The 60,948-nt window shown below is 38.2% G+C and overlaps 1 protein-coding gene across 1 annotated transcript; it reads left to right on the top strand.

The window, feature by feature from the left end:
* The first annotated feature begins 1,945 nt into the window (after positions 1-1,945).
* On the top strand, positions 1,946-19,142 carry EFHB (EF-hand domain family member B). Its single transcript, XM_075022501.1, is given in 15 exon segments — positions 1,946-2,011; positions 2,335-2,397; positions 3,312-3,330; positions 3,333-3,454; positions 5,874-6,054; positions 6,671-6,781; positions 8,786-8,915; positions 9,291-9,374; positions 11,162-11,229; positions 12,653-12,804; positions 13,621-13,828; positions 14,210-14,323; positions 14,326-14,412; positions 14,953-15,134; positions 18,153-19,142. Coding segments are annotated over 15 exon segments (1,752 nt in total). The 3' UTR covers positions 18,318-19,142.
* The last annotated feature ends 41,806 nt before the right edge of the window (positions 19,143-60,948 follow it).

Raw genomic sequence — 60,948 nt, 5'->3', positions numbered from 1 at the left:
AGTGTGGCCACCTACTGGGGAAAAAAACAATGTAAAAATAAAAGAAAACAATGTACATAAATGGTAATACCTTGAGCACAGGTAGCCAGCTAGAAATACAACAAACACAAGAACAAAAATTCAAGTCCCAGTTTCCTGTGCCCTACTATTACCATATAATTTTTGCAATACTATACTTTGCTCTTCCTCTGTATAAATAGTTCCTTCTTGTTCCGACAGCTTTATCCTTACCCAGTTACTCCTCTCAATCAGATCAAATTCATCTCTGATTTCTAACACCTGTTGTTTTGTTCAAATCATAGTTTAGCCTTTACTAGGTAGAAATTGCACCTGACAGATGAATGGATCACAAGGCAAGACGTAACCAATCATTTTATTTAATGTATTGAACTACCAACAATTATTGCTTTATTTGGCGGGAGTACTCTAAACTTTCAGTAACAACAAATATGATTGAAATATGAAATGAACTGAACACGTTAAGAATTTACAAGAGCTTCTTTAATTCCCAAGTGGTCGTAGATGTTCTATATTAGCGGTGTGGTACAGCCACGTCTACAGGAGAAAAACACACCTATGTTTGAAAAAGGGCACGAGCACTGCCACAGCTAGATAATAGCTGACGATAATATATGTTACCTGAAGAAGATTAGGCTATTTTCACACGTGCTAGAAGCTAGCTGATCATAGTACTGACATGTACTGTCGATGTGTCGGACAGCTGGAGCAGGTAGTTATGCACCCTTACTGCCTGGTGGCCCGGTCACCAGAGAGCAATCACTGCCTGAGCCTCTCATCTTGCATTTGTGGGAAAGGGTCCTGAGAATTAAATTTTAATTTAGCTTCCTTCATTTCAAATCCTTATCAAGCAAATGTTAGAGCTGAGAATAAAATGGCAACAGCTGGTAATGTTTGTTAATTAATTACAGTTGAGGTCTGTATGTTTATCTAAAATTGTTTTTGCCATCATAGGTCTATAGAGAATGGAGCAGGGTGTGATTAAATCAGGTGTTTTGCTGGGAAGACGGGGAGAGTTTACTAAATGTCACCTGAGAGTAAAAGTCTTTGTAAGAGCTGAGGGGCTTTTAAACAGTGGTGAAACTCGTTCAGTCTTACCCACGCTGCTTTCCTGAAATAATCTGCCTCTGTTTCTAAAAGGCAAATACAGTGGTTTAGATATATGATGTGTTGATTCATTTAAGACAAACAGTAAGAGCGTTCACGTGTCCTGATCTATGGGTAGTGCTGACAGGCTTCTCTCAGCCATCTCTGTGCCGTTTTGTAGATGGGAGTTGCAGTTTTCTCTAGAGGAACAGTCTCAGTACAAAATATTTTAATATGTTTATACATGTACAACAGTTGTGAAAGGGCCTGTATTTTTTATTAGAATAATTAAAGATTTAAAGTTTGATCAGACTTTTGACCATGTAAGACTTTCTTTCAACCCAAAGAAAACTCAACCCACCTGTCTGAAAGCTGGTGGATTTTGAAGAACTTTAGTAATTGTTCTAGGAAACATACGACCTCTGCAGTTGGACCTTAATTATTTTCTCAGATCATGATGGACATGAAATAGCCTGAGCGCATTTTGTTTCCTGGCTTTCTCCGGGGGTGCGAGGGAGATGGCGGGCGCTGGGTGTGAGGGGGGAGGACGGCGGGCTCTGGGTGCGAGGGAGACGGCGGGCTCTGGGTGCGAGGGAGATGGCGGGCGGGGTGTGAGGGGGGAGGACGGCGGGCGCTGGGTGCGAGGGAGACGGCGGGCGGGGTGTGAGGGGGGAGGACGGCGGGCGCTGGGTGCGAGGGAGACGGCGGGCGGGGTGTGAGGGCGGCCGCGCCGCCCGCCCCGCACGAGCGCTCCCGTCGCTGCCTCCAGGGGGCGCGGTGGCGCCGCCCGCCGCCGTTACCAGGCCGGTGGGGTAAACGGCCGCCGCGGCCCCACGCCGCCATGGCGGGGATGCTGCGGCCCGTCTATGAGGGGAGGTTCACTGACAAGTTTCCTGAGCTGTCGGCCGTGAGTGCCTTCCCCGAAGGGGTCCCACCGTGGCCGCGGAGCCGCCCGCCCGCCCGCTTTCTGCGCGTTTCTGGGGCCGGGGTCTGGCCGTGGGCTGGGGGAAGAGGCTGGAGGAGGGGCAACGTGTGGGGCAGGCAGGCGCATTTGGCTTCGGTCCCCCGTCTCTTCCCCCAAAAAGCGTGTGGCTCTTTTTTTTCCCCCTTTTATCAGAACGAGGACAATAAGACAACATCTCGTGCAGGGTGGCAGATCCTAGTTTGGCTTATTGTGCTTATGAGTACAATGGGTTTGGTTACGCCTTACTTTTTGATTGTATTGTGTAGGCTGGAAAGTTGCATCCCACTGGCGATACGGCTGCGAGTTGCCTCACTGAGGTTTTACCCGGGGTGAGTTGGTTTTTCAGATGCTCCTTGTGAAACTTTGTAATGATTTCCCATTAGCGGTTGTGCTTTGAGACAAGCCCTAAAAAAAAAAAAAAAAAGAAAATCAGTGAAATCTTGGTCTCTTATTCTACATCCCTTCTCTTTAGAAACTACTGTTTTTTTTCCGATGTTAGTTTCTGTTACTTGGGATCAGAGAGAATTGCTGGTAGGATTGTAAAACGCTTCTGGCAGTTCTTTTTCACCATGCATGTTTTTCAAAATTCACCATGTTTGCTTAGATAGGACTAAGTAGAATTGTTTTAGACAGTTTTTCTCTGGTAATACAATTTTAGTGATTATTATTAGGAATTACTATTACTTCTGATGGAGATCCTTTTTCTTTATCAAGGATGCCTCTCAGAATTGTGCTTCCCACTGGCCCTTCCCCATGCCCCTGAAGAGTCAGAGGATACTGAGACACAAATGGATCCCTTAAATAGCAACTCTCCCTTTAAATGGGTAATTAAAAATAACCAAAACTGTGGTTAAAATAATTTCTGAAATTGCTTCATTGGTGGTGGAATTGTTGTGAATCAGGTTAAAGGGTTTTGAAGTTGAGAAATGTAACATCTGCGTTTCATGGACTGTATGCGAAGAAGCTGTTATCCATCTTCAGGATGGAACCAGGCAGTTGAAACTCAGCAACTCTCTCGTTACTTCTCCTGCTGGTTTAGCAAAATTAGGCTGGGCTGTGTTGACCTTATGTTCAGAATATCAGCATCTGCAGAAGCATACACATGTGTTATGGACCTAAAACATCCTCATATTTTGTTCTTATCTCTGTGGAATCACACTGAAATGGCTGCAGTACATTTTCTTTCCCTTAATATTTTGCAAATATCTGGTGTAAAATTGTTTTTGCTTTGCTTTATATATAGCCCATTACTCCAACTACTGTGCAAAGTTTCGAAATACAACAAATCCAGCTCCTGGTGTTGAAAGAATGTTCTATGGCAGAGCAGATGATCCTGATATTGCAGCTCACTTGACACATGGCATAGAGTCACGTTCTTCACTCAGTGTAAGAATGTGACTTGTTTACTTTTGTTTAAGAATGGACTGCTTAAGAATGTCCTTAATAAGAGCAACTGATTTCTTCATAGTCAGGGATAAAGGTACATAGCTGGGTTATTTACACTGCAGCATTTCACTGCTGTTGTGGATTATCTGAATTCTGAGGTCAATTCATAGGATTTAATTATCATGGTTGAAATAGGAAAACATTTGAAATTCAGTGACTTTTATCTTATCAGTGACTTAACTTTTGCAATGACTGCTGAATTACTCATTTCATTTCAACATTTAAGTTAATGAACAGTTTCCTACCCACAAATTTTGCTGCTTTCTTTACTGATTACAGAGGTAAAACCTGCTGAGCTCTTAGCAAGAGAACTGCTATCTGAGAATGTGCTTAGTTCAATGTAATTATTATGTATTCTTTCTTATCTCTGGGTTGAAACAGGTTTTGTTAGCTAAAAAGTGATGGTTTGGATATGTCAGACTATTTTGTGTGTATTCTTCAGAAATTATTTTTGTAATCTGTAATCAAACAACTGATCATTGGTGATTTTATCACATAATTATTGTTACATTCTCTAAAAATAACAGTTGTGTTAGTAAAATACGCTTTTATGATGCATTTCATCAGCTGGGCTTGTAAATGAATCGTTTTCAGTTTTACAAATTAAGAAGTTGAGGCAAAGAGGAGTTCAGGTCTCAAAAATAAGTCTTCAGGTTGGAACATATAAGTCCTGATATTAGAGGATGTTGAGTAGGACATCTGTTAGGCTGTCGTGGTTTAACCCCAGCCAGCAACTAAGCACCACGCAGCTGCTCACTCACTCCCCCGCCCCCAGTGGGATGGGGGAGAAAATCGGGAAAAGAAGTAAAACTCATGGGTTGAGATAAGAACGGTTTAATAGAACAGAAAAGAAGAAACTAATAATGATAATGACAACACTAATAAAATGACAACAGCAATAATAAAAGGATTGGAATGTACAAATGATGCACAGTGCAGTTGCTCACCACCTGCTGATCGACACCTAGCTAGTCCTTGAGCAGTGATCACCCCCCCCCCCTTTCCCCCCAGTTTATACACTAGATCTGATGTCCCATGGTATGGAATACCCCTTTGGCCAGTTTGGGTCAGCTGCCCTGGCTGTGTCGCCTCCCAACTTCTTGTGCCCCTCCAGCTTTCTTGCTGGCTGGGCATGAAAAGCTGAAAAAATCCTTGACTTTAGTCTAAACACTACTTAGCACCAACTGAAAACATCAGTGTTATCAACATTCTTCTGTACTGAACCCAAAACATAGCACCATACCACCTACTAGGAAGACAGTTAACTCTATCCCAGCTGAAACCAGGGCATAGGCTTATCCAACATGAAAAAGAAATCAGGTTTTTGGTGTCCCTCCTACAAAGTTTTACATTGAACGGATTGAGTTGTTTAGCCTGTACTGTCTGATGAAGACTGTTTCACTTTGCGTTATTAATTAAATATTAACTTGAGGAAGAGTTGGAATCTTAGGGAGTTTGCTAAGCACGGGTTTGGATCAATTGTATTTGCTACTGCTTTTTTCAGTATTTTTTTATATAACATTTCACAAGAGTCTAATAATAAACCCTCTCTAGAGTCCCCGTTACTTTGATGGGTAGCCTGAAAAATCAAATTATTTGTGAATATCAAAATACCCTGTTTTGATATTTTTGAAACTTTCTTTTTGAGATTTTTTTTTTCCCTTGAAGTTGACCTAATTTTACAAGTAACTTCTATTGACCCAAGCACAGTGTGTACACTGAGAAAAAAATTTTGTCCAACCTAGTGCTAAGCTTTGAAAACCCTGCTGAAGTAATTTCTGTTGGTATGTCGGTTTAGGGTGCAATATTAGTGTATATCTTGAAACATTATCTTTGAATTCTGCATCAGCAGAATTGGGAGTAGCTGTTTAGAGAACAGATAGTCTTAACTGCTAGTCAGTAGATGTTTTTAATCATAAGCACCAGGAGACTTCGTTCCAAAGATGGTATAATAATTTTCACACTTAAGTTTTTTGGTCATATTATAATTTGACTACAGTTTCTAATATACAGTAAGAACAGAAAGGCTACAGTCTGAAATTTTGTAAATTAATGAGTGGAAAAACTCACATAAAAATACGAAGTTCTGTCTCACAGTATGTATTTTATTTCACAATATGTATTTTATTTAGCTGGAGGTTTAGCATAGCATTGATTATTAGTGGTCTTTCAAAATACAGTTTTGTTTTGCAACTTTGTAGCTAAAATTATGTCAGTGTAATCATATAAGATCTCATTAGAACACTTATGATCAAACTTTTGTTTGTGCGTGTGCGCTTGAGGGGGTAGCCATAGTGATGTGTGAATTAATAAATTTTGGTGGTTTTCCTGTCTCTTGTGTTGTTTGTGATGTCTTTAGGCAGCTTCATTGATAAATCCACTTCCTAAAACTAGTTTTCAACAAAAAATACAAGACAAAAAAGAAGCAATCTACTTTAGTAATCGTCAAGCATCCTTGGGCAGATCACATGATCAGTCTTCTATGTTACCTAAGGGCTTGGATATAATTAATACTACATTTGGAACAAAAGTCATCCAAGGTAGGAAAATTTAGCATTAAATCATATTTCTTCTAAATACAAGGTAATCTGCAATTTAGTGTCTAGCACATACTCTATGCTTTCAACAATTCCAGCTTAATAGAAAAGTTGTTATTATAGCAGTTATTGAAAGGCATAAAAATGTACTAGTATTTTTCAGTTATGATGAAGAAACAAGCAACTGAGTACATTTGGTAACTAGTAGGGCTTTTGGCTCTGTTCCAGATCTGTCTTTGCAGATTTCCCCAGAGAACTGTTTAGGTAGCTGACAACTTACCTTCTTTTTCCCAACTATTCTAATAGGTCTAATAAAAGATACTACCTTGACCTGTGAATCTTTCCTCCATAGATTGGAGCAAATCATGCATGTGTTGACCATATAACTCTTTTGCAACAGTTATGTTCATCTCAGTTTCTGTGAATTTTTTTTTCCCTAGTCCTGTGTCATTTTGCCGTAAGATTCCTATAGATTGACTAGAAATGTGGTAAGAAGTATCATTTTTCCACAGTATTAGCATCTTTTCTAAGAAGATATTGTTTAAAATTAAGAACCAACGAAACAAAACACCCGTTGCCACTACCTCCCCCAACCATATATTTATTCCTTACTTTCTAGATATATCAGCTGGAGAGCTTATAAATCCACCAAAAACTTTTGAGGAAGTGGATAAAGAAGCCAGAGAAGGACATGATCTGTACATTGTGTCACACAGTGATTATTATGTGGGTAAGTTCAAAGACTGATACTAATCTGCATAAAAAGTTCTAATATAAATAAAGGTAATTGTTCCCCTTTGTGTCTTCAACACATATTGTATACTATTTTTTGAGATATAAACTATTACTTTTTAATACTATATTAATATAATACATATTCTTTTTAAAAGTAATGATGTGAAAAAAAAACTTATATGCAACTGAGAGGCCATGACCTGTTTCTAGAACGGTAGATCATTTCATGGTGCGTGTATTAGACAGTGTAAGAACTTAATGAAGGAGTTGGAAGCCTGATTTCTTTTGGGTGCTATTTGAAAAGCAAAGTATTTCCAGGAAACTAGAAACTCATAGATGCCCTGGTTGCTTATTGAGTTTGACATTGTCTGTGCTACTGAGAATGATCTCAGGCTTAAAGCCACAGACTGTGAACCCAGCCCATTCCAGTAGTTTCACCTCTGGTTCCTCTTTTTTATCAGAATCCAAACAGAATTTCAGGGCAGCTAGACTTTCTGATGGGGGAGCTCAGCATCAAGCTCTGGTTGTAAGGAATTTCAGGCTGCTGAGTGGCTCTCTGGAATGCAGGTTACTCAGCCTACAGCATCCTGCCTGTGAGTCTGTCCCGCAGCCTCTGTCTCTGCCCTTCCATTGGGCTGTGACTCCACTCCTTTAGCCTCTGGGGGCTTTACTTGTGTGAAGTGGTCTGCTTGGGGATGGTTACCCTTTATCTCATAGGTCTGCACAGGAACAGAGTGACTGATATGCAAATAGCACTCTGAAATGCAATACATGTATTACTTTTGCAGCCACTTATATTTTTCCCAGTTCCATCATTTTGACTTAGGCTGAGAGACTTATATTGCTGCTTTATAAGATTAGTATTATAATAAAATTGCCTATTGCGCTAGAACTGACAGTTTTGTAGGTGCAGGCCAAACATATAAGAAACTGCAATACAGATATTTCAGTTGTAATAATGTAAATTTTATATGGCGATAGTTACATAGAAGTGAAATTACAGCACTGTGTTCTCTCACTGAGAAATTCTATTATGAGTACTACTAGTACAAATTGGCGAAACTTGTAATTTTATTTCGTCACCTTTCTTAGGTGTTTTAATGGAATTATTCATTATCTGTCTCCTTTGTAACTCCTGTCCACAGATTCAAGGAAAGGCCAAGCCAAAAACAGACAGATAGCAAAAAAAAAAAAAAAGTCAACTATGTGCCCCAGTGTTGAACAATAACATAAAAATTCCATGCTGCCATACAGCCAGAGGAAGCCCTTATTGGAAAGCATGCAGTGAATAATATTTTTTGAAAGTTCTAATTGCCATCATTTTCAAAAGATGATTGAAAAGAGCTTGAAGAAAAGGAATGACTTTTTTTTCTGTGACAAGAAACATGCTTGCAGCTCACTTACATAGAGTACTTATGAGATATTCTTGTATGTGAAACCTCATTTTATAGGCAAGACTGGATTAATAGATTCTTGAAAAAGTAGGGTAATATCTTGTTTACAGTGAAGTCAGTGGCAAAATTTCCACTGAAGTCAACATAGCAAGAATATATCTGAAAGTACAGCACCTCAAAAACATTTTTTTCCGTTTAGCATTTTTTTTTAACAAATAGTAAATTAAATGGTACAAAACTCTGCTCAGGTACAGACATTATAAAGTGATTTGTTTGAATGACCCTCACTACTTAGGTGATCTGGTATTTTTTCATTAATTCTGTTGGACTAGTCTTTAGTCAGACATAAAAGGACATCCAACTATTTTACTACTGAAGCAGTTTTTGTTTTTCATTTTGCCTTTTGTCTTCACTTTTGACAATGAGGTTATTCCTAACTACTTAATAAACATGGGGAATGCAAATCAGTTATCTTTAATTGAACAGAATTGTTAATAAGTTATTTGCTTTTGTTTCTTCATTGTTTTGTCTTAAGAATGAAGATACTGAGTACATTTTCCTTCCTGAGCTGTTTTATACAGGTTGAATCCTTACTTTTTCCACAGGGGAAGCAATAAATAGGAAGTATGACTCGCCAAACTTCAGCAAGTCTTTTGTTTATGGAATAGAAACCCCTCACTTTAAAGATGGGCGAAGTGTATCCAAATCCTTAAATTGGCTCTGTGATCTGCAATTGTAAGTTGCAGTGAGTTAACTAGTTAATTAGTGGTGTGAGCTCTCAAGAAAAGTAAGTCTTCATATTTGAAGACAATTTTACATCTTGCAATCCCATCCTTAGCTATATTGAAGTGAATAGAAAATGCAGGGAGTAATTTTCAGAATAGTTTACCCAAAACAGTTCTACCGTAGGATAACAGCACTTGGCATGTCTTTAAGCATTACGTAAAGACACCTTTGATTTTAAATAGCAAGATTTTTCAATTACTAAATTTGTGTTTGTCTTGCAGAGGAGTTGCTCTTTCCTTCTAATGTATAATATTTTTTAATAATATTGAAAAATTGTTGAATATTGTTAAACAAATATGTGTGAATTATTTTCATAATTTGTAGGAAGAGAGCAGCAAAAGTTGTATCAAAACGAAGTGAGGATTTCAAGGAAAAATTTCAACCTCAGCTTGGAAAAGTTCTTGATCCGTAAGTAAGCAAAGATACCTTCCAAGAACAAGATGCACTCACATTTACCAAGTCTCCAATATCTTTTCTGTCTTAGGTAAATATTATAACTGTGCACTCAATGCTTCCACTACAGCACTCGGTTACAGAAAGGGACTTTCTACTTGCCCTAATTAGGCTGATAAGTACACAAGTTACTAATGAGGCCTGTATTGTGTCTATGTGGTAAAGTTAAGTCTTACTCTTTAAATGATCTATATCTGAATTGATCAATTTGCATCAAGGAAATTACAAGCACACTGTAACATTCTGCCCCCCCACCCCGTCTTTTGTGGTTAGGAAGGTTTGAAAGAACTGAAATGTCTCACCTATTATTTGGGGGTGTGACCATTTTTCTTACTCTGACACTATTTTTGGTCATCTTTGTTTCATCACTTGTATTCTCACTTTATTACTTCTTTGGAAAAGGACATGGAACTAAATTGTGTTATTGTCTAGCAGCATGTATCAATCTCAGTCAAATAATTTCATTGCTTCATAAATCTCAGGTGATCTGGAACAACTTTTTAATTTTACAAAACAGTGCTTATGAAGGGCTACAGTAGCCCTAAGGTACAGTGTTGTCAGGATACAGCTGTGCTAAAATCTAGGGTTCCTGAATGTATACAAAGACTGTCTTTGCAGATGCTCTAGATTTCTTCAAAATTGTGTCTGAAGACTCACAAACATTACTGACTTTGGTAGCAAAATTTAATTTTAAGTTCAGGATCACAGGCTTAAGTGACTATGGAAAATTATGCCCATGGTACCTGTAAGGAGTGAACACAAATGTAAGCCAGTTTCTCCTCTACCCTTCACTGTGCCCTAGCTTACTGTGAAGTAGACCTGGAGTGTAAGCAACATGAGGCAGTATGGTCAGGGAATATGGGTTCCAGTGCAAGCTCAAACCCAGCACTAATATTACAGGACAGGTGCAAACTAACCTAATTTTATTTAGTGAATTTTACACCATCCACATCCTATGTGTAATATGAAAGTAATAAAAGAAAAATACTCATAGTAATTTTTAGATTATAGTGCTTCCATCTCTGTGTGGGTTTTTTTTGTTTGTTTGCTTTGTATTTTAGAACAAAGCACTCATTCTGTTTTCAATTTTGATGGAGATTTCTGATTCATGTAACAGTTTAATAATGTAACATAGGGATAAAATGAACATTACATCTTTTTCAAATTAAGAAGTAAAAAGCCAGTTCTTTAATGTTACCAACAGCATCTTAATTTTCTGGGAAATAAAACTGGGCCCAGTTTTCCAGATTGGTTGCTGGTTTTGGTAGACACAAAATTGCATGTGAAAGAGCAGAGGTGTGATTCAATTTTTCCACTTTAGCCAAAAGTAGTTTATTTGGAGACGTCATTTCAGTTGGAGATCTGGTTTGTCCTAAACATTCCTATTATTTGACTAGTATTTTATAAGGGCTTTTCTCACTCATTTCTGTCATTATCTTAGAAAAAAAATTTACTTTAGCATAGAATGTTTTTCCTTTTAATGAGCATAAATGTTCAAAAAGTTTATGTTTACATTTGGTTGTGTTATATTACAAACAGCAAATGTTCTAAACACGTATATAAAGGGATGCTTTTCTGGAATGGCAACTTGAAGCAAAGTACTGATAAACAAATTTCAGGTGAACTATGTGTATCATCCCTCATTATATAACAGATGAACACTTTTTTAATAATAGCATGGGGTTTATTTTGGGTATTAATAAACTATTTGACAATTAACAAAGAAATATGCTTATTGACAGTATAGCAGAAACAATGAATGTTCCCCCAGGCCATACATTTGGAATGTTATTCTGTCCAGATGAATATGGTAAGTTCAGGGGCAGAATAAAATCTTACCTTGTTGATAAAACTATGCTGAAGTAGTTACTGTTGGTTGTATAGCATATAATTCTCCTAAAATCTTAGAGGCAGGGTACAAAAATTTAATGGTGACAGTAAATTTTTGGAGGGGATATTTGAGAAGAATTGAAGTTGCTAGTGGGAAAAAAATGAATGCCAGAAATAAAGAAACTTTAGGTTTTTTGTTGATCATATTGTTTTGGTTTTTGTTGATTTTTAAAGCCTCTGTATCTAAATGTAAACAAGATGGGAAATGGCAGAAAACTCATATTGACATCTAAGTGACAAAGTTAAAATGGCTATTTAAATCAATTATGTGTTTTTCCTCTCAATGATTTTTCCAGCACTTCTACAAAAAAGAGTAAAAATAACAAGCAATAAATAAGAATGATAAGTTTTTGAAGGTAGCAGGAAGACAGAAAACAATGACAATAAAAAATTATTAATTTTCTTTATGACAAAATTTTGAAAGCTAATCAACTCAAACAGTCAATGTTGGGATTGATGGTGTTTTAACATTATGTTTAATAACTAGGGAATACAGTGAACAGTTAGGCAGCAAAAAAATGTAAGTGGCTCAAAGTTATTTAATTAGTCAAGACCAGAGAAGGCTTGTTCAAATTCTGCATAAGCTTTTATACATGCTTTACTATGTAAGGTAATGAAGTTAAATATTTCAAATGTGGAGGTATGCTTGTCCTATAAGGAACAGCAGAAGGAATTGAACAAAAAAATTCATTATTAATAAGTAGAAAGTAATGCATGTACATTGCTGTTAGAAGGGGATTAGGTGAGCTACTTCTATTTGTTATTGGAGTCTGAATGAACTTATTGCACTGTAGAAGTAGTGACCTTGGAGTCTTGGGGACTTGGAAGACTGTAGCTCAGTGTGCCAAACTGTTCAAAAATATTAATAAAGTTAGGATACCTAGAAAATGGGAAGAGTAACACAAAAATAGTACATTGTCATCCTAGAAATCAATGGTATATAAATATCTGAAATATTACATTGACTTTCTCATTGGGTCTTGTAAGTATCCTGAAATATGACAGACTGGAAGTGATAGATTAATAATATATGTTCTTTTGTTCTCAACTATCTGGACATCGAGTAACTCTTACTGCTGTCAGAAGCTTTTGGAAGCAGTGGGTGGATTTGTGAAGCCATATTAAGATGTTTCAAAATTATTAACTGCATGTGAGTAGAGAAATCATCATAGGGACCATTTGATCTTTTAATGCATTGGCTGTATCAGATGTTCAGCAGTGCTGAAAATCAGCATCTTGAAACTGAAATTGTCCTTTTCCTTAAGACTGTAAGCCATTTTAAAAAAAAAGTCTGTTTTCTGTATATGTGCAACTAATTGAGGAAGTGTTTATTTTTATATGAGTTGGTGATCTTCTTCACTATCGGGTTCCATGTGAATTCCTCCGTGGCAAAGACAGAGAGAGAGCTGTCTTGACTGCAGTTCGGCAAAGTTTGAAGAAAGCTAACTATGAGAATTTTGACGTGTTAGTAGAAGCGTTCAGGCATTATGATAAGGTTAGTACTTTGAAAAAGTATAAATGTAAAGGAATGTGTCACATTAGCACTCCGGTGCTATGGAGACACAGACATGAAGAAACATAAGCATAGCAAAGCAAATATAGATGAAGATTGTAAAGAGAAGGTAACTTCATAGTTATTGGATGTTTGATCTACTGTGATATGCTATGGCATTAAACACAACACTATTTGGAGCCTTTCACAACAGTGTTTGCAATATCCAAGTTAACAGCGAGCAAGGGTTATGTGAGCAGGAATAATCTTACCATTTTTTGCTCTGCAAAATTTGGTATTTCTTCTTAAAAGAAAAATGATTGAAGGGATTATGTTCATATTTTCTTCCAAGCTGTACTTTTTGACTGAGTCACCAAGCATCAGAATTTCAGATCTTTCCTTTTTTTCTTTCTGGAAAAAAAATAATTATAATTGATATTTCATATATAACATTAATTGTAATGTGTACAGAATGATTGATGCCTGACTTTCAAAAGAAGTCTTGGCTTTGCCTCAACATTTATGATTAGATTGTTATCTTGTCACAATAACCTGTCGCACTCTTTCACTCTCAAATCACTGTATTATTTAAGTTGAAAATTATTTATTGACACTTTAATATGCAGATTTTTAATTTTTAAATTACTCGGGGTTTCTTTTTATACTCAGCAATGTTACTCTTCTGAAATGGTGTGCCTGGTGAGGTATAGAGAGATACATATATATATATGTATATAACCATGTATGTGTATGTGTTCCTTTTGGTGGAGCCTTTTTATAATGGCTGTTATAACAACTGTTTTATTTTATTTATAATAGAATGGTGATGGAATGATAGACAAGGATGACCTACGAAAGTCCTGTTTTCAGCTTAATGTGAATCTAGATGATGAACTCCTGGATTCCTTATTTGACTATTGTGATTTGGATAAAGATGGTCTGATTAATTACCTGGAGTTTGCAAACTTTCTGAACTGGAAAAACAAAATGGCTGTTAAAGAGTTTGAAGAAAAAATAATTTCAAAAGGTAGATGACTTAATACTGGGAAATTGTGGAGATGATCTTGTTCTTAAAACAGCTATTGAAAGGAGATTGCTGTTGTAGACTGGGTGCTCCTTTAGAAGGGTGGGATTTGGGAAGTGCATTTAGTCCTTGCCTACCACCAGCAGAGCCTCAGATACAAATGTATTTCGGAATCCTGGAGTTCTGTGTCGCATGTTGAGAATGTCCCATAAATCAGGAGGAAGTAAAAAATCTCTTAGAATCATTATCAGAAATGCAGATTAATTATGTTACCTACTTTATAGTTTTTCAGTTAGGATTTTAGGATTCAAGCAATGGTTTTTACCTCTTGGTCTATAATGTGCAGATAATAAATCCTGGCTGTACCATTACTTTTGTTTATAGGGAAGAAACTAGATGCTCCTGTTCTGCCGGAAGACACAAAGATAAATAATGAGCCACTGCTGAAGCAGGAAGATCTTGTGTTAAAAGAACTGGGAAGCTCAGAAAAGGCACCAAAGACACAAGATCAGCAGAGCATGTATTTGCAAATTATCAAACAACTTCTTCTCAGTATAATGCTGTAGTAGGTGGTCTCCCAACAACCTGTAAGTACAGTGGACTGTACTTTCTGACTTCTAAGAAAGTGAGACAAGTTAAGGCAAAATCAGGAACAAGTTTAAAAAGTATTGCTACAGGTTCTACTAAGGTACAATAGTGAATTAATTTATCTAAACTAAGTTTGTTTAGTATTGTGGTTTGGAAGTTGGCATGGCTTGGATGTTTGGCATGGTTAATCCGTTCAAAATGTGGAAGTTAATCTAGATGTCTTTGAGAAATTATGCTAGTAATTTTAGGAGAACAATGTTTTCTTGGAATCACCTAGAGATGTTTTCAGCTGGAAGTACTGGATACATGCTAGAATATTACTGGAAGATTTCCTGTTGTCATGTTTCATGATGTAGCTGAAGCTAGGAATTCTAAAAATATGAAAAAAGAGATGAGGAAGAACATTATGTAACTTGTTATTGAACCTATGTGAGATGAAGTATCAAATTTGTTCTTATTTCATACAAAATGTGTTATCCTTCCTGGCACTATCTTTACATACAGGCTTTTCCATGCTGCCTGTTGATTGATTTCCACAGGTTATCCAGTGTGTGGTGTTCCAACTATTCGTTCAGATATTCCTGCTCCTCAAATTCGCCGCATCAGTGACAGAACTAATTATGGTGATGAGGCCAATGCTTATGCATTATTATTCCCTTCTGTCTACAGTCAAAAGGGAGTGTATGAAAGAGACTTTTCTAAAACAAGACCAAAGGCAGAGGTATAGTGCATTTCTTCAGAATATTCTTCCAAGATAAACGGACCCCTAGTCATGTGGGAGTGGAAAGTCATATTATCAAATAAACAGGTTGTAAAATTCATTGTTGCAACATTACTATCTTTCTTTATATCTATTCAACTATCTGAAAAATATGTACTTTTCATTCAAAATTATTCATAAAGGTGGCAGGTACTAATTTTGTTGAGATCCAACTTCAATAAGTAATATAGGGAAGTACATCAGGTTGTTGCTACTCACATGCTTAAATGCTGTGTCAAACGAGGGTTGGTAATTGATCTAGGGCTTAAGAGTCTATGACTCATCATTTTTGCAATGTGAGAAGAGCAAAGCAGTTGTGAAATTTCCATCCTTACACATACTCAAATTTCTGACCAAGGTCCCAAGCAACATGATTTAGTGGTAAAGTTAGCCCTGCTTTGATTATGTGGTTGGATGGATGATCTCCAGAGATCTCTTCTAACCTAAGTTATTCTATGATTCTATGAGTAGGTGTCTTAAAAAGCCCCACAAGAAGATTTTTACAGGTGTATAAAACTAGTTTCTATCACTCAGGGTTGGATGTTCAGTGGAAAATTTTACCCAAGGTGTCTCTCCTCAAACAAACTTGAGGGTTTGCTAATGGCAGATTCAGTAAACTGCTTGAATATACTTTTTAAGTGCTCTGATGAGTCATGGTCGTAGGCTTAGATCCACAAAGGACTTGTATAGTGAAAGAGGATATCGGGAGTCACACATGAATGCTGTGCCATCTCATATATCTGAAGAGAAAGATAGGAAGTGATACTGTAGGGACTTACTTGAGGACACTGATTTTTCTATCTGATATCTCTGGGGACTGCTACCACTGTTATCTCACAGCCCAGACTTCCTCCCACATAAATACTAAACCAACTTTGCTGCTTCTTCAGTATTGTTTACTCTTTTGCTTCAACATTTGTATGCATTTTCTAGTAAAAAAATATCAAGAGATAACTTCATTACCTGAAATACAATTTATAAGATGTTTGTAACAAAATGTGAAATTCCAATCTAAAATGAAAAAAGAAGCCTTGACAACCTCACCGTCTCTACTAGTCATTATATTCAGTCACTTTGAAAGTGGAGCTGGAACTTGAGTATGTATTTTACAGAAAAGAATGTTGCTAGTTAGTGGCTGGGGATGTAAAAGGTGTGGTGTCATGTTCTATACATATCCATGAAACAGCTTGTCAGAATGTTGTGTACATGAGCGTTTCCCATTTTATAATCCAGCTCTGAAGCAGGAAATTTGTGCATGCAGAATATAGCTAACAGTAAATAGAATTCATGCTTCATTGAGAAGCCCATTATACCTGTCAAGCACTAGATAGAACTCTTCTCTGAAATTGTAATGTGGCCTGAGATGTCATACTCCATTGTAGACTATACAGGCTATACAGAGTTCAGTATGAAACCACCTCTGAGTGTGTTAAATCATCCTATACTCATGAAATGGGCTGTTTCAGTATTTTAGTGAGGGTCTTTGATTTATTTTGATATGGAACATTAATATTTTCAAACATGTAATAGCTAATGAAATTATTATATGAAAGCCAAGAGTCATTTAATACTACCAGTTTTAGTATAGGCCTGTAGAAATGAATGCAAATTCTGACTATAAAGCAGTTTCACGAGGTGACTCTTCATGTTGCAAAAGAAAAAGTAGTTCTAGGATCTGGTGTTTTCTCCACTGGAATTCCTCCTAGTCTACTGAAGAGAATAGAAGTTAGGTAACTGAGTAATAGTGTGTAATTTATATTCAACATGATCATGTTGATAAAAGGTAAGGGTCAGTTTAACACCATCTGCACACTTGATAGTCTGTGGTTTAGTCAGTGATTATTTTATGGCTGTTGATGAGCCAGGACAGAGTTGTATTTTAATATGGTGAAGTCAAATTGTAAGAGCATGTAGTCCTTTATTGTCCCTGCAGTGGTATCCTGTAATGGAATATTGCTTTTAGTTTAACTTTTAAATTTCACTAGCTTGTTGAAGACATTAGATCAAATCCTGGTTTGTTTTCCTCATGAGTAATATTATTGATTTAACTGAAACAACACCTGTGCTTAAAGAAACAAAATTTAGTCCATGTTTTCCTCCTGTAATTTCAGCTGGCATGAACTGTCATAGATTTTTTGGCTAAGATGAAGCTGCAGATTTGCTGTACTGTGGATCAGGCCTATATTTATACAAAAGGACAGTTTTAGAGAAAGATAACAAGGAAGGTTGATTTGACTGTGTTAAAGGTCTTACTTTATCAAAGCATGCATAAAATCTCCAGAGCATATATATAATGCACATATACACACACACGATACGATTGAAGAAGCCAAACATTTGCTAATACTAACAAAACCACAAGTCATGTTAATATTCTTCTGAAGCCACCTTCCTCTAATACAGGTCAGTGTAATGAGCCTGCAGCAGGAAGCATCCAAGTAATAAAATACAGAAAAAAAATAAATTCTGTTTAATTACTTTGGTGTAAAACTATAGCAAGACCCAAAGTTGATGTGAACCATTTCATTTTAGTCACTTCACTCACTTATCTATACCAATTGAAGATCTTGCATGTAGTATTCTTGCTGTGAAATGCAGACAATAATATAATCTGATTTATGTTGATAACTGCAAACAGTACAAATATAATGGATAAACAGGACTTGACTTAGGGCTTTTAAAAAAACATTTACTTTTGCCTGAATCTTCTCTGTTTGGTTTTTCCAATGTTGAAGTTGCATCAACATTACTTTATTAACTAAAGACAATTTTGTACACCACAGCTTTCATCCCAACAAGATTCAGATTTACTTAAATAGCAACTTCTTTGGTTAAGGATGCAGGATGTGGTCTGTAGTTTTTGTTTAAGAGCAGGAAAATATTCTTTGGGAAACAGAGATTGCTAGTATATGTAAAAGCCAGACTATATAGTTTAACAAAAATGCTGACCAGAATTACATGAATTACTTTATTTTGTAGATTGCACAAATCCTCCACAACATTGGTGTGAACATTTCAGGTGAAAGGTTTGAAGAGATATGGAAGCAAGCCTGTATGAAACATCAGAAAGAAGAAGTTTGTGTAGAAAGCATTAGGAATGTACTGGATGAGATACATGGATCACCCACAAAACCCAGTTGCTAATTCTAGTCTTTGGGCATTGCATTTATTTAAATTGACATCAGTCACAATTCTGATGCTGAATACAATAAACATTTTCAATAACATGTGTTTACAGAACTATAATTCACTGTTTATTGTCTTTCTGAATAGTGGGCTCGTCACATATATACATGAATCTTACTGCTTCTGTTACAGTTAGTAGGAACTGATATCCATAGGAATAAAAGAGGATACAGCATGTTTGTAAGTGGAATGCAAATATTTATCTTATATTTTTTATTATCTTTTTTACAGTGTTTCTAAGTCTAAATAATACTTTGAGCATAGACATAATACTACTTTGAGCATGGACACATTTTGCTTTTTTAATTTATTTTTTTCTTTTATAAATGGAAGGACACTTTTGAAAGTACTTAAGGTAAATATTTCATATATTCAAGACCTCTTAAAGATTATTGTCATAGAGTGGCATATTGTCTTCCTTCTAATGTTCCATATTTTCTTGTCAACAAAATGGTAGCTAACAGAGATCTGGTTGTGGTAAGTTACTTGACATGTTTAAAAATTCATGTGAGAAAGTGTTTTACAGTAAGATACTAAGGAAACTGCATAGTCATGGGTGTGGGATCTAAAGTGTTGTCATGAAATAGACTCCATGAGAACCAGTGGATTAAGAAGTGCAAGAATAAATGCCCAGTTGTGTGGCAGAGGGCTCATATTCTTTATGCAAGCTTATGGCTATTAGGTAGTAGTATTCAGCTTTCACAAACAAGAAAAGGAATGGATATTTAGAGGTGTATGTGCACATTACAGAAAAACGCAGGCTAGGTAGTCAGAAAAGTTTTGGAGGGCTCTGTTCCCAGCTGACTGGGAGCTAACTGTTAGCTTGTGACCAATGCAATTTCTTGGGAAGAGGGATCTTCATAAATGAAAAGCACTTGAGGATCATTATGGAAATCTCAGTGAATATATATGAAGTCCAATAAGAATAAACAATGGAAAGCAAGTAATACTGAAATCTGCAATTGTGAACTGGAATGTTCACACTTCGCCTACAGTACTGAGCTTGGTATAAAACAAATGGAAATTGTTCAGTATTGACAGTGAGGATGATTGCTTTTAGACTTTTTCAAATTAATTGAAAAGAAAAATCCTTGCCCAATGTAATCTTAAGATCCAGGATTTCAGGAAGGATACTTTGTCACCTATTGATGCTCTAAATACCTTAGTGAGATTTGGAGGATGTTGCCAGCCAAAAGTTCTACTGAGTTCTACAATGTTAGTAAAGGTTCTATATATCTTAAATACTAGGAATGCATGTATAATGCCAGCTTAAAATTTCATTGTAACACTTTACTCACGTACTTGTTAAGATCCCTCTTTTGCCAGTGTTCTAGGAGCTTGTAGTTTACTAGCTTGTTACATGAGATCCACAAGCCAGACCCTTCGGTACGTTATTAATGTAGTGTTAATAGTAGCTGTCTTACATCAAGTAGAGAGAATTTGTTTTCTGGTATCTCCAGGGAGCAGGTGGTGGAAATGCTGCTTGATGAAGGCAGCTTCTTTCCTGCTGTGAATGGAAGTTGTTTTGGGCTGTTGTTGCCTTGCCTTCCCATCATTCTGGAACTCTGAGTGTGCACTGGGAAGCATGTAGGAAGCAGACTGTGACTGTCCCAAGTGAGCTCATGACAGAAAGATGAATGTACTGCTAATTTCAATTGATTTTATTATGTCAGGATTTCACTACCTCTGGTGAAATTCTCTAAAGCTTCTCTTCTGCTCATATAAGGTGGGAGGGAAGAATCCTTTACTGTTGCTGCAGTGCACTTCCAAAAGGATCAGAGAGAATAACTTTAAAAAAAAGTATTATTTTTCTCCTTCAATAGAAATTTTTAGATGAAAGATTTAAGCTCACTTCAGCGAAAAAAAAAAAAAAATACATTACCAGATCTGTGTGTGTATCTATGTGAGATCCATTGTGTTCAGCAGCTGGAAATTCTGTGTACCCTATTTTTTGAATCTATTGTAAAGATACCCACTTTCATTCCTCTGCTTTCAGTAGAATGTTTTCCTTTGTCAGTGAAATGGAATTAACATTGTTCTTGGGCAGTCTGCTAAGGAAGTCCAGAATAAAGACGACTGATAAATCATGGTTTGTTTTTTTGCCACTATGTTTCTAACCACAGACCAAAGGTTTCATTTTGAGGTTGGGTTTGAAATGAACTGGAAGTGGTGTTCACCTAAACTTGCCTCTTCTGAAGCTTTAAAGGATTAATCACTGAACACAGCTGTAAATTCTACTTGTAGGTGCTTGTTTTTCAGCACAATATACATAGAAGGCCCCTGAAAGATTTAATTTCTGTGACACAGACATTTACTTCTGTGGAGTTTCCCAAGCCTTTTGTTTCCTTTTGTTAAATGCTTTATGCACACAGAGTTTTGGTGCAGACTTCTGCATTTCATTTCTGTTTGACTTTGCAACATGTGAATTCAATGACATATTTATAGGCTTTAGAGCTGCAAGTTGTGTTCTATGATTTTTATGGTTCGCTTAATATATTCCAATTGACAGAAAATAACTTCTTCTTTCTTCTATATTGTAGCGTGATTGCCTTTATCTTGCTACAGAGTTGATTTAACCAGGACAGCACAGTACCTTTCACTTAACCTGTGGACCGTATCCAAGGCAAAGTTTTCCAGAAAGGCTTAGCAAAACAACCTTCACTATGATTCAAAAGCCATGTGTTCTAAGAGCAAATGTACAAATTTAGCGCTTGAGTGAATTTGTTCTGTTAACAGTTATATTACAAAATCACAGAGATTGTAAATATGTTGACTGAAACTTTGTGGACAAAACTAGTAAACAGCAAATCCTGACAAAGGTAAGTATTTTGGTAAAAATCAGCGAGTTTAGACATTTTAGGCCAAATTTTCTTCATAGAATTTTCATAAAATTTTTAGAATGTCATAAAAATAGACACTGGATAAAAGACAGAGCACATTTAGATATTTGTGCACTATTTCTCCATTAATCTCTGTTTCACTATAGTGATTATTCCAAAGAATAGCATATTTAATAATTATGCATTTTTAATTGGTTCTGTCAAATGAATTTAACTCAAGCTCTTAAGTTCATCTTAGAGCAGATGTGTTGGTTTCCAGGGGTGGAGCAAGGAGATCTTCCTTTCTACAGAAGTAGGGGCCAGTATTTTCTTCTCCCTAAAAGCTATGTCAGAGATACTGACTTTCAATACCTGAAAACACTTGCCTGTAAAAGACAAGGCTGAAGATTTGAATGTGCAGAATTATTTGTTATTCATTCTATATTTCTGGCTCTTAATCTTTAGAATGTGAATATTAGCACAGATAAGCGTACAGCTAATATGACTTATTTGGCAGTGACTTGTGCTATGTAAAGCAGATGTTGGACTTGATTATTCTTTTTACTGTTGTCAAATGGAAAAATTCATCTGTGCAATGACTTGTGTTTGAGACGCTGGAAGATCTGGCCCACTGTCTTCCACATGAGCTTTCGTAATTCATAGCCTCGCCTGGATCTAAAATTATTTAACCTGTCAAGCTCTTTTCTTTCACCAGAATACTCGGATCTTCTTCTTCTTTTGTTATGGCTATTGATTTTGTTTTAGAAAGAGTAATTGTAAGCCTGTACTTTTTTTTTTTTAAGGCAGTGTATTGATCAAGACCTGAGGTTTCTTAAATGATGGGACAATCTGCATACCTTATCTAAAGGTCTTCTCTTGAAATCCCAGAGTGCTTTCTTCATTGTCCTCACTATTAGAATGTAGACCTTGCCTTGATATTATTACTATATAATTTTAATATATGTCTTAAAATGAGTAAGTATTTTTTTTTTCAGTAAATTAAGAATTGCTGGTTTTCAGTGATTTACCTGACTCAAGTAAGTTTCCTGGTGCTGGAACTCATTCTTAAAAGTGAACGCCCAGTTCTGGTTGGTTGGTTGGTCTGGTTTTGTTGTGGTTTAACCCCAGCCAGCAACTAAGCACCATGCAGCCGCACACCTCCCCCCCCCCCCCCCCCCCCCCCCCGCAGTGGGATGGGGGAGAAAATCGGGAAAAAGAAGCAAAAACCGCGGGTTGAGGTAAGAATGGTTTAATAGAACAGAAAAGAAGAATCTAATAATAATAATGATAACACTAATAAAATGACAACAGCAATAATGAAAGGATTGTAATGTACAAATGATGCGCAGGGCAATTGCTCACCACCCACCAACTGACACCCAGCTAGTCCCCAAGCGGTGATTCCCCACCCCACTTCCCAGTTCCTAAACTAGATGGGGCGTCCCATGGTATGGAATACCCCTTTGGCCAGTTTGGGTCAGGTGCCCTGGCTGTGTCCTGTGCCAACTTCTGGCGCCCCTCCAGCTTTCTTGCTGGCTGGGCATGAGAAGCTGAAAAATCCTTGACTTTAGTCTAAACACTACTGAGCAACAACTGAAAACATCAGTGTTACCAACATTCTTTGCATACTGAACTCAAAACATAGCACTGTACCAGCCACTAGGAAGACAGTTGACTCTATCCCAGCTGAAACTAGGACAGTTTTTAAACAACTGTATGCAATTATTTGGGTGCTAAATAGAATGCTAATAACCTTAATGCTAAGAAGAATGCTTCAAATGGATGTCTAAGCAGAAAAGGAGATATTGGGGCAAAGTGCCCAGAAATATGATTTAAGTCTTTATCTTGCCAACAGATAGGAATAGGTAGGATGGTCTTGGAATGGCTTATACAGCCTAATTAATTGATGTTTGCCATTAGGAGGTATTTCTTTGGAAACTAGTTATTTGCATTTGACAGTCTATCATTGACCACCATCTGCCTGTGTGGTTTCACCTTGCTGAATGGCCAGAATGCTTTTCTAGCAGATGGGTATGAGTTTAGGCATGCCAAAGAGCCACTAAATGCTACATGGTTGAGTAGTTGGGATAGGCTCTATATATCTTTGTTACTCTTAAAAGCTATATTAATTTAGAAAATGCCAACATAGATTATGCAAACCTGTAGGAAAGATTTTGGCATGTTTGATCATGATTAATCTGCAAAGGGAAACGTAGTTAAAACAGTCTTCACTGTGGTCTTATTTGCTAAGGTAGGTGCTTGTTGATTTCTGCCGAAAGTGTGTGGCCTCTCTGAGCAGATTGGAATAGTCAGAGAACTTGTGTATCCCAGGTCCACATTCCTGACTTCCAAATGTCATAACCATGGAAAATTAATATTCCTTGGGACACAAATATGTGCAGCTGTGTTCTGAAATTATACTCTAGGAGGTTAGGTTGTAATTTCTGTAATACCTAAACAGTAAATCTTTGGTGTATTCTGCATGTTTTCAAAGCTCACTTCTCATTCCAGTGCCTAGATGTAAATGAAAATGGCAAAACCAAGACCTAATCTGAAAAGAAGGGGCTGAGTATCACTGACAGATTTTTTTTCATGTGGCTTTTATGAAGTATCTCTTCCTCTAGTAATAGAGTTCATACGTTCTGCATCTTAAAAAAAAATAATAAAAAAAATCTTGCGTGTGGTATATACTTCCTAGATAAGGTTCTACCACACAAGCAGATCAAAAGCAAAGTAGTTTAAGAACACATGCTTCTAGAAATAGCTTTTCTGTAAGCCTTGAAGTTTTCCGCAGATTCTAGAAAATGTCAAGTATTCCTTTGAATCTGAAGTGGAACAAAGGACTGAAGGGCAGAAGGGTTTTCAAATGGTACCAGTTAATCACAAGGTGATTTTGTTTTCCCAATAGTTTCCAACAGATTACAAAGAGACACATAGGCAATCCTATATGAATACTTTACTAAAAGTGTGTTCCCCCAGTGAGTGACAAGGCTGAATGCATAACAAAATTCAAGGCTATTTTTTGCTAGTGAGCAATGAACACATAAGAATGTAAAGAGTATCTGTACAGGGCAGCCAAAAGGTTCTGTCTAGTCCAGTGTCCCATTTGACAGTAGTCAAAAGCATGATTAGAGAGGAGTAGCAGATCAGGCAAACATTATGATGTTTCTTCCTAGCAGTCTCCCTATGCTTCAACCACCTGAATTTCAAGTGGCTGAAAGGAAGGAAGGACCTTTCTGAAAAGCATGTGTTTTCCTTGTATTCACTGATCTTAAGCACATTTCTCTTCATGAACTTGCCCAGTCTGCCCTTGCAACTTTGTGATACTCTAGCTTCTCCGACTTCTTTTGGCAAGGAGTTCCATAGCTTTAGCAATCCCCTGAACAGAAAAACTAGCTTCTTGCTTGTTATAAACCTTCTTTCTGGTGGCTTAATATGATGTAAGATAATTAGTCTATTTGAAGAAACAGCAAACAAATCAATTTCTAGACACTGTCAGTGATACAGATATTTATAGACATTTGTCACATCCTTCCTAAGTCCTGGCCAGGAACTGTTTGCCTAGTTATTGCTTGTATAGAAATTATTCGAAAGTGTTCTTTTGGCATGTTACTTTCCTCTGAAGTTTTTCTTAGATAACAGTGAACATGGATTTAACAGTGGCAGATGGGAGCTTTCTCAGTGCTGTCAGTTTATTTCCCCTAATAACTGTATTAGGCATGATTACTATGTTTCAAACATGGAGGTAGGGGTAGTTTGAAAGATGCTTTGTACAATTATAAGGCAGCTGGCACAGACTGAGCCAGGAAGGCACTGTGGAATGCAGCAACCTTGTGATACGTAGTCCTATGCTTAATGCAAACATAGTCCCCCGTGACCTGCTTTGCTCTTACAAATACACTGAGTCCAGTGAATATGATTCCAGTTTGCATGTTGTTGTGGGAACAGAATTTGATTCAGTTTATACACCTGTCTATGTGTTTTCTTTTATAAAATGCTTTGAAGGTGTTGGATGGAAGATGAAGCCTAAGATTAAACTGGTTTTGCTTTAATAAATACTCTGTTTCAGTACCACCATGGTACATATAGCAAGGTAAATTGTTAAGCTGGTGGTGAGAGATGTTTATTATACTGACTTGAAATTCTTCCCCTGCGTAAATTCAGCAAAGGGATCTGGCTACCTCTTACATCTATAACAGGCCTAGATTAGTGCACAAGCTTGCTCTAACCCTGTGAAAATAAAGATCAGATTCAGTCTGTTAGCTTTCTTAAATGCCAGGTCTCTTGATCTAGGGCCAAAGCTAATGCTATCTGCCAGTGTTCTTTTGGTTGTTCAGTTGCAGTGGGAGTGTAGAATAATGCTATCTCTGTACTTATTGGCCTTCTTATTCTGGTGGATTTATGTGGGTAACAAAATAGCACTCATACAGTGATTCACTCAAAGTACAGTACCACTGAAAGCCAAATGTGAATGGATTCCAGACTTCTGATCTCTCAATAGCTATCTTTTTCAAAATCCTTATTTGCACCTTCTTTGGAGTGGAAAGCAGTACAAAGAATATCTGAGGAAAAAACAAGCTAATGATTAACTACCTCATTTGAACTGGACTTAAATTACGGTTAAAATAGTAACATGATGCATAGGGCTTTTTTTTTTTTTTTTAAGTCTGCTTTTGTCCTTGTTGTACAGGCAGGGAAACAAAGAATCATACTGCCTTTTTTTAGGACAAGTGTTAAATGCATTTGTAGCGATGCAGCCATCTACTGAAGACAGTAGGCAACTGTCCCTGCATACATGCAAGCATATAATTGTCTGTCACAGACCTGGGTTTCTTTTCTAATTTGATCACACAGGTGGTTAAGTAAACCAGTTAACCCTTATTAAACCATCAGTTAACCATTGTTAAACCCTCATAAATGCTTGCTTATGATAGAGGTGAACTGTGTACTAGAGTTGTTGTGACATGAAACCTAATACCAGTAACAGAGGGTTAAGATTGGGACCAAAAGCTTAGATATCATAACAAGTATTTGTCACTTGAATAATAGCTATTGTTTCTTAAAAGTTGGGGGCGGGGGGAAGTATTGCTGGAAACAATAGCAGTAGCCGGAGTATGTTATCACAGAAAGTGCTAGTACTTCATTACCGGCTCATTTTTTTTGCTTCAAGCCATTTCCCACCATTTATTGTGTTTGTCAGCTTTTCAGTTCAGATGATTTTCTTCGGGATAATATTGAGGATAGTAGGAACACACAGCCTAACAGTGTTTGCAGGTGGTCAGAGATGTGCTAACAATGCTCCAGTGTCATGATTATTGGTCTCACTATTTGAGAACAAGAAAAACTGAGAGATTACTGAAGAAAATGTTGCACGATAAACATTTGTTCATAAAATTAGGCATGGTTCATATGAGTCATGATTGTTTCCCTTTCTACTGCTGCTTCTTTGGAGAATTAGGCAAGCAGAGTGCTATCCTGAAAAGAGCTTTGTATGTATTGATGAGGTTTGGGCCCTGGGGCTTGAAAGATGTCAAATGTCATGTCAGATTCTCCCTCTTGTTAACCAGTTAACAGAACTGGTGGGGAAAAAAGACCCAGGTTAGAATGAAAGGAAAAGAAACGAATGTTTTGTATGCTGTTACACAGTTTCTGTGGATTATTGCCACCTTAAATGCAACAAAAAAGGAGGTAGGGAAACACAGTCTGTCCTCTTTTTCTTTATTCCACTGAAGAAAGTAGAACAAACACAGTAAGAAGAAAATAGGAGAAAGTAGGGAAATTAGAAATGACTAATGTGTGAAAAGACACAATTTTCCTTTTCAAAGAGAAGAAAAACTTGCATCAAAATGACTGTTTTTTCTTTGATAAGAACAAAAGTCTGAAGGGACTTTTCAGTCAGCTCCATCCATTTCTGCCAAAGAGCCTACGCAGAAGAGAGCTGTGATTCTGTAAAGGGAAATGCCTGAAAGTACATTGACCCTTTCTTGAAATACAGCAGAGGATTTGTGAGAAAAGATGTATTGTACCTGTCTGTAGAATAGTAGTCATTCTTCAATATTAAAAGATGATTTGAAACATTGAGAGAAATGTTGTGTATTGGATTGTATGACAGCAGTGTGCCAGTACAATGTGTGCCTGGCTCCCTAGTGTGTGCAATATGCAGCACTTTTATGGAAAGACTTCTATAGTGGATGGTTATACTATATATCACATTTGTTTCATGTCTACCTACACTTTTTAGGACCATAAGTCCAATTATAAATTCCTGTAGTAAAACAGAAAATAAACATCAGAGTTTAGAAGTATCTAGAGGTTATAGATCAGTTATTTCATATATGATAATGAAATAATTTTAACAAATTAGTTATCCAGAAGCTCTGAAACTGAAAAGCAAGTCCTGATTTTCAGCATAGTCCTTTTCAAATAGAAAGTGCTCATTTCTAACACAGAGGGCACATGAGATATTCAGACAGTGTTTTACTATCCCAAGAGGTGTGAGAGGAAACATTCCCTGTTAGGCAAATGATTATTTTGTGGATAAAGGTGGAGGAAATGAGGGAAGGAGCAAAATGAGTAGGGGCAAAGAAATTTCTACAGAATGTGTTTGTCTTTTCCTCCCTTATTAAATCACATAAGAATTTTCCATAGAGGGGATTTCTTTCTGTTAGTCACATAATTAGTTAGAAAAAGGCAAGTAAAGCTAACAAAATTATGACTGTCTCCTTATTCCATTCTTACTCTTTTTCTTGATATGTTGAAGAAACTCTAACAAGACCCGCGATACTTCTTATATATATATCACTCATTACAAACTGGAGTAATTTATTCTGATGATTCTTTATTGTGAACGACTATGGAAATATGATCATAAATCATTGTTCTTCCCTAAGTTGTTAGCCATGCAGTAGAAATACAGTATTCTACTGTTCTCTTTAATTTCCCTGGAAACTGTAGGAATATCAGTAATTATCACTTTATTGAGTGGCTGCTGGTGGGATGATGTAGAAAATATACTTTCATTAAATATTTTGTAGTGTTTCGTACAAGTGGGAGGATATGTTGTATTGCATCAACTCCATTTTCCTGGCAGAACTCGGAGCTGCAACTGCTCCTTGCATTTCTGACAAGCAACCCATTTGTTTGAATTTCTAGATGTCATTCACATCCTTAATTCCAGGATTCCAAGTTAGTGATGTTATTCTAGAATTGTGAGTCGCCCAAAATGTTTTCATCCAGCTTTCAAGAATATATTTCATTTTAATTATAAATATGATGACTGAGATACATATTTATGAGATAGGGTAGTTGGTGATATTAAGCACAAGATCTCTGTGTCTGCCTACTTAACTGTAGGCAATTTATTGAAGCACCAGCTTGCCTAAAGGTTCCTTTATATTAATGGAAGAAAAGTTGTGCACTTTTGTGGCAGTTCAGTTTTGCAAATGTTTTTCTCGCTATTCAAAGACTAAGGGAAGGTTTAGAACCTCTTAATTTACCTTCTTTGGTCCCTCGCCTTTATTTGTGCCTTCTACGTATGTGTACGTTAGATTACCATGCAGAAGAGTTTGACGTGCTACATTTTTTTTTAAACCAAAGGCCTTGTTTTGTAGCACGGCGTTGGCTCACCGTTTGCTCTTCATGATGCATGGGATTTAAAGCTATTTATTTTTACTAGGTGGCAGTGACTGGAAAGAAATCCTTGTCTGCGAGACAAAATTTGAAAGTTTAAATTCAGTTACCCGCTGCTGTAGCTTTGTAAATGGAATACGGCAGGGGGAAAAGAAAAAAAAAAAAAAAAAAGTGGGGGTTGTTATTTATTTTTCCCGTCCGAGCGGCCGCTGTCCCGCCGCGGTTTCCCGGCTGGGCGGGCTGGGAGGGGCGGCGCTGCCAACGGCAGGGGGCGCTCTAGTATTGCCGCGGGGCGCGCGGGGCGGGGCGGGGCGGGGCGGGCGCTGCGGAGCGGCCGGGGCCGGGCCGGGGCCGGGGCCGGGGCCGGGGTGGTCAGCGCCGCGTTGGCCAGGGCGAGCGGTGCCGGGGAGAGGGTTCGCGTCGGCTGAAGCACAGAGTAAAGGATGCCCCTTCCTCTCTGCTGAATTTGAAGGGGGAACGCTGATTTGGGGGCGGGGGGGCTCTGAAATCGTGCGTCCGTTCTGGTCCGTATAACCTCGTTCTCCGAGAGAAATGAAATTCGAGAATTCCGGACTATTGTAATGTCTAGATAAATACCTCACCGCACTTTCTCCCCTGCTGTACACCTGTGTTATTAATCATGATTTTTGTCGTGTTTGTATGACTTGATTTCAACGTACCGATTTAAGCAGGTAACAGATTTTCAGTCACGTTCAATAAGCATTGTACCAGCGTGCCAAGGCTTGTGCAGATGAACCTGGGAATATTTTTCTCTGTGAGGGTTACCACGTTTGTATCTATAGTAGCCTCTGTTTATAGTTCAGAAATCTTCAGGAAACAGCACATTTTATCATTGATGCAAACAATAATGCAAAGTTATATAAAAAATTCTTGTCCCTTTAATGGCAAGTTTGTGCTTTGACGTATGTAGCAGCCATGGTGAATAGTTAGTATGTAGCACCTACGGTAAATGGCAATTAAAATGGGAAAAAGGAAAAATCCTTAAAGGATCTCCAAAAGCCATGGCGGTATTGCAATAACAATTTACAATAACCTAACAATTATGGGAAAAGGTTCATTACTGAGTGCATGTATTAGAGAAATATTCATGTCCTGGGTGTTAATGTACAGGTTTTCATCAACCTAAAGGCCAAAAAGTTTTTTGGCTTTTTTGTTTTGTTTTGTTTATTTGTTTGATTTTTTAAAAGCATCAATAATGTAAAATGCTCTTGGACTAAAAGGATGGAAAAATTACTTTTAGAAATTTTATATGGCTATTCATATTTTACTACTGATACCCCTGGTAACAAACGTGTTTTGAATTAAGCATTTGGCCGTGTAATGCTTAAGTACGGGGTTTTCGCTAGTGGATCAATTACTCTGTTGCTCGAACACATACTGGTAATGCATTTTCTGTTTGATTCTCATATCCTCTCAATGCTTAACTTGCTTCATGGTAAAATATACCCCAATTCACCTAGTAACAGATTTGCTCTAAATATCTGCCCCCAGGAACTGTTGGAGAGCAGGGGAGCAGAGCTGGGGAACGTCACATTTAGAGCTCCTCAGTTTGAGCTGTATTAAAAGCTATCGGTCTTTCTCTGTAGAAAGCAAAATTAAACCAAAACAAATTGAGCTGAAAATCAATGAAATTGTTCCCGTATTAAGCAAAACGTGAGAGTATATAATTTTTTTCTCTTAAATCCTCACCTGACAAATTTCTTTTTCAGATAAAAACCCAGAGTCTAAGCCAAAAGATATCTTTCTGTAAAGTCACAGAGATGGGGGAAGGAAATAGAAAAACTCTCATGTGTTCAAAAGGACTATTTTTTTTTTTTGCCTTTTAAGTACTGGAGATTTAACCTGCTTTCAATTTTTTTTCTGGGACCACTTGAATTACTTTTAAGAGGTCTGGTATTTCAAAGGATAGGCTATCAGCATTTTCTAAAAGTTAAGGCCATTAAAGTTCCTCACAGAGTAACTAGAAATGTAGGCACTCACAGGCAGGAGATATTACAAGCAAAGTAATATGTCCTCATATTACTTTACCCATAATCTTCCAGTGATTCATACTCTAACTTTGTTACAGGGTTCCTGAATTTAACTTCTGCTTTAAAAGAAGCAAGTCCAAAATTGGTTATGACACTCTTGTCTAATGACAAAGAAATTGAGCCAACATCTCAATTCTCCACTTGTGTTTTACTTTTTCTGATTTATATAGGGGGAAATTAAGTCCTAGTCCTGATGTTGTCAGGTTGCCTGATGTTTTCTTTTTTCCTTAATATTTTCTTAAAGGTTGGTGAAAATTCTAAAATTTCAGCTGAAAGAGCAACTACAACTGTAAGAATATTTTGACTCTGTTTGAATTTACCCTTAGGGTTGAATGGGAATCACGCTTTGCTTGCAAAAGCATTTCCTCTCCAGTGCCATCCAACAGCAAAACATTGCAGCCCTTGCAAAGAAGTCCCCACATGAGCAAGAGCTCTTGCCACTGGCAGTGCTGCAGAAAGAGATCATAGTGACACAGAAGTTGCTGACAGGCTGACACTGCATATTAATCTGTGGACAAAGGGTTCACGGTCAGACCGTTGTGCCGTGTTCCGTACTTTGTTCATTGTGTGGGCTTGTATGTGGAAATGAAATTATTTAATTAAGGGCTATTCACCTACCCACTGTTTTCTTATGGTAGTTGAAAATTATTTCAGGTGCTTTCCTAAGTAGAACTGATTAGGTTAAATGGCAATTATTTTCTTGGAACTAGCAAAAGTATGTCTTTCACTAATTTGTGCTGTTGAGTTCATTCACTGCCTAGGCTTTCATCTCTGACTATAATCTTAGAACTCCAAACTGATGCTGAATTTTGGTTCTTCCCTTTTTATGCAAACTCTCATTCCTGACATCTATCCCAAAGTTCCTACTATGGTCTCACGACGAAGGCTTCTCTTTACAAGTCTTCCCTCCCAAAATACTCTTGTAATTTCACTTTGCTTTCTCTCCTGGAACCACAGTCTTACTGTTTTACTAAAGACTTTTCTTCTTCTTTCCTTGAGTCCATCTTGCATCAGATTCCTTTATCTTGTCCTCTGAAAGTATTCTGAAGCCTCTCTTCCCTAATCGCTTTAACATAATCTTCCACTGTATCATCTCCTCACCTCTTTGTTCCATTTAAAATGATGCAAATAAAATCACTGGACAATGATTGTACACTGAACATTGTCCCATTGTTCTTTTTCATGTCTATCTCTAAATCTTTTGATCTTTTCCATGAAGTTTAAGTGTATCTTTTTGTCAATGAGGCTAACCCAGTCTGGTAGTTTGCCCTTTTACCTCTCTCTGATGCTTGCTTTCCTTTACTCCTTACTTTACTTATGTTAGCCTGTTGTCTAATGCTGTGACTACTCCCACTACTATTTTTATGCGTGTGGTAGTTTAACCCCAGCTAGCAACTAAGCATCATGCAGCTGCTCACTCACTCCCCCCAACCCAGTGGGATGGGGGAAACAATTGGGGAAAAAAAGTAAAACTCATGGGTTGAGATAAGAACGGTTTAATAGAACAGAAAAGAAGAAACTAATAATGATAATGATAGCACTAATAAAATGACAATAGTAATAATAAAAGGATTGAAATATACAAGTGATGCACAATGCAATTGCCCACCACCTGCCGACCAATGCCCAGCCAGTTCCCAAGCAGTCATCCCTCCTAGCCCAACTCCCCCCAGTTTCTATACTGGGCATGACATCACATGGTATGGAATACCCCTTTGGCCAGTTTGGGTCAGCTGCCCTGGCTGTGTCCCCTCCCAACTTCTTGTGCCCCTCCAGCTTTCTTGCTGTCTGGGCATGAGAAGCTGAAAAATCCTTGACTTTAGACTAAATATTACTTGGCAACAACTGAAAACATCAGTGTGTTATCAACATTCTTCTCATACCTAACTCAAAAACATAGCACTATACTAGCTACTAGAAAGACAATTAACTCCATCCCAGCTGAAACCGGGACAATGCTTTTCCCCATCATATTCTTGACACAAAAATCTATCTTACTGTGTACCAAATAGACTCCTTCCCTACACTTTGATCCTTCTCTATACTTTGATCCTTCCTTCCTTAAAATGCAGATACACCTGTTGTTTTCCAGCAGTGAAACATTTTAAAGATACCTGAAGTACTTTATTAAATAGACCTCCAGTCCATGGGCTGCATCTGACCCGATGTGTGTGTCATGTACGCTGAAAGGTCCTTGAGGAGGGAACTGGACCTTTCTCTCTCTGTGGATAGGCATGGGTGGTGGTGAAAGTCAAGTGGCAAAGTCAGTTCCGAAAAAGGTTGGGATCTGAACTACATTGTCTTAGCATAAAACTACAGGTAGTACAGGGTTCAAAGACTATGAGGAAAGGTAGATTTTTGAATTGCGTACATCAGAGCTGGTCAGAGCTAGAAGTTGCTGCCTCTCACAGATGCTTACACTGATGCTTTCAGTTAAATCCCCAAATCGGCGTGAGTCAAGAGGCGGACTTCAAAAGTACCAAGAGACTTCCAGTCAGCTAGTAAGCTACATGGGGCAGCAAATCCCAGATGCCAATAACCAGAAATGCCCAAATTCAGGGGAATATAGGAGTGAGAGATGCTGCCAACCACTTCTTCAAGAAGCAGTATTTTCCAGCTCTTACTATCTACCTCTATGATTAATGTTGAAGGTGGAAAAGTAAAGTTAAATTAGACTTAACGACCCTGAAAAATTTGCCAATTCTGGCACTGTTTGCTTTAGACAAATGTTAAAGTACAGGACACTCATGAAACGTATGCCTTCAAAAATTAGTAGCTATATGCGTATGTCCTTCTGCAGAGGAAAAAACTGAGAAATACTTATCTCATTGCCAGTGTTGACATTACTACTATTATATACTTTAGCGCAAAGGAACAAAATAGAGTGATGTTTTATATGATTTAGTGAAGACAAATACCAGTTGTAAGTTACAATAATAGCAGGGTACTGATCTGAAATTTCCAGTTTCAGAACATTTTCTCTTCTCTACTTGGGACGGGGGGGATTTGTGTGTGCGTGCACATGTTTGCAGGTTGGCAAAGAAGATTTAAACTCTTTCCTATGAGTTATCATTAATTCTGTTACCTGCTGCTTCCAGCTGCTTCAGCCTTTGAAATTGAAGCAGGATAGTGCAGAAATGATTCTTTCATTGCCTGGGCTTCCAGGCTTTGCTGGTTTGTTAAGGATCATTTTTAGTAGTTGAATCTATGCGCTATGACAGTTCTGCCATTGAGCATCGACCTCTGACTCTAACATCACTTCTATAGGTATAAAGCAGGAAAAACTCCACATGGATACAAAAGTGAATAACTAATGCAAGGAGAAACAGACCCTATGTACAGACTGAAATAAGTATTTGTGTAACTGAGTGCAACTGGTATTGGGCTGAAGTCAAAGAAAATATAATTTAAAGTGTATATGTTATTAGATGTGAGTCAAGTGGAACTTAAGTGCACATGGTGCTGAAGCTGGCATTTCTCCCTGCTTACTGTGGCTTTTGGACTAAACACAATGATGAAGTTGAATAAAATATGTTGGATTTGGGTGCTTAAACTGGATACCAAAATAATGAAGTAATTAAGTAATTGAGCTCATGCTTTTGTAGTGACTGCTGGAGTGACCGATGCTTCTCTGTCTTGAGGGTGGTTAAACTATGGGACATGAGAGGCCCTCATTGATCTTGCTTTGTGAAGAGTGTTATCTGCTTTGTCTAATACAATGTCTAAAAAATCTGATGTATATTTTGTATGTGATTTGACAGACAACAAAAATGGAAAAAGCCAGACATCTGCGCCCAAGAAAAAGAGGGAGAAAATGGCTATTTTCCAAAATGATTTGTGGCTAATTTCCCCCAGAGAAAAAAATAAAGAAACCCCAGAAACCCAGTGAAAGGTACTAGATATTTTTGCATTTCGTCTCCATTCAAATACTTTCAAGCAGCTTCTGCTGTTGAGATCTCTGCATGGCATTTCCTTTAGGTTTTAACTACCCAAACACAGCAAGCAGCATCAACAGATGCAGTGGACTAAGATTAGTATTAATCCACAGGTGTAAATGCTGTTCCTGAGACAACCTTAGGAAGCTATTATCTATTTTGATTTCTTTAATGCCCATTTAGTTTTACATGTAACTGCAGTGATGCTTCTTTACTTGCAGCTTTCCAATCAAGTTCTAAGTTTCTTTTAGAAATCTATAGTTAAATAAACTTACAGGCTGGCTGCAATACTTTATGCTGTCTCTAGCCACCTCCATTTTTACTATACTCTTCTTATTTTTTTCACTGTTCTTCAAAGCTACATGCTTTAATTCAAATATAACATGTTTTTGTACTTGAATTACTCATTTACTAATTGCTAGATAAGGTGAAATTGTCAGAAAATATATTCTCTATAAGTATGCTTTTTTCTCTTGTTAAAGACAGATGTTATTGCTAAGTCTTCACAATTTTAAATGGTAAAGCAAGCTATATTTACTGTACTTACCCCATTTTTTTAAAGCCTTAACAAAAATATGTTTATTGGTCTATATGTCTGGGGTTGATGCATGTCCAAGAGGTGAAAAAAAACCTTTAAAGTAAATGGAAAAGTTTTTTACTTCAAATATACTAACATATACTGGGTTTACAATCTAGTTACTCAAATTTCATAAATGTAGGAAATTTAGAACAAAAATTAACAGCATAGAGAAATTAGTAATTTTCAGCATAATCTTGTGTAGTAAGATTCTGAATTTTATTTTTAGATCTTTATTATATCAAGATAAACATATCTTTACATTCATAAATACATAACCTCATAAAATTTGTCTAGACTTAAAAGACAATTTGGTAGAGCACCATCTTTTTTCCCATGTAACAGTGTTTTCTGCAGTGAAAATTGTGTTCAGGTGTTACTTGTGACTGTGTAACAGAATACAAAGAGAGATTATCTTGTATGTGAAATGTGTTAGTGAAATGGGAAAGAAGGAAAGAATCGATACAGGAGTGGAGAAGCTGATTCAGTCCTCCCTTTCACACACACCAATTATATTTTACTGTAGCTAACAGTGAAAGGAGCACAAAATATTTTTGCTGTATCACTCTTCCTCATACCTGTTCAGGGAAATAGAGACCATGAACAGGCAGTGCTGGGCCAGCTTTGGTGGATGAGAATTCTAAATGGAAAGTAAAAGTGCTTATTTAGTGTGTTTTTTACAGTTAATGGTCACTTTCAAAACATGATTTCGTCTTTTTGTAAAGCAACCAGCCTGATTAATAGAAATTATTGCATATTTCTACTGGTTTAGGCCAATCTTACTTTCTCTTCTCTAAAACCCCAGATTCCTGTCCAGTCCCTTTTGTTCTTTCTGCCCAGGTGTGTGTACTTTAACTGCACTGGGACACTCTGTCAGGGTTTGAATAGCCTGCCCTCAGACTGAAAGGGAATACAGTAATGTCTTTCACCTGGGAAGAGTCACAGCTGCTCATATTAACTGAAAATAAAACTCAGATGAGAAGATGAGTACAAGAAAAAAAGCTTTTCTCTCCCCATACCCCCTTGTTTCTCCACTGCACAATTAGGTTGGGATTGTATTCAGGTGTTGCTAATACCGCCTGCTGTTGTGTTTCTGTGGGGGAAAGGGTAGAGAACTCCTTAATCAGTGTAGTAGGGCAGAACTAGGCTTCTGCTTTTCCTTGGTCTGCTGATTTTGCCATTTTGTGGTGGGATCCCAGCTAATGCTGCAATGATTTCATGTTGAGATGGAATGAGAAGAGGTATGTGATGGTATTCGTGGTGTTGTTAATTCTTGGGTTATTTATGTGGTTTGTTTGCTTTTGTTCAAGCCGCAGTCCTAGAGATAAATGAAAATTTTACTTCTGACATTTTTTTCTTTAAATAAAAGCTCCTTTAATTCTTATGGCTTTAAAGAAATATTTGAAAGGGTTACTAGAATCTACTGTGTAGATAGAGGATGAAGCTATTTTTCCTAACTCCTAGCACTAATTGGTGATGTTTTTATAAATATGCCATGAAGTTTTTCAAATTGGGGAAATAACCCTTGAAACTGGGATATAAAAGTGAGGTAAAGGCCTGGAACTTTGGGTTCAAGTATGTGTATTTCTTTGTTTCTCCTTTCCCACTGGGACCCAAGAAGCTGCTTTAACAAACATCAAAACAGACTTTATCAAAACTTATTTCTGTTTGTTCTCCTTGGAAGTTTTGTTTGTTTACTGTCAATGTTTCTGAAATTCTCCTCTTGGTGCAACGCATTCTCTGCAACCTCATACCCTCAGTGGCAGTACAAAAGGCTAGCATCTGGATTTTGTAGGGTTTTCTATCTGATTTATATTTTCATGGATGTGAATTACTATATGATGCTCAGAACCATACAGAGAAGGATCGTCTTTATCCAAAACAGTTACTATATATGGATCAGTAAGGTTATGTGAATTTTCAGTATGCTTTAATTACCTACACAGATATTCCTGGTGTGTGTACCTGAAAGGTGGCTTCTTTCTGTTGTAAGGAAAGTGAAGCAAGCTACCTTTCCAGGTGGTATCGGGTGGTAGGAGTAACTTGTCAGTGAAGCTCAGTACAGGTGTTGCAGTGTAGCTTCAACATCTCCCAGCACTGGATTTCTTCTCTATGAAAGACTTATATAGCTGGGAGGAAGACGGAGCGGAATAACAAATTAGAGGGTTTTCGCCCTGTCCTTTCTGATGTGCAAAAGCAATGCTGGTAGTAATCTATTAGAGATCTACCTCAGGTGTGTGATAACTGCCAGGTTACAAATCCTCTGTGCTTAAGTGCTGTCCAGGTTAAGAATTTGGTTCTGCTTGTGGTGATGCTGGTTATAAACAGGCTGTAAATGATCATAAGCTAAATGATTTAAGAAAGTTGTCAAAAAGATGAGAGTAGGGCTAATCTTTAAATCTAGCTAAAAACAAAAGCATGAAAAGCATGGTACAAGTGTTGATTATGGCTTGACTGGTACAGAATCAGACAACGCTGCTGTCCTCAGTGGTATCCTGGATGAGGAGGAATTCAGCTGTACAGAATGATGACAGTTTGTGATTTTCAGTGCTATTTTTAGAGATGGAGGATGCATGACAACTCATTATTTAGTACCTATGAGCTTAGTGTCCAGCTCCCATATGTTTAGGAGATTTGAGTACTGGTTATTCAGCTAAAGAAAATGGACTGTGATTCTTGAACCAAATGGCCATGCTGGCTTTTCATAAACTGTTGAAAACATTCATATCATGAAAATGGTGGACCTGTTATGAATAAATGTATATAGAACAGAAGGTGCTCAGACCTTTTTTTAGCTAGTAATGATGAGGAAACAGTAAACACATGAATAAAAGGTGATTGCAGAGCATTCTCTAGATGAGGTTGCAGAAATTCAGCTGTTCCTTAATTATTTTCATTTTGTCCTTCTAACACCAGACATTTTTCACCAAGAATGAATGTTTTGGCTAATGTCACTAACTGTCTTAGGTTTTAAATCCACATGTACTGAATATTTTTCCCTCTTTCAGTCTAAAGGAAAAAAAAATAGTATTATGATTGGCTTCTCTAAAGGAAAAAAAAATAGTATTACTATTGGCTTCTCTAGATAAGAAAACTACAAAGGAGTTATTTTTAGTTTTTTGTGCCTCCTCCTCCAAAAGGGGTGGGGAGGGGCAGGAAAGAATGAAATTGGTTCCGAAATACTTAGTCTGAAGTGTTGTACCTGTTCTTATAACTAGCTTCCTAAAATGAACAACTGTAACTATATACTTTGTATTCTGGTTTTTTTTCCTTTTTTTTTTTTGCTCAGAAGAAAAAGATGAGAAATCCTTTCTTGTAACTTTTTGTTTTGTTGAATTCTATTCTCAATTTTTGGCTATTGCTAGTTTTTATTTGATGCTTCAGAGGAAAAATGATGTCATGCTGCTGCAATAAAACTTGTGATTTGACAGTTCTTCCTTTGTGTTCCATGAGACAGAAGAGAATAAGATGAAATGGCTTATTCCCCTTTCATTGCACATATGTGCACGGGAAAGACAGGCAGCAGTTGCTTCATGCAAAGGAATCTGCTCTAAGGGCAGGGCTGCTGTACCTTGCCTATCAAGGAATAATCCCTGTATCCTCCGTGCAGGTTCTACAGATGTTAATTATGCACAATGGCTCCTAAACCTCTGGACTGTGTCTTTGTACCTAATTCAATCCCTAGGGCCTGACCTTTACATTTCAAAAATATTTCCTGCATGAATGACACCATGAAGAGAACACTATGACCACTTTATTTTTCCCTACCATTTATGTGTACTTATGTCTCTTAGAAAATTAGCTGTGATAAAGCTAACCAAAGCTTACTAAATAAAAAGGTAGCAAAAGGCATTGCTCCTCTAAAATGGAGGAGGTTGTACAGATGGGAAGCAGTGTTGTTGACTAATGCACTGCTTAAACAGGATTGTGAGGTGTGCTTTTTTTGTTAGGTATGTCTTGGATATTTCAATGGTCACTATTAAAATACTAACTGAACTTCTGACATTCCTTGAGGTACTTATCCTGTCCTCATAGCCTGGAGTCAAAGGTGCCGATATCTGTCTCCTAAAACTTCGTAGACCTTCATTCCCCCAGTGATTTGTGTAAGGTCACATTGAATAGCGGGTGATAATCTGGGGAGTTCATTCTGGGATCTTCTGAACTACAACTTGGAGTCCAAGTTGCTAAGCTATTCTTCTTTTTGCAGTAAAAGAGGAATACTGACAAGATAAGTATTGAAACAGTCCTAAAAATAAAGGTCAGTGTTTTTACATTTGTACTCAGGAAAGAAAATCTGCCTAATGTTTCAAAGGTAGAAACAGTTGTGGAAATTTTAGCAGAACCGTTGCAACAGTAATTAAAATGCTACTGAAAAAAATACTGAGAAACATCCACGTTCTATACTGCATCGTGTTGTTATCTGAAAATTAGGTACTTTGAATAAAATTATCAGCTCTGGGGGTTTTCAGATTAGTCAGGTGGTTGATCAACAATACTTCAAGGAACTGAAATTGTTCTTCTTCTCCATCTTCCTTCGTTCATCTAAAGATGGTGCAGTAAAAGAATGAACTGATCTGGTGCAAGTTACAAGTTGGTTTTGTGTTTTGAAGCTGCTAACAAAGAAAAGAGCAACTGCAGTGCAAAAATCTACTGCTATTGGGGAAATGAGGAAACTGAATAATCTTAGCTTGTCTCCCCTGACAAATTCAGAAATCAGTAGAATATTACTTTGATCAACACTTAAGCCACTAAATTATCCTTATGATTCATGCACCGTGGTATATGATTTAAAGTACCAGAATATGTTAGCCAAAACCTGTTTAAATCTTTGCTCTTGGGGAAAGGAGTGGAAAAAATAATTTGCTGCAATGCTAAAGAGGTTTAGAGTAGTATTTTGCATTTCTTCTGCTATCTTCTTTGCCTTAGACACTTAAAATGATTTTTCAAGACGAATTTAAATGCTTTAAGCAAACATTAGAGAGATTGTCTGCTCCAAAGTTTGGTGTTGTGGTTTTTTTTGTTTGTTTTTTCCTCTCCTGTGTGGCCTTCAAAGTGCTTTAGGAATTTTACAGTGGGCTATTGGAAAAGGGAGCTTGCAGTGTATTGAAGGAAGCAAGTGGTGGCCATGCTCTGGTGGCTGTGCCTCCTCGTTAGCGATATGGACTGGTACCTGTGTCCTCTTTGAGGATTGTGGGTGTGTTGTAAGGGTGGAGGTCAGCAGGTATATCATCCAGAAATTATTTCTGAGAACTCCTGTGGCTTGCTCAGCAGCCTCAGGAGAGAGAAGTAGGCATAGAATCATTCAGTTTGGAAAAGATCATTTATGTTGGAAAAGACCTTTAAGATCATTAAGTTCAACTGTAGACCTAACACTGCCAAGTCCCCACTCATCCAGGAAAATACAGGTGCTAGAAATCACAAAATACTAGAGTGAGACTGTGATGGTCTATCTCCAGTTTATATCCCTTTTTCTCTTTCATTTAATGTTAACTGTCACTGAAAAATAACTTTTACAAGTGGAAAAAATGTAATCTTTGCCAGGTTTTTCAGCAGTCTGACACAAACTTTGTACAAAAAAAATAGTAGTTGAAACTAAAGTGTGTGCAAGCAGTAGCACTTGCTTAGTGCTGCTAACTCTTTTTTTTTTTTTAATATATAGTTCACCTGTGCAAGGCAAGGTTGAATATGGAGTTCTTTGTGCAAAACAAGATTTCTGGTAGAACTACACAATCCTTTACTTGTACTAAATAATTTGAGTGAGAATAGGAAACAAAAGTGCTGTCCTTCTAAGTACCTTTTCTCTTTAAGTGTATCACTAATAAGCCTTCAATTAAGGTGTTGAAGAATTCCAATTGCCTTTGCTTTAGTATGCTGCCAATGTTTTTTTTTTTTTTTCTTCATGTGATAGGCTTTGGTTACCTGAACAGTCCCCTTCTAAATTAAATGGATGCACTTTTGTTTGTAGTTGCTTTTTTTTAAATAAGGAGGCTGATATAAAGAAAGCTCAGTATACTCTTCTCCACCCTAACTTAGATTTGTACAAGTAACTTGTTAAGTGTTATGAAGTTATCTAGATTTTTATAGGAGATTTCTGCATTTTTACTTTCTCATGTTAATTCCTTAAGCCAATTAAAAAAAAAAAATCCCAGAATTTTTCATAATATTTTGCAGTATATTTCATTAAAGTCAAAACACAGACTTTAAGTTTCATAATAGAAAAAGTGTTTCACTGACAACACTTTCTGTAAAAAAAACAACAACAAAAAACCCACCAAAAAACCCAAACAAACAAAACAACCCCCCCCAAACCAAAAACACAAACCAACCCCCCTCCCCCCCCAAACCAAACCAACCAACCAAAAAAAAAACCCCAAACAAAAAACCCTAAAAGAACAAAACATCCAACTCTGAACAGATGACAACTTCCAGGGAGCAAAAGGGGGCAAAAAATTCTCTGGCCATATTTAGCAGCTAGTAGTTTCAAAGACACCATTTCTCTACTGAGACCTCTTACAAATGTCTGGTAAAGTAAGCAGCTATTGTAAAGTGTGTTCCTTCAGCCATGGAAACATGCTCGCCAGTTCCCTCGCCAGTGAAAGAGGAGGAACTTGTGTACTTGTGACTCAACTGTTGCACTTCAGTGTAAATTGATGTCCACTGTGGGTCTCTGGCTAAGACAATATGCTGTGAACTGGGACAGCTGGGGCCTGAGTGTTTATTCTCTTTATTCACTCCTGATATGAGGACAGCAACTGTGAGGAGTGAAGTATGGGATAAACAGCTGCAGATAATAACACAATAAACTACCACAAACATGTTTACCAGTTTGTTGCACCCGTAATATTCGTATTTCTAGTATTCAGTGGGAAGGGTAGTTGTATGTTAATGTCTATCAAACAGACATCTTCGCAGGGTTGTGGAAACTTTTCAACTGCTATTATTAAATCTTTTCTGAAAGTTCACAGAGAAATTCTACTAAGAACTGCTACAAAAATTAATATTCCTTGTGATTTTTCTTTTAAATAAAAATCTCATAAGTCTGGGGAAGTTCCAGGAAATGGGAAGAGAAGCTAAGGTCTCTTCAGCACTTAAACAAAATAGACAAAATAACCTAGGTAACTGGGCTGGTTGCCTGGACACTAACACCAGGCAAGATGATTGAGACTGATACAGGATGCAATCAGACAGTAGTGTTAGCAAAGCTAATGCCAATCAGCACGGTGCTGTGGAAAGCAGGTTGCCGGTTGTATTTTCTTTTGAATTAGATTGGAAGTGCTAAAAGAGATGGTCTTCACTTAGGTTTATGTGTGACAGAGATTGGATGCAATGTAAATTTCGTTAAAGCTATGTGCATAGAGACAGCAGTTATGAAACAAATTAGAATGATGTCAATGCATATAAAAGTAACTGTATATGTGGAAGTATCCAGTTATGCAAATATTTTCTAATGGAATTCTCTGAATTTGAACTTGGTCCTTTTTTGTTGTTGGTTGGTTTTTTGTTTTTTTGTTTTTTGGAATGGGTATTGTGTTGTGGAAACATAACGTCATTGCTGTCTTAAAGGGGGGGGTGTAAAAAATGACAAAAGCTGGTACTGTGTGCTTCTGAATTGGAGAGTGCAGAGTACTTCAAAGCTGTGAGGTTTTAGGATGTGGTGTATTAGCAATAATCATTGCTTAAGAAAGTATTTTTGGAGACTGAATACATGTGCTACACTGACAGAGGGGTCTCCAGGTAAATATGTCTGTAAATGTGTTTATAAAAGCATCAGTGGCAAATATCTGATCTAATTTTCTTCTTATAAAGACATCGATGTTTTATTATTGTATGCATTGTGAATTGCCTTTTCCCTAGCATGTGTAAGACACAGATCACCAGCATTATTAAGAATGCCTTTATTGATTAGATGGCAATTAGTAGGTAACTGTTCAAACAAAGCATGCACTTATTTGCCCACGTAACTCACGTGTTCACTCAGTACCCTTGGTGGAGCTGCAGCTCATGGGCCAACCCCAGCTGGATGCTCAAACGTGGAGGGATGTGTCTATGCCTTTTTCCAAGCAGCTGCTTGGAGAGTCCTTGGTTCCAGCAGGCGTGTGGGTATCCCTGTGGCTTCGTCCCTGCGTGGTCCGCTTTGCACAGCCCCTTGCTGATGCTAGTATGTGCTAGTGGCATCGTACGGGTTGAGCAGGACCTCGTGGCCTGAGTTTGTCACTCCTTGCAGATTTGATGGGACCATCAGTCTCTGGAGTTTATTACCACTTTGGGATACTGTCACACTCTCCTTTCCCATTGCTTGTGCAGGAAGCTAAGCATGTGTTGTTTGCTTTCTAAAACCTTCAGCTGCACCATGTGTTTCATCTGCCTCTCAAAATTCAACACCACCTTTCTAAACAACTTTTATCGTGTTTAGAAAGGCTTGAAAACAAGCAACCCCCTCCCCCCCAAAAAAGCTTCAGTGCCATTAACTGATGTTTTTGAGCAAACCCCAGTATTTTCTTGTGACTTTTGTCAAACAACAACAAAAATTCATGTATACTGCTGGCAAATTGGAGATCTAATCTATATAGTTATATTTATGCTAAGAGGTACAAAAGCTTTCAGAAATATTGAAGCCATAGTACATATAACATTTTTCCTTTCAGAGAACAAGCAAAAAATAACTGTGGAGAAAGAAAAGCGCTGTATTCTTAATGAGAATATTGACTCATGGTTTGAGGGAAAATGTCTCAGTTATAAGTTACCTGTCAGTCCTTCCACTCTGTTGTTTGTTTGTTTGTTTGTTTTAAAAATTTTGTTCCAGATTCTCAGTCTCATCTCAAAACTGTTTTTTGAGTGGTTATTACTTGCAGACTGCCAAGTAATGATAATCCATCAAAAGCCATGTGAAACAGGTTGGTGGTATCCTAAATGGGCTGCCTGAAAGAAATCTCTTCAAAATCTATGGCGGCTGATGCATCTAGGATCAGCTTTGTCAGTTCTTTGTGGACTATGTAAAAAAAACCTTGCCAAAGGTGGTAGGTGTCGTGACTTTTCAGAAGCCGTTAAACCCTGTTTTAGTGGTTTCAGTTTCTTTGTTCTAAATATATTGTTGAACATAGGGGGCTGAAATCTTGGCCAGAAACAGAGCTGTGTGGGTTTTGTTTTGATGACAAGTGACACAGAGAAGCTGCAGAAAACGAAGTGTGCAGTCAAACAAGCTGTAAAAATGGTCTTCAGAAAAAATTTTGAGAATGCCTTTGGGGTAAGTGCTGTCTGGAAAGAGCCTTGGAACTAAGGAAAAACAAGTTGTAGCATGCCTCTTTTTCCCTGAACGTGGAGGAATTTGGGCTCTGGTACTTTTTTTTTTTTTTTTTTTTCTTTTAATGAATTGGGTGAAGGAAATGACTGTACATAAACATCTTCCTCTGGAGAGAGGTAGGAATTATTTTCTGAAAACAATACAAATAAACTTTTGTGCAGCTCTAGAACAGATCCGATACAGCTGAGCTTTTGCAAAAATTGCAGGAGAGAGGGTGAACAAGATTGTTTTAACTTGTACTTCAGAGAAGTGAGAGTTACTTTTGCATAATAAATATGTTACATATCCAGATTTATTCAGTATATAATGTCCATAAGCATCTTCAACTGAGCATTGATGTTTGAAGCTTTCACAGAGATCAGTGAATTTTAATTATATATTTCTGAGATGTGGAACCAGGTTATACAACTGAGCCACAAGAGTCAGCTTAAAATATAGACAGCTTGCAAAAAATGTGAACGTCACAAGGCATGATTTAACCTACCTTGAAAATACTTGCTTTATTGTAGTTTAAAGTGCAGGTGACAAACTGCAAAGACTAAAAAGTTGGTTTTACAGATAACAAAGTCAAGCTGCTTCTGTAATCTTTTCCCAGCACAGCTGATGTGGAAAATGCTGGTATTGCTTGTAGTTGATTTGATGTATCTTTGCTTAACTATTTATGATTACTGTTATAATTAGTATCTCCAGAAGTATTGTTATATTACGTGGAAATAAATTGCTGATACCAGTCGTCAGAGCAGCACGAAACCGCCTGAACGCTTGCAAAGGGTTCTGCTGCCTGGCGAAGACCTGGCTGAAGACGATGACCCCAAGGCCTTTCAGTGTCAGGAGGAAGGCTGCGCTTCGTTAGCTGGGTCTGTCAGCTGCAAAGCTACTGTGGCCATCAGATGGTCGCAAGAGCAGCTGCAGCATCAGTGGCTGCCTCTTCCCCCCACAGCCCTTCGGGCCTGCGCCCGCGGTAAGAGAGAACGCAGCACGTACCGGTGCCAGGCGCTAGCGCCAGCTGCTGCCACGACAAAATGACAGGTGACGGTTTGTGGTGGGTGACAGTCACGACCAATGGACCAAATGGGAGCAGCTGTTCCGTGAGGCGGGAGAAACAATTGGCAGGCAGGATGCAGCAGATGACAGGGCTACCTTAATGTGCAGCTTCCTAGAAAATGGACCTATGTCACTCTTCCAGGGAAAAAAAACCCAACAAACCAAAGCCCAAACCAAAAAACTCCTGACTTAAAGGAAAATCTCTGCCTTTTTCCAACTGCTGTAACGAGACTGTTTATTGTAAAAAGTGCCCAATTTCATCAGGCCTCCGTTCTCCTTTTTCCCGAAATAAAGTTAACTGCAAACCTAAATGATGTTTTACTACATGTGAATATCAGAAATGTGGTACAAATCTGAATTAGAAATATTCATAGAAACCGATTAACAGGACCATATAAGCCTGCCTGCATGCATGCAACTAAATATTAGATGTTTAATTGAGAAAAATCCTCAGAACATCAGCTGCCTTTCCAAAACCACTCTAAAAAACACCTACAAATATTCAGTATGAAGTTTTTGTTTCATTTTGGTTTTTTCTGTTTGTTTGGTTTGGGTTTTTTTGTGGTTTTTATTGTTTTTTTTTTTTTTTTTTTTTTTTTAAAGGGCATAAAGACTGGGAGATATTGAGGAGGTGATTCATACCTAAATGACATTGAGGTAGATTTAATACGTACAGAAGTTCTTGCGGCTCAAGTCTTAAACAAATACCAGAGGCCAAACCTGTTGTAAGGATAAATGTGAGAGCTCCAAGGCAATCATTAAGTTATCGCTTCTGATGTCCAGGGTGGATTTAACTGTTAAGTATACGGAAGTAACACTCTGTTACCCTCCAGTGGGGTGTGTTAGTCATTGTGTGAAAGGTGTACAGCTGCTTTTGACGTTTTAGGTGAAATGAGGTGGCTGAGGATGGTTGTGGTTTGACTGTGGCACAGAAGCATCTGTGCACAGCACTGAGCAGGACTGATGAGTAGGGGTGAGGGAAGGGGGTGGATCTATCTTCTTCAGTAACTCCATGCCTGCGTAAAAGAAACTCTCTGAAATCTTGTAGATTGGAAATGCTGCCAACAGGAAAGAACTGTTCATTAAAGAAAATAATCCTTGCCTTTTGACGGCTTGTTCAGAATTTGTGCAGAAGATGAAGCAAAGCATCAAGTGTGCCTAAAAGGCAAAATAGATATTTTCTGTTGGCTGACATTTATTTTTATTTTCTTTCATTCGAATGGTTTTAAACATCCATTTGCTCAGGGTTTTGGGTGACATTATGTGTGTGTTTCATGTATTTATAAAAAGAGAGGAAAAAAACAGATTTGCTGCTTGCTTTTTTTGTGTATGTGACAGGTAACCTTTAAATCTATCAGTTTTGCCCAAGATTAACTCAGTAATGTCCTCATGGTGGTGAAGGCTCTGGAACTTCTAAAGGAAAGAAGGATTGTTGAAATTCCACGAGCTCAGACTAAATACAGGGTCATAAAAATGTCTTCTGCATTGCAATTATGCATGTTCCTAGCTTAAACCATGATTTTCCAGTGGCTGAGAATGGTCTGGCTAATTTTAATAACACATTGAAGTTGGGATATGGATGAGTAGCTGTGAAACTAGTACTACAATAGACTTGTTTTCCAAATATTTTTCTTCCAATTGGGAATGTGGCTATTCTCTACCATTTCAGATGTGGCTTCATATCTCACCTGACATAATTCTTCCTGTGTTTAAATCTGAAAAAAAATTGGAGTCAGTCATTGAAAGGATTGTGACTGATTACATAATTACTCTTATGATATTTATAACTAGGGTGATTTTTATCTGCCTTTTGCTCTCTGTACTTTAAAGTTGGTGGCGGGGGGACACACACGTTAAAGGTCTCAGGCTACTGCTCCCTGTTGTCATGAAGTATTATAGACGTTGAGAAATTGCTACTAGAGCTAATAAATTCTCCTACTAAAGAATGCTGCTTCTCTCACATTTTTCTGTGTCTCAGGTCATTGAACCTCTACTGAGATCCAGGCCTGCTGGAAAATGGGTAGACTCCACGGTAATATGCTAAAGGGTTTGGAGGGACCCAAGAGTGGTCTTCCCGCACTGGCTGGATCTGTGAACTGTGCTAGGATGTTCAGCTGTGGAGACGTGCATTAATACAACTAAGGTCTGAGGGAGTATTACCAGGATGTTATTTTTCCACATGCCTCCTACAAAAGTCTTCTTGAAAGATGTCTTGGGAAAATGGGCCGTAGAAGGAATGGCCAGAATAAAAGGGTAACTCCAAGCCCTCAGGCTTACTCCTGAAAAATAGTGTCTGCCATCAGTGCTTCATTCCTGTAGCTTTAAAAAGAACAGGTCGGCTGTTGTTTCCTGGTCTTCCAGCTGAGGTGGTTATACCCAGGAAATGTGGGGACAGTGAATGGGTTTTAGTTGGTTGGGTTTTTTATTGTATTTGTTTTGTGTGGGCGTTTGGGGCGGTTTTGGATTTGTGGGTGGTTTGGGTTTCTTTGGGGGAGGATGTGGTTTTTTGGTTGGTTGGTTTGTTTTGAGGAGGGTGGTGTTCCTTTAAGGGATCACGATCCTGGAAGTCTGTTCTGTCCAGGAAGATTGTTTTCCTTTCAAGCTAACATAAGGGTGCAACTTTCCCTAAGAAGTGGTAGAATCTAAATTATAAATCAAGGAAAGACCCTCTTGATGCAGTACCTCTGGTCTCTAGAAGAGTGAATGCCTGTTCAAATGTTCTTTTTCCCTGAATAGTTGATTGGTACAGTTATGTTATGTGAGTGATTGGAAGTGCCTCATGGCTCTTTTAAGTTCCCTTCCCTATGGGAATAGATGAAGCCCAATGAGATGTTCCAATAGATGAGGTCACTGGAGAGAAAAGACCTGAGCAATGAATAAAGAGTAGTCCAGAAGCATTCGTGCATAACATAATTTCCATTTAAAATGTCTTCTCTCCTACTTTTTAATTGTACTTTGCTATTAACCAGTAAATATTACAGTTCTGTTTTCGTAGAATTTGACAGAGTCATTATACCTTCCAAAAGGAAGAAAAAGTATTTTAAAAGCTTGCTTCTAGTGCCTTAAGTACTGTGAAGTTTCTTCACACCTGGAATTTATGCCAAAATACAGTGACTAACTATAAGTGTGATGTAATGACTGAACAGTTAAATTACAATTTGTTTTTCTGTGATGTAACTAATCATAGTTTAGTCTCCTTGTGCTAAGTAAAGACCGGTGTAACTTTCTGTGCTCTGTAGAGACTGTGATTAGAATCTCTCAGCTTTCTGTAAACCTTGCTCTTGGGATGTATTGTAAAAGCTATTAAAATATTAGTATTAAACCCAAATTACATAAAACTATACTTTCTAACAAAATTCCAAGTCTCACAATTTGAACTTCCTCAAAAAAATCCCAAAACAACACTTGGGGGGGAGGGGATGAAGAAGGTAGCCTTTCCTTGTCATCAGAGTCTACTCATCCACTGGCAAACACAGAGTAGCACAGCAGGCCCTGTAGGATGGGTAAGCAGGTTGCTGAGGTCTGGTCTAAAAGTGCTGAGACTTGTTTGTTGGGGAGGCCAGAGCAGTGGATAACAGGAAAGAACAGGGATGGATGTAACATGTGGCACACATCTCCAGCTGTGATTTGTGGAGTGCCTGGCCGTTTGTCCTTGTAGGCTGACCTTGTAAAGCCTGGAAAGTGTTAAAGGAAAATATGTCATGCCCAGGTCCAACCAGTAGCAAGGCTGAAGATGTATTCCCAGCCAGCACAAAGACATGTATACATGGCTGGCCATGCAGATCATGGACAGGCATTCAGGGTGCTCACTATGAGCACAGACAGCACCAATAGCCTCATCCTCCTCTGTGTTCTGGCTGAGTAGGATGGAGGTCTGCTAGTGAGGATCCTGCCATCAGGATGAGGCTGTCTCTCCCTGCCTGCCCTTCTTCTGCTAACATTTCAGGGTGCATGGCATCTAAGATTCTGGTCTGGGAGGGAGCATGACTGGGATTTCAAAGATCTACTTCCCCATTCCTGGAAGCTTTTACATTGGACCATGCCTGGGTTTAAAAACAACAAGAAAAAAAGTCTTATCAATAGGGCAAGAATTCTTCTCATCTCTTGTACCAATCTGAGGGTTGCTAACCATGAAAGCTGCAGTTATGTCTTGCAGGTTTGCAAAAGAAGTGGGGAGGATGCCTGTGGGAGGCAGGACCTCCATCCCATCGGGCTCACTGGCACTTGAGGGCTGGAGCTGGGACTTTCCTAGGTGAGTAGTCAACCCTCTAGGCTCTTATGCAAAAAGTGAGCAGCAGGTATGGGAATAACAGCTTAGCACCTGGCTGGAGGCAGACATCATTTTCTTGTGATCTTCTAGCGGGTTTCTATTCAAAGAGGACTGGGTCATTGCCTGCATGTTCCCGTATTTGGTCAATGAACAAAAGGAACTGCCTGAATTAGGCAGGTTGAAGTTATTCAGAGGAAGATGGAAAGAAACCTCCCTCTCTTTGCTGACATCCTGCACCCCTCAGCCAGTGAACATCAGGCAGGCTGGGTTAGCCTCACTGCCATCTGTTTGATAGGCTGAGTTAATGTGCACATTTTGTTTTTCTGTGTGGTTTTGGGGTTGTGGAGGTTTTGTTGGTCGATTGGTTGTTTTTTTGTGTTTTTTTTTTTTTTTGTTTTTGTTTTTTTTTTTTAGTGTATCCAGAGAACTGTTTTTAAATAGGATTTGGCTGTCGCAGCCCATCTGAGCACAGTGAGAAGAGTCTCCTAGCTGCCATTTGAGAGATTCCAACCCCCCCTTCAGAAATTTGCCCAAGACAGCCAGTGAAACTGGTGTTTCTTTGCAGGCACAATGAGTCAAAATGAATATAGTGGGAGGCACAAACTGTAAAGGACTGTTCCTGCCTCCTGTTAATGGTTATCTGAATCCTGCTCCACATCTCAGTACACACTGCATTTCAATCTTTTCTGGCACTGCAACATAAGCCTCAGCTCTTTCAGTAAAGAGCCAAGCCCTGAAAGGACTGTGTGTCCTAAGATCAGGATCTTGGGGAGCAAAGGCTTTTCTGCAACAAAGGCAGCTTATCTCTGCAAATGTGTGGTAGGATTCCACCCCCCCCACCCCCCCCCTTGTGAATGACAGTTCCTTAGGATTAAAGGTATTGCTTTCCTGTGTGCTTCACAGAGAGACAGTTAATGTTGATTTGTTTGATTCCTGTTAATTTTTTTTTTTCCACAAGTCTTTTCTCAGATTGGAAAATAAAAAAGTGGATGAGTCACTTCCAGCCTTCCAATCCTCATTTTACCTGCTACTTTTACAGCTCCTAATAAACTGCAGGGATTTGTTGATATTTCTAATAGAGAGATAGGAAACTGCTATGACAAAGCAAATAAGTAGTGTTGTCTCTCACGGGGTAAGTTTCACCAACTCTGTAACTCCCAGAATAAGCATCAATAATTTAATTGATACTAGACATCAATAAGTTAATTAGATTTAACTACTTACCAGGTCTGCTGCTCTGTGCTTGTTATTTTTCATAGGATGTCTTGTTTGAAACAGCATCGTTAGCTGTACAAATGTATTAGCATTGCTTTAGGTTAAATGACAGTTCAACAATGTGATAGTTGCCTATAGAAAATATCCAAGCAATTTGTTTCTTCTTCTTTCAATGAGAATAGAGCAGTGGTGTGGGTGGTAATGGATATTTAGAGTGCTTTTATTAAAAAAAGAACAAAAGAAACAACTCCCCCAACCGAACACATGCTTTCTAACAGATTCATTATAATTTAATTGGAAGTTTACCAAGATGAATGCGGTTAAGCACTATGTTGCACTAAAGGCAAGGGTTAGAATTATCCCTGGTCCACTTCCAATGGACTGTGGAGCTATGCCAAGAGTGGATTTGGCATGCTTTCCATATGTTTTCTTGAGGCTTTTTGGGGGGAGAATACTAAAGGGTTAAAGGCATGAGTTTTAAGCAGCAGATTGGAGAAAAAAGTACATCTGTGGTACCTGTGATGCTTTAAAGAATTCTGTAGGTTCCATTTTAGGTTTTCTTTTCTAAATATCTATGTAAATAAGTATGTTCTTTTCTGTGAGCCTTTGGTAGGCAGGGGGAAGCCTTACAGCAGAAGTGAAGGGACTGCACATACCCCTGTAATAGTCATTCTGTACTGAGAAGTGTGCTGTGGAGAAAGTGGTCTCCTAAGGCTGTGAAGCCAGAGCAAAGCCCCTTCATGCTTAACCTTTGAAACAAATTATGGTTCATTTATAGCAATAATACTCTCGGCAAAATTTTGATTTACATTCACAACTTCTAATCTGGAAAGCCGCAGGAGCCTTGTGATGGGTATAAGTGACTTAATGAAAGGCTGGGACTGTCTAAACAACAAAGGAGATCCTATTCTTGTCAAGCAGTATGGTTTCAAAGCAGGGCACTTGGCTGCAATGCAGAATATTTTGGTTTCTTGCCATATAGCAACTCTATGATGTTGGGAAAATCTCTTCCTGTGTGCTTCATCTATCTTTCTGAAAAATTATAATATTCTCTCTTACATCATCATGAGCTTCACATGTTAAAGTCTAGATAAGACTGGATATAATCTGCAGAATACCCACTTGCAAGCCCTCATGGAGCAAGGGACTCTATGCATTGCAGCCTGTTGCTTTGAACACAGACAGATATGTTCTGTGTCCTGCTAAATTCCTTGGCTTAGAAGAATCAAATATTCTTATGGCTAAGAATCAATATTGTGCATGTTTGAGCAAAACACTCTGATCTGGAGCTTACAGGCTATAAGATTTGTCTAGCAGTTTCTTTGAATGTTTTTAGACAGCCTCTTCTCTTTCATTTTTTCCTCTCTCTGTAACAGACCTGGGACTCTGCTTCCCACAGATACGCTTTCTGGTATCTTCCAAAGCTCAATTCCCAATAAGGGGTTAACCTCCCACTCCAGAGCATCGTGCATCCTGAAGTTCTGCAAGGACCCCTTCCCTCCTGTCTACCTAACCTGTGGAAGCCTTTGTGGGGCTAGTCCTTTCAATATTGCCTGTTGCTCCCCTTATTAGAGGAGGCCCTGGGGGCAGCTTTTGTTCCCCTTTTCCAGCCGAGCTCACTGCTGCTCTGTCTCATGACTCTCTTGCCCTACCTCATTATCTAGAGCCTTCCTGAGCAGAAGTTTAGTTGATGAGAGTCTGGCACTGCACAATAAAGAGGGGCTACTTAAGTCTTTATAAACAAAAGTTCAAGCTTCTAGTAACTCTAGAAACCTAGGTTTCTGTAGAGGCAAACTTGTACCTTTTTGAGGGAGGGGGAATTGAAATTCCACACTCAAGCGAGCAAAGTCCTTTATGACATTGCTGATGAACTGCAGCATCAGAATCCCAGAAATATCTATTGTATGATTATTGCTAACTTATTTTTGTGCTAGGTGTTGCATGGGCCAATGACGAATTTGTAGTCCTGTCAATCACAGAAAAAATAAAATTAATTAATCCATATTTTCAGTACTGGAGTTTCTAATGGAGAAGACTCAAATGATTTTTCCTAACTTGCTGAAGAACACTTTAAAATCTTTGAAAAGAAGCATGTACTTAAGGATTTTTGTTTTTTCTCATTCACAACTTTCTAATTTTGTCTTTAGTCTATTGGTTTAAATTAAAGATCAAAGTTGAAATGGCTCGAGCTATAACTTCTTTCTATATCTATTCTGCTTGCAGGCAGGCTTAGATTGTGTTTTACCTCTCAAGATTTGGACTTCTTCTTTTTGTTCTGTATGAATTTTAAATTTTAAGAGGATAGGAACAGTTTTGTATTGTTTAAAAACTATCAGTATGACTGAGATCTTCTTAAGAACAAAATATCCCTTTGTCCTTAAATTACAATCTTTTAATTGGAATGAAGGAACCTCTTCCTCCTCTTATTTTCATTTTCCCTATTCCTGGTCAAGCAGGTTGCAAGTAATTAACAAACAGGATTTTGGAAACAAGGTCTTTTTCTATTTAAGTCTCACTTGCTCCACTGCTGCTGCAAAAAAAAATACTGCACAGACTTTTTTCCCTTTTAGGAATCCTTTGAAGGAGACTTTTATTCTGGCAATTCTAGTGTGCTTACATAAATATTTTGTAGACAACATTTAACTTCAAGTACCTTGTCTCTTTGCCAGGGGTTTCCAGCCTGCGTTCTCCAGCTGAAGGAGTTTTTAATTTGCTCATGATGTCCTACTTTGCCTGTGGAAGTTTGGCTACTCCTGATAGCTTTTCTTTTCAGCCCCAGGCCAGGGAAAAACACAGTGATTCTTTTCATGCATCCAAATTTTTCTCCTTTTGCTTACCCTCTGCACTTCCTTCCTCCCCAAAGGTACGCAGTCACTCCTCTAATTCCTCCTTTTCCACTTTTTAATTTCTGGATTCTACCTTCCCTTATGCTTAGGCAAAGCCAGCCTTCACGTAGTTTCTTTTTCTATTGCTACTTGCATTTTTCCCTCATTTGTGGTCACGGTCAAAGTTCAGAACTTGTCCTCTCTGACTTCTCTGCTTGTCATTTGAATTTTTTCCCTCCTCCTGCTGTCTTATCTCCTTTGGTACTGCTCATCCTTCCTTGCCTGTTATATCACACAGTTCTGACACCTCCAGTTCATTAGCATCTGTCCAACAAGCTGCTCATTTGGGAGCGTCTGAGCCATAGGACGCACCATCTAAGGAGAAATAATGACCTCCCTTAGCCCCTGTCCTGGTTCTTGTCTTTGTGTCTGTGTCTCTTTACACCTAAATCGGGATACCTGACACAAATCCAGACCCTCTCTGTCAGAAATGATCAAAGCCATCATAATCCTTCTTTAATGATGAGATATTTACATGTTCACCTCTGATCTTTATATAAAGTGGCCACGTTTTTGACAGTTTTCTCTCATTAAATGGCTTTTCCAAGCCAGAGGTTGTCAGAATAAGTAGGACAGCAGTTTCTGGCACCATTTGTTAGGGTGTTCTGACTTGAATACCATCCTTAAAAGCACCAGCACAGATATTTGGGTTATCTTTGGCTCCTGCTCACTCTGAACTGTGCACAGTGAATTTTCAGGGCAAAGGGAATGGAGTAGAAGAAGAAAGCCTGATATTGCAGTGGTTTTTTTAACAGTTTATGCAGGTTTTGTGGCAGTGTTTGTGCTTGTCTTCATATTCTAGGGCTTTTGTGATCATTGGATCAAATAAGCTTCAGTGTGAGCTGCTGAAGGAGGAGCATGCTTGATGGAGGTCATGGGTTTACATGTGCCTGGGTTGCATCTGGAAGAAGAGTAGAAGGAGGTTGACTCTCACAACTTGCCTTATTTCCTTTAAAAAGTAACAACTCATAAGGAGAAACTCCTGCAAAACTCAATTTGTTTTCAGCCAAATTACTCAGCTACCCCTTAATAGAATAAAGTCTCTGAGTCATGGTTGTCCTCAGGATTGCACCACACTCAGCAGCTGTTTGTATATGTAACAGGTTGAAACTCATGGGTTGAGATAAGAACTATTTAATAAGTAAAGTAAAATATAATATAATATAATAATAATTGTAATGAAAAGGAATATAACAAAAGAAAAAAATAAAAGCCAAGAAAAGTGATGCATAACACAATTGCTCACCACATGCCGACCGATGCCCAAGCAGGGATTAGTCCCTCCCAGCCAACTCCCTCCAGTTTACATACTGAGCATGATGTTCTATGGTATGGAATATCCCTTTGGCTAGCTCAGGTCAGCTGTCCTGGCCATGCTCCCTCCCAGCTTCTTGTACACCTGCTTGCTAGCAGAGCATGGGAAACTGAAAAATCCTTAGGATAAGAGCTACTTGGCAACAACTAAGTGTCTTATTCTCACACTAAATCCAAAACACGCTGTACCAGCTACTAAGAAGAAAATTAACTCTATCCCAGCTGAAAGCAGGATAACTTGAAAGTCAGATGGTTCAATTTTCCCATGAAACAAAATTAGTTCTGTGAGGTTTTAAATCAAATGCAAGGAGTAGATTCATATTGTGATGGTGGCAATGGTGGTGTACTCTCCCTTACAGGAGAGTCCTTGAAGGATGCTCAAGATCAGGAGCAGATCAGCTTGGTTCACATCTTTTTGTTGTCTGAGTCAGAACAGAGATCAAAATTAATCTCATTTAAATGGAGATTAAAGCCCTTCTTTCTTCCTGGGTTTGCTAAATATTTGATATGAAATGAACTAGAGAAAGTTCAACACAATTCAGCACAAGAATATGTGCCTGGGAAGAGAGATGTGAATCAATTTCCCGGTTTAATTCAGTGAATTTTGTAAATACTGAATGAAAGGATGTGAGAAGGTATCTCCACAGGACTGCATTTCCATTCAACCAAAATTATTCCTGAACTGGACTCAATAATTATTCTTGCAAATAACTCTGAATCAGCAATCTGTGTTTTTTTGATGGATAAACTTTTCTAAAATGGTTGTCTATCTTTAAGCATCTTAATTTACAATCTAAACAGTTCCATGTTAAGTGCTAGGGATTCCTCAACTGCGACAGAAAAATTGTGCATGATTTTTCACACTGATGTCAGTTTGAAATTGCAATTGATCAGGATGGTGATGATACAAATTTTTTAGGCTTTGTGAATTTCATTCTCTTGTCTTTTTAAACTAGTTGACTTCTCTTGGGGTTTTTTTAAATTGTCATAGAAATGTTTTGCAACCAGAATTAGATCCCTTTTATGATATTAATTTTCTATTGCAGAAAACTATTACATTTTAATAAGGTTTAGGATTCACTGAAACATAATCCTGCTGTAGAATCACAGAGATTTAGGTATTAACACTTCCTTGTTACATATTACTTCCAAAAAATATGCCTCTGGAGAAAAAAGAATGCCTTACTACCTGAAAATTAACATTAGCTTGTAATACTGTTTCAGAATTGCATGGCAGTACAATGAGCATAAGCTAACATCTCTTTAAGTGGTTAGAGGCTTTCATCTTTCAAAGCACCTAAGCAAGTTTAGTGTTACCTACTGTTTGCATATTCTTTTGTCTCTCCTGGTTTAATCATGGCTGAAAATTGTATGCTATAAAGCTCTTCTTCCCTCTTGTTATGCATGGATTGACTCCTGTGAGGCAAAGCTACTTGACACATAAGACTAAAAAAAAAAAACCAGCACCAAAAAACCTATTGCTTAAAAAAAAAAAAAAAAAAGTAGTAAATACCAAGTCAAGACTCCATGAAATGCAAGTTCAGTGGTGATGACAAGATAACTGTAAAGAGAGACTATCACAGTGGAGTCTATTTATAGAAAGTATATGTCAGGAGCATAATGCACTGAATGGAAGAAGAAATTCTTGTGCTGATAATGTGCACAGTGACAGCTGTATATATATATATATATATATATAAAAAACTTCTGTACTCTATAGAGTTTTTGCGGCTTTTTAATAAGTGAATTTATTTCTTGTGAAAGTTGATATATAAGGGCATTGGAAATAAGAACCCTTTGGCTACCTGAAAACAGGGGAAAGTATGAAGCAATATTATGGTCAAGCTTGCTCTGTCAGTACTCCTGAATCCTTTTTTAAGGGTACCATATGACAGATGGAATCTTGTGAGTTTTACACACTCATTTTACAATTCCAGCATTTCAGGGTGTCCAGGGAGAATGGGTCTGTCCCAAAGCCCTCCCATTTCCTCTGCTAGTCCCCACGGCTTTGGAGGAGGAACATCTTGCAGCGTTCATAGTGGTGATTGAAGAGAACTTTAAGTTGGAAGCTTGTAATGATGACAGTGCTCTGAAGCAAGCATATAAACTAACAAAAAAGTTTGAGAGGATTTGTAGTGTCTTTTGTTTGCTAGGTGTTGTCTTGCTTTTGGAGGCCTTGGAAGGTTTAAAGGAAGTTAAATCTAACACTAAGCTGCTCTCATCTTCCTTCAAAGACCCTAACAAAGGAAAAAGGCAGAGAGGCAAAGTCACTACGTGCAGTCCCTAAAATAACTTGAAGGTATCCCACCCTGAAATGCTGCTGCAAAAGACCTTGTCTCAAAATATTTCAGTCCTTGAAAAAATAAATAGAAGAGATCAAACTGAGGGCTTGGGGAAGTGTATGATCTGAAAATTTTTGCAAGTCTGCCATACCGGTTCAATTTCTTACCTGATGGCTCTGTCATCTGCCAGGGACTGGATTATTTCTGAAACATAGTACTATGAAAATGGTTCAGTTTGGCTTCAGTGAAAAAAAATTACTTTTGGATTTAAAGGAAAACATTCAGCATTTTTCTTCCACAATTATCTCCTCTTACAGGGCCTACATCTTTGCATATTGGTTTGGTTACAAAATATAATCTATATTTTTCTCTTTCTGTTCAGCCAGGTTAATGCCTATGTTTGTCTTTATGCTGTGTTTACTTTAATTACTATAGTGGCATGAATTATTCTTAATAACATGATATCTTTTATTATGCCTATTGTGATAAATTAGTATAAAACATAGTACACCACTGTTCTACGCTGCAATCAGTTTTGCAGTGATTGGGTTGCTGCATCAGTGATCTAGAGGATGGTGGAGGAGCTATTTTACAACTGTAATGCCAATGAAATATGAAAATTACCTGTGAAAGCATCTGATAACACCTGGATCCAGATGTCCCTTTTCCACTTTACACATCCTTAACTTCAAAGTTGAAGTTTCAGTACCTGTAGTGTATGAGCTGACACACTGGGTAAAAAGTTCTTGATCCAAACAGCTGCCTATGGTCAAATGTATTGGGTTTGCAAGGCAAAGTTTTGGTAGCAGGGGAGTTGCAGGGGTGGCTTCTGTGAGAAACTGCTAGAAGCTTCCCTCATGTCCAACAGTGTCAATGCCAGCTGGCTCCAAGATGGACCTGCTGCTGGCCAATGCTGAGCCCATCAGCAGTGGGGGTAGTGCCTCTGGGATAACAGATTTAAGAAGGGAAAAAAAAGTTGCTGCGGCACAGAAATTGCAGCCGGAGAGAGGAGTGAGAACATGTAAGAGAAACAACCCTGCAGACACCCAGGTCAGTGCAGAAGGAGGGGGAGGAGATGCTCCAGGCGCCGGAGCAGAGATTCCCCTGCAGCCCGTGGTGAAGACCATGGTGAGGCAGGCTGTCCCCCTGCAGCCCAGGGAGGTCCACGGTGGAGCAGGTATCCACTTGCAGCCCGGGGAGGACCCCACGCCGGAGCAGGTGGATGTCTCCGAAGAAGGCTGTGACCCCATGGGAAGCCCATGCTGGAGCAGGCTCCTGGTAGGACCTGCGGATCTGTGGAGAGAGGAGCCCACGCTGGAGCAGGTTTTCTGGCAGGACTTGTGACCCCACAGGGGACCTATGCTGGAGCAGTGTGCTCCTGAAGAACTGTAGCCCATGGGAAGGACCCACGTTGGAGAAGTTCATGGAGGACTGTCTCCCATGGGAGGGACCCCTTGCTAGAGCAGGGGAAGAGTGTGATGAGTCCTGACCCTGAGGAGGATGAAGCGGCAGAGATGATGTGTGATGAACTGACCGTAACCCCCATTCCCCATCCCCCTGCACCACTGTTGGGGAGGAGGTAGAGAAAATCAGGAGTAAAGTTGAGCCTGGGAAGAAGGGAGGTGTGGGGGAAGGTGTTTTAAGACTTGGTTTTATTTCTCATTACCCTATTCTAGTTTGATTGGCAGTAAATTAAGTTAATTTTCCCCAAGTTGAGTCTGTTTTGCCCGTGATGGTAATTGGTGAGTGATCCCTCCCTGTCCTTATCTCGACCCATGAGCCCTTTGTTATACTTTCTCTCCCCTGTCCAGTTGGGGAGGGGAAGTGATAGAGCGGCTTCGTGGTGCTTAGTTGCTGGCTAGGGCTAAATCACAACATCAAATTATTGAAATACTGGTCACAATTTGTTTTTCCTCACCATAAATTCACCCCCCCCCAAAAAAAGGGGGGGGAAGATTGCTGGCTGCTTTGCTAGATGTGTTAATTTTTGATGGTTTAGAGGTCTGCCATTACATAGGGTGTTTGGTGGAAAACACAAAGCTAGAGTGAAAAGAGGAAATTACTGGAGGTTGGAAATTTGGCAATTATGTTTCCTGATGGAGGTTTAGACTTGACAGGGATCTTGTAAGTAAATAATCCATTATTATTAGCTGTCACAGATTTTTTTATTTTTTTGGTGGTATTCCTGTTTCACGTTATCATGAGGTATCTGTTAGATATCTTCGTTGGGGTTATGGAATTGCTGTGGTTCAGGTGCACCTTACAATGAGCAAGAGGATTGCGTCTTAAAGCCAAGTTGAGACAAGTTGGCATACTGAGAATAGGACAAGACTCAAAAAAAAAGAGAAAATTATCTTTTTTTCTTGTTCTAAAGAACAATACTCTGGGTGGTAAAGCAGTGTGGTAGGACAGTGTAAGGAAACTGGTCTTGACCCTACGAATGTAGCAAAGTAGAGGATCTTTGTCTCTTAATTAGTCTAAGTGTAGTACTAACCCAATATATTCTTAAATTTTAAGTTACTAATATTCATCAACAGTAGAGGAAATCAAATGGCTGCTTCTTAGTGTCAAGGTCACTGGAATGTTTACATTTCCATGGAGGAAAATTGTTCCTGCACAAGCATTCCCAGACAACCATGAAAGATTAGTAAAGATAGCATTAAGATAGTTGAACAAAGAACAGCCTCTAAAGCTAGAGGAAATGTTAAGAGTAGCTGAGCAAAGCACAATTTCAAGCTTATTGGTATGCAAGTCCTTCGAGATACTGTTTGAAAGGGAGACAAAGCAACTGTGTTTGCTGTGCTTTTTCAGGGCTCTTATTAATTTTCTCCAGGTCAATATTAATGGTTAATTGATAAATTTCATGACATGTATAGAAATATCTTGTATTTTGTGTGTTTGTAGCAACAGCATTATTCCTGTTAGGAGGAAAAAAGAGTATGTAGTAGTGTCTCAGAAGTTAGGAAATACTAAAGTTCACAGCAATGAAACTTCAAGTTAATTTTCCCACAAGACTCCTTGATTTATTAGGCTGAAAATAACTATTTAGAGGGTGAACTAATGAAGCAGAATTTTTATATAGCCTTCTTCTTGCTTGTTGTAAGTCTGGGAAAGTGTTTAGCAGAGCCAGCAAAACCAGAAGTTACTTGTCAACTTTGTGTAAAGTTGGTAAATGGTTTTAATCACAAGAAAATAAGATTATGATTACAGGAAACAATATTCCAGGCAAACCTATATTGTTTGCCAAGTAACCTATACATGTTACTT

The sequence above is a fragment of the Buteo buteo genome, chromosome 2 (assembly GCF_964188355.1).
Source record: "Buteo buteo chromosome 2, bButBut1.hap1.1, whole genome shotgun sequence".
Classification (NCBI taxonomy): Eukaryota; Metazoa; Chordata; class Aves; order Accipitriformes; family Accipitridae; genus Buteo; species Buteo buteo.
This window is presented reverse-complemented; position numbering and strand designations above follow the sequence as displayed.